This window comes from Nothobranchius furzeri, unplaced genomic scaffold, assembly GCF_043380555.1.
Source record: "Nothobranchius furzeri strain GRZ-AD unplaced genomic scaffold, NfurGRZ-RIMD1 Scf022, whole genome shotgun sequence".
In the NCBI taxonomy this organism is placed as follows: Eukaryota; Metazoa; Chordata; class Actinopteri; order Cyprinodontiformes; family Nothobranchiidae; genus Nothobranchius; species Nothobranchius furzeri.
In genome coordinates, this window is record NW_027223039.1 from 2,884,352 (window position 1) to 2,952,566 (window position 68,215).

Below are 68,215 nucleotides of genomic sequence, written 5' to 3' on the forward strand. Positions count from 1 at the left end.
ATCAGCTGCTGGAGGCTGGCTGCTGGACCCTGGCTGCTGCTCCTCCACCCCGCCATCACCAGCTGGAGGCTGGCTGCAGCTCCTGCACCCCGCCATCAGCTGCTGGAGGCTGCCTGCAACTCCTGCACCCCGCCATCAGCTGCTGGAGGCTGGCTGCTGCTCCTCCACCCCACCATGACCTGCTGGAGGCTGGCTGCAGCTCCTCCACCCCGCCATCAGCTGCTGGAGGCTGCCTGCAGCTCCTGCACCCCGCCATGAGCTGCTGGATGCTGCCTGCAGCTCCTGCACCCCGCCATCAGCGCCTGGAGGCTGGCTGCAGCTCCTCCACCCCGCCATCAGCTGCTGGAGGCTGGCTGCTGCTCCTGCACCCCGCCATCAGCTGCTGGAGGCTTCTGTTCCTCCACCCCGCCATCAGTAGCTGGAGGCTGGCTGCTGGAGGCTGGCTGCTGCTCCTCCACCCCGCCATCACCAGCTGGAGGCTGGCTGCAGCTCCTGCACCCCGCCACCAGCTGCTGGAGGCTGGCTGCTGCTCCTCCACCCCGCCATCACCAGCTGGAGGCTGGCTGCAGCTCCTGCACCCCGCCATCAGCTTCTGCAGGCTGCCTGGAGCTCCTGCACCCCGCCATCAGCTGCTGGAGGCTTCTGCTCCTCCACCCCGCCATCAGCAGCTGGAGGCTGGCTGCTGGAGGCAGGCTGCTGCTCCTCCACCCCGCCATCACCAGCTGGAGGCTGGCTGCAGCTCCTGCACCCCGCCATCAGCTGCTGGAGGCTGCCTGCAGCTCCTGCACCCCGCCATCAGCTGCTGGAGGCTGGCTGCTGCTCCTGCATCCCGCCATCAGCTGCTGGAGGCTGGCTGCTGCTCCTCCACCCCACCATGACCTGCTGGAGGCTGGCTGCACCTCCTCCACCCCGCCATCAGCTGCTGGAGGCTGCCTGCAGCTCCTGCACCCCGCCATCAGCTGCTGGAGGCTTCTGTTCCTCCACCCCGCCATCAGCAGCTGGAGGCTGGCTGCTGGAGGCTGGCTGCTGCTCCTTTACCCCGCCATCACCAGCTGGAGGCTGGCTGCAGCTCCTGCACCCCGCCATCAGCTGCTGGAGGCTGCCTGGAGCTCCTGCACCCCGCCATCAGCTGCTGGAGGCTGGCTGCTGCTCCTGCACCCCGCCATCAGCTGCTGGAGGCTGGCTGCAGCTCCTGCAACCCGCCATCAGCTGCTGGAGGCTGGCTGCAGCTCCTCCACCCCGCCATCAGCTGCTGGAGGCTGGCTTCTGCTCCTCCACCCCGCCACCAGCTGCTGGAGGCTGGCTGCTGCTCCTGCACCCCGCCATCAGCTGCTGGAGGCTTCTGTTCCTCCACCCCGCCATCAGCTGCTGGAGGCTGGCTGCTGCTCCTCCGCCCCACCATGACCTGCTGGAGGCTGGCTGCAGCTCCTCCACCCCGCCATCAGCTGCTGGAGGCTGGCTGCAGCTCCTCCATCCCGCCATGAGCAGCTGGAGGCTGGCTGCAGCTCCTGCACCCCGCCATCAGCTGCTGGAGGCTGGCTGCAGCTCCTCCACCCCGCCATCAGCTGCTGGAGGCTGGCTGCAGCTCCTCCGCCCCGCCACCAGCTGCTGGAGGCTGGCTGCTGCTCCTGCACCCCGCCATCAGCTGCTGGAGGCTTCTGTTTCTCCACCCCGCCATCAGCAGCTGGAGGCTGGCTGCTGGAGGCTGGCTGCTGCTCCTCCACCCCGCCATCACCAGCTGGAGGCTGGCTGCAGCTCCTGCACCCCGCCATCAGCTGCTGGAGGCTGCCTGCAGCTCCTGCACCCCGCCATCAGCTGCTGGAGGCTGGCTGCTGCTCCTGCACCCCGCCATCAGCTGCTGGAGGCTGGCTGCTGCTCCTCCACCCCAACATGACCTGCTGGAGGCTGGCTGCAGCTCCTCCACCCCGCCATCAGCTGCTGGAGGCTGCCTGCAGCTCCTGCACCCCGCCATCAGCTGCTGGAGGCTGCCTGCAGCTCCTGCACCCCGCCATCAGCTGCTGGAGGCTGGCTGCAGCTCCTCCACCCCGCCATCAGCTGCTGGAGGCTGGCTTCTGCTCCTCCACCCCGCCACCAGCTGCTGGAGGCTGGCTGCTGCTCCTGCACCCCGCCAACAGCTGCTGGAGGCTTCTGTTCCTCCACCCCGCCATCAGCAGCTGGAGGCTGGCTGCTAGAGGCTGGCTGCTGCTCCTCCACCCCGCCGTCACCAGCTGGAGGCTGGCTGCAGCTCCTGCACCCCGCCATCAGCTGCTGGAGGCTGCCTGCAGCTCCTGCACCCCGCCATCAGCTGCTGGAGGCTGGCTGCAGCTCCTCCACCCCGCCATCAGCTGCTGGAGGCTGGCTTCTGCTCCTCCACCCCGCCACCAGCTGCTGGAGGCTTCTGTTCCTCCACCCCGCCGTCACCAGCTGGAGGCTGGCTGCAGCTCCTGCACCCCGCCATCAGCTGCTGGAGGCTGCCTGCAGCTCCTGCACCCCGCCATCAGCTGCTGGAGGCTGGCTGCAGCTCCTCCACCCCGCCATCAGCTGCTGGAGGCTGGCTTCTGCTCCTGCACCCCGCCAACAGCTGCTGGAGGCTTCTGTTCCTCCACCCCGCCGTCACCAGCTGGAGGCTGGCTGCAGCTCCTGCACCCCGCCATCAGCTGCTGGAGGCTGCCTGGAGCTCCTGCACCCCGCCATCAGCTGCTGGAGGCTTCTGTTCCTCCACCCCGCCATCAGCAGCTGGAGGCTGGCTGCTGGACCCTGGCTGCTGCTCCTCCACCCCGCCATCACCAGCTGGAGGCTGGCTGCAGCTCCTGCACCCCGCCATCAGCTGCTGGAGGCTGCCTGCAACTCCTGCACCCCGCCATCAGCTGCTGGAGGCTGGCTGCTGCTCCTCCACCCCACCATGACCTGCTGGAGGCTGGCTGCAGCTCCTCCACCCCGCCATCAGCTGCTGGAGGCTGCCTGCAGCTCCTGCACCCCGCCATGAGCTGCTGGATGCTGCCTGCAGCTCCTGCACCCCGCCATCAGCTGCTGGAGGCTGGCTGCAGCTCCTCCACCCCGCCATCAGCTGCTGGAGGCTGGCTGCTGCTCCTGCACCCCGCCATCAGCTGCTGGAGGCTTCTGTTCCTCCACCCCGCCATCAGTAGCTGGAGGCTGGCTGCTGGAGGCTGGCTGCTGCTCCTCCACCCCGCCATCACCAGCTGGAGGCTGGCTGCAGCTCCTGCACCCCGCCATCAGCTGCTGGAGGCTGGCTGCTGCTCCTCCACCCCGCCATCACCAGCTGGAGGCTGGCTGCAGCTCCTGCACCCCGCCATCAGCTGCTGCAGGCTGCCTGGATCTCCTGCACCCCGCCATCAGCTGCTGGAGGCTTCTGCTCCTCCACCCCGCCATCAGCAGCTGGAGGCTGGCTGCTGGAGGCAGGCTGCTGCTCCTCCACCCCGCCATCACCAGCTGGAGGCTGGCTGCAGCTCCTGCACCCCGCCATCAGCTGCTGGAGGCTGCCTGCAGCTCCTGCACCCCGCCATCAGCTGCTGGAGGCTGGCTGCTGCTCCTGCATCCCGCCATCAGCTGCTGGAGGCTGGCTGCTGCTCCTCCACCCCACCATGACCTGCTGGAGGCTGGCTGCACCTCCTCCACCCCGCCATCAGCTGCTGGAGGCTGCCTGCAGCTCCTGCACCCCGCCATCAGCTGCTGGAGGCTGCCTGCAGCTCCTGCACCCCGCCATCAGCTGCTGGAGGCTTCTGTTCCTCCACCCCGCCATCAGCAGCTGGAGGCTGGCTGCTGGAGGCTGGCTGCTGCTCCTTTACCCCGCCATCACCAGCTGGAGGCTGGCTGCAGCTCCTGCACCCCGCCATCAGCTGCTGGAGGCTGCCTGGAGCTCCTGCACCCCGCCATCAGCTGCTGGAGGCTGCCTGGAGCTCCTGCACCCCGCCATCAGCTGCTGGAGGCTGGCTGCTGCTCCTGCACCCCGCCATCAGCTGCTGGAGGCTGGCTGCAGCTCCTGCAACCCGCCATCAGCTGCTGGAGGCTGGCTGCAGCTCCTCCACCCCGCCATCAGCTGCTGGAGGCTGGCTTCTGCTCCTCCACCCCGCCACCAGCTGCTGGAGGCTGGCTGCTGCTCCTGCACCCCGCCATCAGCTGCTGGAGGCTTCTGTTCCTCCACCCCGCCATCACCAGCTGGAGGCTGGCTGCAGCTCCAGCACCCCGCCATCAGCTGCTGGAGGCTGCCTGCAGCTCCTGCACCCCGCCATCAGCTGCTGGAGGCTGGCTGCTGCTCCTCCACCCCACCATGACCTGCTGGAGGCTGGCTGCAGCTCCTCCACCCCGCCATCATCTGCTGGAGGCTGCCTGGAGCTCCTGCACCCCGCCATCAGCTGCTGGAGGCTGCCTGGAGCTCCTGCACCCCGCCATCAGCAGCTGGAGGCTGGCTGCTGGACCCTGGCTGCTGCTCCTCCACCCCGCCATCACCAGCTGGAGGCTGCCTGCAGCTCCTGCACCCCGCCATCAGCTGCTGGAGGCTGGCTGCAGCTCCTCCACCCCGCCATCAGCTGCTGGAGGCTGGCTTCTGCTCCTCCACCCCGCCACCAGCTGCTGGAGGCTGGCTGCTGCTCCTGCACCCCGCCATCAGCTGCTGGAGGCTGCTGCTCCTCCACCCCGCCATCACCAGCTGGAGGCTGGCTGCAGCTCCTGCACCCCGCCATCAGCTGCTGGAGGCTGCCTGCAACTCCTGCACCCCGCCATCAGCTGCTGGAGGCTGGCTGCTGCTCCTCCACCCCACCATGACCTGCTGGAGGCTGGCTGCAGCTCCTCCACCCCGCCATCAGCTGCTGGAGGCTGCCTGCAGCTCCTGCACCCCGCCATGAGCTGCTGGATGCTGCCTGCAGCTCCTGCACCCCGCCATCAGCTGCTGGAGGCTTCTGTTCCTCCACCCCGCCATCAGCAGCTGGAGGCTGGCTGCTGGAGGCTGGCTGCTGCTCCTCCACCCCGCCATCACCAGCTGGAGGCTGGCTGCAGCTCCTGCACCCCGCCATCAGCTGCTGGAGGCTTCTGTTCCTCCACCCCGCCATCAGCAGCTGGAGGCTGGCTGCTGGAGGCTGGCTGCTGCTCCTCCACCCCGCCATCACCAGCTGGAGGCTGGCTGCAGCTCCTGCACCCCGCCATCAGCTGTTGCAGGCTGCCTGGAGCTCCTGCACCCCGCCATCAGCTGCTGGAGGCTTCTGCTCCTCCACCCCGCCATCAGCAGCTGGAGGCTGGCTGCTGGAGGCAGGCTGCTGCTCCTCCACCCCGCCATCACCAGCTGGAGGCTGGCTGCAGCTCCTGCACCCCGCCATCAGCTGCTGGAGGTTGCCTGCAGCTCCTGCACCCCGCCATCAGCTGCTGGAGGCTGGCTGCTGCTCCTGCACCCCGCCATCAGCTGCTGGAGGCTGGCTGCTGCTCCTCCACCCCACCATGACCTGCTGGAGGCTGGCTGCACCTCCTCCACCCCGCCATCAGCTGCTGGAGACTGCCTGCAGCTCCTGCACCACGCCATCAGCTGCTGGAGGCTGCCTGCAGCTCCTGCACCCCGCCATCAGCTGCTGGAGGCTTCTGTTCCTCCACCCCGCCATCAGCAGCTGGAGGCTGGCTGCTGGAGGCTGGCTGCTGCTCCTTTACCCCGCCATCACCAGCTGGAGGCTGGCTGCAGCTCCTGCACCCCGCCATCAGCTGCTGGAGGCTGCCTGGAGCTCCTGCACCCCGCCATCAGCTGCTGGAGGCTGGCTGCTGCTCCTGCACCCCGCCATCAGCTGCTGGAGGCTGGCTTCTGCTCCTCCACCCCGCCACCAGCTGCTGGAGGCTGGCTGCTGCTCCTGCACCCCGCCATCAGCTGCTGGAGGCTTCTGTTCCTCCACCCCGCCATCAGCAGCTGGAGGCTGGCTGCTGGAGGCTGGCTGCTGCTCCTTTACCCCGCCATCACCAGCTGGAGGCTGGCTGCAGCTCCTGCACCCCGCCATCAGCTGCTGGAGGCTGCCTGGAGCTCCTGCACCCCGCCATCAGCTGCTGGAGGCTGGCTGCTGCTCCTGCACCCCGCCATCAGCTGCTGGAGGCTGGCTGCTGCTCCTCCACCCCACCATGACCTGCTGGAGGCTGACTGCAGCTCCTGCACCCCGCCATCAGCTGCTGGAGGCTGGCTGCAGCTCCTCCACCCCGCCATCAGCTGCTGGAGGCTGGCTTCTGCTCCTCCACCCCGCCATCAGCTGCTGGAGGCTGGCTTCTGCTCCTCCACCCCGCCATCAGCAGCTGGAGGCTGGCTGCTGGAGGCCGGCTGCTGCTCCTCCACCCCGCCATCACCAGCTGGAGGCTGGCTGCAGCTCCAGCACCCCGCCATCAGCTGCTGGAGGCTGCCTGCAGCTCTTGCACCCCGCCATCAGCTGCTGGAGGCTGGCTGCAGCTCCTGCACCCCGCCATCAGCTGCTGGAGGCTGCCTGCAGCTCCTGCACCCCGCCATCAGCTGCTGGAAGCTGGCTGCTGCTCCTCCACCCCACCATGACCTGCTGGAGGCTGGCTGCAGCTCCTCCACCCCGCCATCAGCTGCTGGAGGCTGCCTGCAGCTCCTGCACCCCGCCATCAGCTGCTGGAGGCTGCCTGCAGCTCCTGCACCCCGCCATCAGCTGCTGGAGGCTGGCTGCAGCTCCTCCACCCCGCCATCAGCTGCTGGAGGCTGGCTTCTGCTCCTCCACCCCGCCACCAGCTGCTGGAGGCTGGCTGCTGCTCCTGCACCCCGCCATCAGCTGCTGGAGGCTTCTGTTCCTCCACCCCGCCATCAGCAGCTGGAGGCTGGCTGCTGGAGGCTGGCTGCTGCTCCTCCACCCCGCCATCACCAGCTGGAGGCTGGCTGCAGCTCCTGCACCCCGCCATCAGCTGCTGGAGGCTGCCTGGAGCTCCTGCACCCCGCCATCAGCTGCTGGAGGCTTCTGTTCCTCCACCCCGCCATCAGCAGCTGGAGGCTGGCTGCTGCTCCTCCACCCCGCCATCACCAGCTGGAGGCTGCCTGGAGCTCCTGCACCCCGCCATAAGCTGCTGGAGGCTTCTGTTCCTCCACCCCGCCATCAGCAGCTGGAGGCTGGCTGCTGGAGGCTGGCTGCAGCTCCTGCACCCCGCCATCAGCTGCTGGAGGCTGCCTGGAGCTCCTGCACCCCGCCATCAGCTGCTGGAGGCTTCTGTTCCTCCACCCCGCCATCAGCTGCTGGAGGCTGGCTTCTGCTCCTGCACCCCGCCATCAGCTGCTGGAGGCTGCCTGGAGCTCCTGCACCCCGCCATCAGCTGCTGGAGGCTTCTGTTCCTCCACCCCGCCATCAGCAGCTGGAGGCTGGCTGCAGCTCCTGCACCCCGCCATCAGCTGCTGGAGGCTGCCTGGAGCTCCTGCACCCCGCCATAAGCTGCTGGAGGCTTCTGTTCCTCCACCCCGCCATCAGCAGCTGGAGGCTGGCTGCTGGAGGCTGGCTGCAGCTCCTGCACCCCGCCATCAGCTGCTGGAGGCTGCCTGGAGCTCCTGCACCCCGCCATCAGCTGCTGGAGGCTTCTGTTCCTCCACCCCGCCATCAGCTGCTGGAGGCTGGCTTCTGCTCCTCCACCCCGCCACCAGCTGCTGGAGGCTGGCTGCTGCTCCTGCACCCCGCCATCAGCTGCTGGAGGCTTCTGTTCCTCCACCCCGCCATCAGCAGCTGGAGGCTGGCTGCTAGAGGCTGGCTGCTGCTCCTCCACCCCGCCATCACCAGCTGGAGGCTGGCTGCAGCTCCTGCACCCCGCCATCAGCTGCTGGAGGCTGCCTGGAGCTCCTGCACCCCGCCATCAGCTGCTGGAGGCTTCTGTTCCTCCACCCCGCCATCAGCAGCTGGAGGCTGGCTGCTGGACCCTGGCTGCTGCTCCTCCACCCCACCATGACCTGCTGGAGGCTGGCTGCAGCTCCTCCACCCCGCCATCAGCTGCTGGAGGCTGCCTGCAGCTCCTGCACCCCGCCATGAGCTGCTGGATGCTGCCTGCAGCTCCTGCACCCCGCCATCAGCTGCTGGAGGCTGGCTGCAGCTCCTCCACCCCGCCATCAGCTGCTGGAGGCTGGCTTCTGCTCCTCCACCCAGCAACCAGCTGCTGGAGGCTGGCTGCTGCTCCTGCACCCCGCCATCAGCTGCTGGAGGCTTCTGTTCCTCCACCCCGCCATCAGCAGCTGGAGGCTGGCTGCTGGAGGCTGGCTGCTGCTCCTCCACCCCGCCATCACCAGCTGGAGGCTGGCTGCAGCTCCTGCACCCCGCCATCAGCTGCTGGAGGCTTCTGTTCCTCCACCCCGCCATCAGCAGCTGGAGGCTGGCTGCTGGAGGCTGGCTGCTGCTCCTCCACCCCGCCATCACCAGCTGGAGGCTGGCTGCAGCTCCTGCACCCCGCCATCAGCTGCTGCAGGCTGCCTGGAGCTCCTGCACCCCGCCATCAGCTGCTGGAGGCTTCTGCTCCTCCACCCCGCCATCAGCAGCTGGAGGCTGGCTGCTGGAGGCAGGCTGCTGCTCCTCCACCCCGCCATCACCAGCTGGAGGCTGGCTGCAGCTCCTGCACCCCGCCATCAGCTGCTGGAGGCTGGCTGCTTCTCCTCCACCCCGCCATTAGCTGCTGGAGGCTGCCTGAAGCTCCTGCACCCCGCCATCAGCTGCTGGAGGCTGCCTGCAGCTCCTGCACCCCGCCATCAGCTGCTGGAGGCTGGCTGCAGCTCCTCCACCCCGCCATCAGCTGCTGGAGGCTGGCTGCTGCTCCTGCACCCCGCCATCAGCTGCTGGAGGCTTCTGTTCCTCCACCCCGCCATCAGTAGCTGGAGGCTGGCTGCTGGAGGCTGGCTGCTGCTCCTCCACCCCGCCATCACCAGCTGGAGGCTGGCTGCAGCTCCTGCACCCCGCCATCAGCTGCTGGAGGCTGGCTGCTGCTCCTCCACCCCGCCATCACCAGCTGGAGGCTGGCTGCAGCTCCTGCACCCCGCCATCAGCTGCTGCAGGCTGCCTGGATCTCCTGCACCCCGCCATCAGCTGCTGGAGGCTTCTGCTCCTCCACCCCGCCATCAGCAGCTGGAGGCTGGCTGCTGGAGGCAGGCTGCTGCTCCTCCACCCCGCCATCACCAGCTGGAGGCTGGCTGCAGCTCCTGCACCCCGCCATCAGCTGCTGGAGGCTGCCTGCAGCTCCTGCACCCCGCCATCAGCTGCTGGAGGCTGGCTGCTGCTCCTGCATCCCGCCATCAGCTGCTGGAGGCTGGCTGCTGCTCCTCCACCCCACCATGACCTGCTGGAGGCTGGCTGCACCTCCTCCACCCCGCCATCAGCTGCTGGAGGCTGCCTGCAGCTCCTGCACCCCGCCATCAGCTGCTGGAGGCTGCCTGCAGCTCCTGCACCCCGCCATCAGCTGCTGGAGGCTTCTGTTCCTCCACCCCGCCATCAGCAGCTGGAGGCTGGCTGCTGGAGGCTGGCTGCTGCTCCTTTACCCCGCCATCACCAGCTGGAGGCTGGCTGCAGCTCCTGCACCCCGCCATCAGCTGCTGGAGGCTGCCTGGAGCTCCTGCACCCCGCCATCAGCTGCTGGAGGCTGCCTGGAGCTCCTGCACCCCGCCATCAGCTGCTGGAGGCTGGCTGCTGCTCCTGCACCCCGCCATCAGCTGCTGGAGGCTGGCTGCAGCTCCTGCAACCCGCCATCAGCTGCTGGAGGCTGGCTGCAGCTCCTCCACCCCGCCATCAGCTGCTGGAGGCTGGCTTCTGCTCCTCCACCCCGCCACCAGCTGCTGGAGGCTGGCTGCTGCTCCTGCACCCCGCCATCAGCTGCTGGAGGCTTCTGTTCCTCCACCCCGCCATCACCAGCTGGAGGCTGGCTGCAGCTCCAGCACCCCGCCATCAGCTGCTGGAGGCTGCCTGCAGCTCCTGCACCCCGCCATCAGCTGCTGGAGGCTGGCTGCTGCTCCTCCACCCCACCATGACCTGCTGGAGGCTGGCTGCAGCTCCTCCACCCCGCCATCATCTGCTGGAGGCTGCCTGGAGCTCCTGCACCCCGCCATCAGCTGCTGGAGGCTGCCTGGAGCTCCTGCACCCCGCCATCAGCAGCTGGAGGCTGGCTGCTGGACCCTGGCTGCTGCTCCTCCACCCCGCCATCACCAGCTGGAGGCTGCCTGCAGCTCCTGCACCCCGCCATCAGCTGCTGGAGGCTGGCTGCAGCTCCTCCACCCCGCCATCAGCTGCTGGAGGCTGGCTTCTGCTCCTCCACCCCGCCACCAGCTGCTGGAGGCTGGCTGCTGCTCCTGCACCCCGCCATCAGCTGCTGGAGGCTGCTGCTCCTCCACCCCGCCATCACCAGCTGGAGGCTGGCTGCAGCTCCTGCACCCCGCCATCAGCTGCTGGAGGCTGCCTGCAACTCCTGCACCCCGCCATCAGCTGCTGGAGGCTGGCTGCTGCTCCTCCACCCCACCATGACCTGCTGGAGGCTGGCTGCAGCTCCTCCACCCCGCCATCAGCTGCTGGAGGCTGCCTGCAGCTCCTGCACCCCGCCATGAGCTGCTGGATGCTGCCTGCAGCTCCTGCACCCCGCCATCAGCTGCTGGAGGCTTCTGTTCCTCCACCCCGCCATCAGCAGCTGGAGGCTGGCTGCTGGAGGCTGGCTGCTGCTCCTCCACCCCGCCATCACCAGCTGGAGGCTGGCTGCAGCTCCTGCACCCCGCCATCAGCTGCTGGAGGCTTCTGTTCCTCCACCCCGCCATCAGCAGCTGGAGGCTGGCTGCTGGAGGCTGGCTGCTGCTCCTCCACCCCGCCATCACCAGCTGGAGGCTGGCTGCAGCTCCTGCACCCCGCCATCAGCTGTTGCAGGCTGCCTGGAGCTCCTGCACCCCGCCATCAGCTGCTGGAGGCTTCTGCTCCTCCACCCCGCCATCAGCAGCTGGAGGCTGGCTGCTGGAGGCAGGCTGCTGCTCCTCCACCCCGCCATCACCAGCTGGAGGCTGGCTGCAGCTCCTGCACCCCGCCATCAGCTGCTGGAGGTTGCCTGCAGCTCCTGCACCCCGCCATCAGCTGCTGGAGGCTGGCTGCTGCTCCTGCACCCCGCCATCAGCTGCTGGAGGCTGGCTGCTGCTCCTCCACCCCACCATGACCTGCTGGAGGCTGGCTGCACCTCCTCCACCCCGCCATCAGCTGCTGGAGACTGCCTGCAGCTCCTGCACCACGCCATCAGCTGCTGGAGGCTGCCTGCAGCTCCTGCACCCCGCCATCAGCTGCTGGAGGCTTCTGTTCCTCCACCCCGCCATCAGCAGCTGGAGGCTGGCTGCTGGAGGCTGGCTGCTGCTCCTTTACCCCACCATCACCAGCTGGAGGCTGGCTGCAGCTCCTGCACCCCGCCATCAGCTGCTGGAGGCTGCCTGGAGCTCCTGCACCCCGCCATCAGCTGCTGGAGGCTGGCTGCTGCTCCTGCACCCCGCCATCAGCTGCTGGAGGCTGGCTTCTGCTCCTCCACCCCGCCACCAGCTGCTGGAGGCTGGCTGCTGCTCCTGCACCCCGCCATCAGCTGCTGGAGGCTTCTGTTCCTCCACCCCGCCATCAGCAGCTGGAGGCTGGCTGCTGGAGGCTGGCTGCTGCTCCTTTACCCCGCCATCACCAGCTGGAGGCTGGCTGCAGCTCCTGCACCCCGCCATCAGCTGCTGGAGGCTGCCTGGAGCTCCTGCACCCCGCCATCAGCTGCTGGAGGCTGGCTGCTGCTCCTGCACCCCGCCATCAGCTGCTGGAGGCTGGCTGCTGCTCCTCCACCCCACCATGACCTGCTGGAGGCTGACTGCAGCTCCTGCACCCCGCCATCAGCTGCTGGAGGCTGGCTGCAGCTCCTCCACCCCGCCATCAGCTGCTGGAGGCTGGCTTCTGCTCCTCCACCCCGCCATCAGCTGCTGGAGGCTGGCTTCTGCTCCTCCACCCCGCCATCAGCAGCTGGAGGCTGGCTGCTGGAGGCCGGCTGCTGCTCCTCCACCCCGCCATCACCAGCTGGAGGCTGGCTGCAGCTCCAGCACCCCGCCATCAGCTGCTGGAGGCTGCCTGCAGCTCTTGCACCCCGCCATCAGCTGCTGGAGGCTGGCTGCAGCTCCTGCACCCCGCCATCAGCTGCTGGAGGCTGCCTGCAGCTCCTGCACCCCGCCATCAGCTGCTGGAAGCTGGCTGCTGCTCCTCCACCCCACCATGACCTGCTGGAGGCTGGCTGCAGCTCCTCCACCCCGCCATCAGCTGCTGGAGGCTGCCTGCAGCTCCTGCACCCCGCCATCAGCTGCTGGAGGCTGCCTGCAGCTCCTGCACCCCGCCATCAGCTGCTGGAGGCTGGCTGCAGCTCCTCCACCCCGCCATCAGCTGCTGGAGGCTGGCTTCTGCTCCTCCACCCCGCCACCAGCTGCTGGAGGCTGGCTGCTGCTCCTGCACCCCGCCATCAGCTGCTGGAGGCTTCTGTTCCTCCACCCCGCCATCAGCAGCTGGAGGCTGGCTGCTGGAGGCTGGCTGCTGCTCCTCCACCCCGCCATCACCAGCTGGAGGCTGGCTGCAGCTCCTGCACCCCGCCATCAGCTGCTGGAGGCTGCCTGGAGCTCCTGCACCCCGCCATCAGCTGCTGGAGGCTTCTGTTCCTCCACCCCGCCATCAGCAGCTGGAGGCTGGCTGCTGCTCCTCCACCCCGCCATCACCAGCTGGAGGCTGCCTGGAGCTCCTGCACCCCGCCATAAGCTGCTGGAGGCTTCTGTTCCTCCACCCCGCCATCAGCAGCTGGAGGCTGGCTGCTGGAGGCTGGCTGCAGCTCCTGCACCCCGCCATCAGCTGCTGGAGGCTGCCTGGAGCTCCTGCACCCCGCCATCAGCTGCTGGAGGCTTCTGTTCCTCCACCCCGCCATCAGCTGCTGGAGGCTGGCTTCTGCTCCTGCACCCCGCCATCAGCTGCTGGAGGCTGCCTGGAGCTCCTGCACCCCGCCATCAGCTGCTGGAGGCTTCTGTTCCTCCACCCCGCCATCAGCAGCTGGAGGCTGGCTGCAGCTCCTGCACCCCGCCATCAGCTGCTGGAGGCTGCCTGGAGCTCCTGCACCCCGCCATAAGCTGCTGGAGGCTTCTGTTCCTCCACCCCGCCATCAGCAGCTGGAGGCTGGCTGCTGGAGGCTGGCTGCAGCTCCTGCACCCCGCCATCAGCTGCTGGAGGCTGCCTGGAGCTCCTGCACCCCGCCATCAGCTGCTGGAGGCTTCTGTTCCTCCACCCCGCCATCAGCTGCTGGAGGCTGGCTTCTGCTCCTCCACCCCGCCACCAGCTGCTGGAGGCTGGCTGCTGCTCCTGCACCCCGCCATCAGCTGCTGGAGGCTTCTGTTCCTCCACCCCGCCATCAGCAGCTGGAGGCTGGCTGCTAGAGGCTGGCTGCTGCTCCTCCACCCCGCCATCACCAGCTGGAGGCTGGCTGCAGCTCCTGCACCCCGCCATCAGCTGCTGGAGGCTGCCTGGAGCTCCTGCACCCCGCCATCAGCTGCTGGAGGCTTCTGTTCCTCCACCCCGCCATCAGCAGCTGGAGGCTGGCTGCTGGACCCTGGCTGCTGCTCCTCCACCCCACCATGACCTGCTGGAGGCTGGCTGCAGCTCCTCCACCCCGCCATCAGCTGCTGGAGGCTGCCTGCAGCTCCTGCACCCCGCCATGAGCTGCTGGATGCTGCCTGCAGCTCCTGCACCCCGCCATCAGCTGCTGGAGGCTGGCTGCAGCTCCTCCACCCCGCCATCAGCTGCTGGAGGCTGGCTTCTGCTCCTCCACCCAGCAACCAGCTGCTGGAGGCTGGCTGCTGCTCCTGCACCCCGCCATCAGCTGCTGGAGGCTTCTGTTCCTCCACCCCGCCATCAGCAGCTGGAGGCTGGCTGCTGGAGGCTGGCTGCTGCTCCTCCACCCCGCCATCACCAGCTGGAGGCTGGCTGCAGCTCCTGCACCCCGCCATCAGCTGCTGGAGGCTTCTGTTCCTCCACCCCGCCATCAGCAGCTGGAGGCTGGCTGCTGGAGGCTGGCTGCTGCTCCTCCACCCCGCCATCACCAGCTGGAGGCTGGCTGCAGCTCCTGCACCCCGCCATCAGCTGCTGCAGGCTGCCTGGAGCTCCTGCACCCCGCCATCAGCTGCTGGAGGCTTCTGCTCCTCCACCCCGCCATCAGCAGCTGGAGGCTGGCTGCTGGAGGCAGGCTGCTGCTCCTCCACCCCGCCATCACCAGCTGGAGGCTGGCTGCAGCTCCTGCACCCCGCCATCAGCTGCTGGAGGCTGGCTGCTTCTCCTCCACCCCGCCATTAGCTGCTGGAGGCTGCCTGAAGCTCCTGCACCCCGCCATCAGCTGCTGGAGGCTGCCTGCAGCTCCTGCACCCCGCCATCAGCTGCTGGAGGCTGGCTGCAGCTCCTCCACCCCGCCATCAGCTGCTGGAGGCTGGCTGCTGCTCCTGCACCCCGCCATCAGCTGCTGGAGGCTTCTGTTCCTCCACCCCGCCATCAGTAGCTGGAGGCTGGCTGCTGGAGGCTGGCTGCTGCTCCTCCACCCCGCCATCACCAGCTGGAGGCTGGCTGCAGCTCCTGCACCCCGCCATCAGCTGCTGGAGGCTGGCTGCTGCTCCTCCACCCCGCCATCACCAGCTGGAGGCTGGCTGCAGCTCCTGCACCCCGCCATCAGCTGCTGCAGGCTGCCTGGATCTCCTGCACCCCGCCATCAGCTGCTGGAGGCTTCTGCTCCTCCACCCCGCCATCAGCAGCTGGAGGCTGGCTGCTGGAGGCAGGCTGCTGCTCCTCCACCCCGCCATCACCAGCTGGAGGCTGGCTGCAGCTCCTGCACCCCGCCATCAGCTGCTGGAGGCTGCCTGCAGCTCCTGCACCCCGCCATCAGCTGCTGGAGGCTGGCTGCTGCTCCTGCATCCCGCCATCAGCTGCTGGAGGCTGGCTGCTGCTCCTCCACCCCACCATGACCTGCTGGAGGCTGGCTGCACCTCCTCCACCCCGCCATCAGCTGCTGGAGGCTGCCTGCAGCTCCTGCACCCCGCCATCAGCTGCTGGAGGCTGCCTGCAGCTCCTGCACCCCGCCATCAGCTGCTGGAGGCTTCTGTTCCTCCACCCCGCCATCAGCAGCTGGAGGCTGGCTGCTGGAGGCTGGCTGCTGCTCCTTTACCCCGCCATCACCAGCTGGAGGCTGGCTGCAGCTCCTGCACCCCGCCATCAGCTGCTGGAGGCTGCCTGGAGCTCCTGCACCCCGCCATCAGCTGCTGGAGGCTGCCTGGAGCTCCTGCACCCCGCCATCAGCTGCTGGAGGCTGGCTGCTGCTCCTGCACCCCGCCATCAGCTGCTGGAGGCTGGCTGCAGCTCCTGCAACCCGCCATCAGCTGCTGGAGGCTGGCTGCAGCTCCTCCACCCCGCCATCAGCTGCTGGAGGCTGGCTTCTGCTCCTCCACCCCGCCACCAGCTGCTGGAGGCTGGCTGCTGCTCCTGCACCCCGCCATCAGCTGCTGGAGGCTTCTGTTCCTCCACCCCGCCATCACCAGCTGGAGGCTGGCTGCAGCTCCAGCACCCCGCCATCAGCTGCTGGAGGCTGCCTGCAGCTCCTGCACCCCGCCATCAGCTGCTGGAGGCTGGCTGCTGCTCCTCCACCCCACCATGACCTGCTGGAGGCTGGCTGCAGCTCCTCCACCCCGCCATCATCTGCTGGAGGCTGCCTGGAGCTCCTGCACCCCGCCATCAGCTGCTGGAGGCTGCCTGGAGCTCCTGCACCCCGCCATCAGCAGCTGGAGGCTGGCTGCTGGACCCTGGCTGCTGCTCCTCCACCCCGCCATCACCAGCTGGAGGCTGCCTGCAGCTCCTGCACCCCGCCATCAGCTGCTGGAGGCTGGCTGCAGCTCCTCCACCCCGCCATCAGCTGCTGGAGGCTGGCTTCTGCTCCTCCACCCCGCCACCAGCTGCTGGAGGCTGGCTGCTGCTCCTGCACCCCGCCATCAGCTGCTGGAGGCTGCTGCTCCTCCACCCCGCCATCACCAGCTGGAGGCTGGCTGCAGCTCCTGCACCCCGCCATCAGCTGCTGGAGGCTGCCTGCAACTCCTGCACCCCGCCATCAGCTGCTGGAGGCTGGCTGCTGCTCCTCCACCCCACCATGACCTGCTGGAGGCTGGCTGCAGCTCCTCCACCCCGCCATCAGCTGCTGGAGGCTGCCTGCAGCTCCTGCACCCCGCCATGAGCTGCTGGATGCTGCCTGCAGCTCCTGCACCCCGCCATCAGCTGCTGGAGGCTTCTGTTCCTCCACCCCGCCATCAGCAGCTGGAGGCTGGCTGCTGGAGGCTGGCTGCTGCTCCTCCACCCCGCCATCACCAGCTGGAGGCTGGCTGCAGCTCCTGCACCCCGCCATCAGCTGCTGGAGGCTTCTGTTCCTCCACCCCGCCATCAGCAGCTGGAGGCTGGCTGCTGGAGGCTGGCTGCTGCTCCTCCACCCCGCCATCACCAGCTGGAGGCTGGCTGCAGCTCCTGCACCCCGCCATCAGCTGTTGCAGGCTGCCTGGAGCTCCTGCACCCCGCCATCAGCTGCTGGAGGCTTCTGCTCCTCCACCCCGCCATCAGCAGCTGGAGGCTGGCTGCTGGAGGCAGGCTGCTGCTCCTCCACCCCGCCATCACCAGCTGGAGGCTGGCTGCAGCTCCTGCACCCCGCCATCAGCTGCTGGAGGTTGCCTGCAGCTCCTGCACCCCGCCATCAGCTGCTGGAGGCTGGCTGCTGCTCCTGCACCCCGCCATCAGCTGCTGGAGGCTGGCTGCTGCTCCTCCACCCCACCATGACCTGCTGGAGGCTGGCTGCACCTCCTCCACCCCGCCATCAGCTGCTGGAGACTGCCTGCAGCTCCTGCACCACGCCATCAGCTGCTGGAGGCTGCCTGCAGCTCCTGCACCCCGCCATCAGCTGCTGGAGGCTTCTGTTCCTCCACCCCGCCATCAGCAGCTGGAGGCTGGCTGCTGGAGGCTGGCTGCTGCTCCTTTACCCCACCATCACCAGCTGGAGGCTGGCTGCAGCTCCTGCACCCCGCCATCAGCTGCTGGAGGCTGCCTGGAGCTCCTGCACCCCGCCATCAGCTGCTGGAGGCTGGCTGCTGCTCCTGCACCCCGCCATCAGCTGCTGGAGGCTGGCTTCTGCTCCTCCACCCCGCCACCAGCTGCTGGAGGCTGGCTGCTGCTCCTGCACCCCGCCATCAGCTGCTGGAGGCTTCTGTTCCTCCACCCCGCCATCAGCAGCTGGAGGCTGGCTGCTGGAGGCTGGCTGCTGCTCCTTTACCCCGCCATCACCAGCTGGAGGCTGGCTGCAGCTCCTGCACCCCGCCATCAGCTGCTGGAGGCTGCCTGGAGCTCCTGCACCCCGCCATCAGCTGCTGGAGGCTGGCTGCTGCTCCTGCACCCCGCCATCAGCTGCTGGAGGCTGGCTGCTGCTCCTCCACCCCACCATGACCTGCTGGAGGCTGACTGCAGCTCCTGCACCCCGCCATCAGCTGCTGGAGGCTGGCTGCAGCTCCTCCACCCCGCCATCAGCTGCTGGAGGCTGGCTTCTGCTCCTCCACCCCGCCATCAGCTGCTGGAGGCTGGCTTCTGCTCCTCCACCCCGCCATCAGCAGCTGGAGGCTGGCTGCTGGAGGCCGGCTGCTGCTCCTCCACCCCGCCATCACCAGCTGGAGGCTGGCTGCAGCTCCAGCACCCCGCCATCAGCTGCTGGAGGCTGCCTGCAGCTCTTGCACCCCGCCATCAGCTGCTGGAGGCTGGCTGCAGCTCCTGCACCCCGCCATCAGCTGCTGGAGGCTGCCTGCAGCTCCTGCACCCCGCCATCAGCTGCTGGAAGCTGGCTGCTGCTCCTCCACCCCACCATGACCTGCTGGAGGCTGGCTGCAGCTCCTCCACCCCGCCATCAGCTGCTGGAGGCTGCCTGCAGCTCCTGCACCCCGCCATCAGCTGCTGGAGGCTGCCTGCAGCTCCTGCACCCCGCCATCAGCTGCTGGAGGCTGGCTGCAGCTCCTCCACCCCGCCATCAGCTGCTGGAGGCTGGCTTCTGCTCCTCCACCCCGCCACCAGCTGCTGGAGGCTGGCTGCTGCTCCTGCACCCCGCCATCAGCTGCTGGAGGCTTCTGTTCCTCCACCCCGCCATCAGCAGCTGGAGGCTGGCTGCTGGAGGCTGGCTGCTGCTCCTCCACCCCGCCATCACCAGCTGGAGGCTGGCTGCAGCTCCTGCACCCCGCCATCAGCTGCTGGAGGCTGCCTGGAGCTCCTGCACCCCGCCATCAGCTGCTGGAGGCTTCTGTTCCTCCACCCCGCCATCAGCAGCTGGAGGCTGGCTGCTGCTCCTCCACCCCGCCATCACCAGCTGGAGGCTGCCTGGAGCTCCTGCACCCCGCCATAAGCTGCTGGAGGCTTCTGTTCCTCCACCCCGCCATCAGCAGCTGGAGGCTGGCTGCTGGAGGCTGGCTGCAGCTCCTGCACCCCGCCATCAGCTGCTGGAGGCTGCCTGGAGCTCCTGCACCCCGCCATCAGCTGCTGGAGGCTTCTGTTCCTCCACCCCGCCATCAGCTGCTGGAGGCTGGCTTCTGCTCCTGCACCCCGCCATCAGCTGCTGGAGGCTGCCTGGAGCTCCTGCACCCCGCCATCAGCTGCTGGAGGCTTCTGTTCCTCCACCCCGCCATCAGCAGCTGGAGGCTGGCTGCAGCTCCTGCACCCCGCCATCAGCTGCTGGAGGCTGCCTGGAGCTCCTGCACCCCGCCATAAGCTGCTGGAGGCTTCTGTTCCTCCACCCCGCCATCAGCAGCTGGAGGCTGGCTGCTGGAGGCTGGCTGCAGCTCCTGCACCCCGCCATCAGCTGCTGGAGGCTGCCTGGAGCTCCTGCACCCCGCCATCAGCTGCTGGAGGCTTCTGTTCCTCCACCCCGCCATCAGCTGCTGGAGGCTGGCTTCTGCTCCTCCACCCCGCCACCAGCTGCTGGAGGCTGGCTGCTGCTCCTGCACCCCGCCATCAGCTGCTGGAGGCTTCTGTTCCTCCACCCCGCCATCAGCAGCTGGAGGCTGGCTGCTAGAGGCTGGCTGCTGCTCCTCCACCCCGCCATCACCAGCTGGAGGCTGGCTGCAGCTCCTGCACCCCGCCATCAGCTGCTGGAGGCTGCCTGGAGCTCCTGCACCCCGCCATCAGCTGCTGGAGGCTTCTGTTCCTCCACCCCGCCATCAGCAGCTGGAGGCTGGCTGCTGGACCCTGGCTGCTGCTCCTCCACCCCACCATGACCTGCTGGAGGCTGGCTGCAGCTCCTCCACCCCGCCATCAGCTGCTGGAGGCTGCCTGCAGCTCCTGCACCCCGCCATGAGCTGCTGGATGCTGCCTGCAGCTCCTGCACCCCGCCATCAGCTGCTGGAGGCTGGCTGCAGCTCCTCCACCCCGCCATCAGCTGCTGGAGGCTGGCTTCTGCTCCTCCACCCAGCAACCAGCTGCTGGAGGCTGGCTGCTGCTCCTGCACCCCGCCATCAGCTGCTGGAGGCTTCTGTTCCTCCACCCCGCCATCAGCAGCTGGAGGCTGGCTGCTGGAGGCTGGCTGCTGCTCCTCCACCCCGCCATCACCAGCTGGAGGCTGGCTGCAGCTCCTGCACCCCGCCATCAGCTGCTGGAGGCTTCTGTTCCTCCACCCCGCCATCAGCAGCTGGAGGCTGGCTGCTGGAGGCTGGCTGCTGCTCCTCCACCCCGCCATCACCAGCTGGAGGCTGGCTGCAGCTCCTGCACCCCGCCATCAGCTGCTGCAGGCTGCCTGGAGCTCCTGCACCCCGCCATCAGCTGCTGGAGGCTTCTGCTCCTCCACCCCGCCATCAGCAGCTGGAGGCTGGCTGCTGGAGGCAGGCTGCTGCTCCTCCACCCCGCCATCACCAGCTGGAGGCTGGCTGCAGCTCCTGCACCCCGCCATCAGCTGCTGGAGGCTGGCTGCTTCTCCTCCACCCCGCCATTAGCTGCTGGAGGCTGCCTGAAGCTCCTGCACCCCGCCATCAGCTGCTGGAGGCTGCCTGCAGCTCCTGCACCCCGCCATCAGCTGCTGGAGGCTGGCTGCAGCTCCTCCACCCCGCCACCAGCTGCTGGAGGCTTGCTGCTGCTCCTGCACCCCGCCATCAGCTGCTGGAGGCTTCTGTTCCTCCACCCCGCCATCAGCAGCTGGAGGCTGGCTGCTGGAGGCCGGCTGCTGCTCCTCCACCCCGCCATCAGCTGCTGGAGGCTGGCTGCTGCTCCTGCACCCCGCCATCAGCTGCTGGAGGCTGGCTGCTGCTCCTCCACCCCACCATGACCTGCTGGAGGCTGGCTGCAGCTCCTGCACCCCGCCATCAGCTGCTGGAGGCTGGCTGCAGCTCCTCCACCCCGCCATCAGCTGCTGGAGGCTGGCTTCTGCTCCTCCACCCCGCCACCAGCTGCTGGAGGCTTGCTGCTGCTCCTGCACCCCGCCATCAGCTGCTGGAGGCTTCTGTTCCTCCACCCCGCCATCAGCAGCTGGAGGCTGGCTGCTGGAGGCCGGCTGCTGCTCCTCCACCCCGCCATCAGCTGCTGGAGGCTGGCTGCTGCTCCTGCACCCCGCCATCAGCTGCTGGAGGCTGGCTGCTGCTCCTCCACCCCACCATGACCTGCTGGAGGCTGGCTGCAGCTCCTACACCCCGCCATCAGCTGCTGGAGGCTGCCTGCAGCTCCTGCACCCCGCCATCAGCTGCTGGAGGCTGCCTGCAGCTCCTGCACTCCGCCATCAGCTGCTGGAGGCTGGCTGCAGCTCCTCCACCCCGCCATCAGCTGCTGGAGGCTGGCTTCTGCTCCTCCACCCCGCCACCAGCTGCTGGAGGCTGGCTGCTGCTCCTGCTCCCCGCCATCAGCTGCTGGAGGCTTCTGTTCCTCCACCCCGCCATCAGCAGCTGGAGGCTGGCTGCTGGAGGCTGGCTGCTGCTCCTCCACCCCGCCATCACCAGCTGGAGGCTGGCTGCTGCTCCTCCACCCCGCCATCACCAGCTGGAGGCTGGCTGCAGCTCCTGCACCCCGCCATCAGCTGCTGGAGGCTGCCTGGAGCTCCTGCACCCCGCCATCAGCTGCTGGAGGCTTCTGTTCCTCCACCCCGCCATCAGCAGCTGGAGGCTGGCTGCTGGAGGCTGGCTGCTGCTCCTCCACCCCGCCATCAGCTGCTAGAGGCTGGCTGCTGCTCCTCCACCCCACCATGACCTGCTGGAGGCTGCCTGCAGCTCCTGCACTCCGCCATCAGCTGCTGGAGGCTGGCTGCAGCTCCTCCACCCCGCCATCAGCTGCTGGAGGCTGGCTTCTGCTCCTCCACCCCGCCATCAGCTGCTGGAGGCTGGCTGCTGCTCCTGCACCCCGCCATCAGCTGCTGGAGGCTTCTGTTCCTCCACCCCGCCATCAGCAGCTGGAGGCTGGCTGCTGGAGGCTGGCTGCTGCTCCTCCACCCCGCCATCACCAGCTGGAGGCTGGCTGCAGCTCCTGCACCCCGCCATCAGCTGCTGGAGGCTGCCTGGAGCTCCTGCACCCCGCCATCAGCTGCTGGAGGCTTCTGTTCCTCCACCCCGCCATCAGCAGCTGGAGGCTGGCTGCTGGAGGCTGGCTGCTCCTCCTCCACCCCGCCATCACCAGCTGGAGGCTGGCTGCTGCTCCTCCACCCCGCCATCACCAGCTGGAGGCTGGCTGCAGCTCCTGCACCCCGCCATCAGCTGCTGGAGGCTGGCTTCTGCTCCTCCACCCCGGCACCAGCTGCTGGAGGCTTGCTGCTGCTCCTCCACCCCGCCATCAGCTGCTGGAGGCTGGCTGCTGCTCCTGCACCCCGCCATCAGCTGCTGGAGGCTGGCTGCTGCTCCTCCACCCCACCATGACCTGCTGGAGGCTGGCTGCAGCTCCTGCACCCCGCCATCAGCTGCTGGAGGCTGGCTGCAGCTCCTCCACCCCGCCATCAGCTGCTGGAGGCTGGCTGCTGCTCCTGCACCCCGCCATCAGCTGCTGGAGGCTGGCTGCTGCTCCTCCACCCCACCATGACCTGCTGGAGGCTGGCTGCAGCTCCTCCACCCCGCCATCAGCTGCTGGAGGCTGCCTGCAGCTCCTGCACTCCGCCATCAGCTGCTGGAGGCTGGCTGCAGCTCCTCCACCCCGCCATCAGCTGCTGGAGGCTGGCTTCTGCTCCTCCACCCCGCCACCAGCTGCTGGAGGCTGGCTGCTGCTCCTGCACCCCGCCATCAGCTGCTGGAGGCTTCTGTTCCTCCACCCCGCCATCAGCAGCTGGAGGCTGGCTGCTGGAGGCTGGCTGCTGCTCCTCCACCCCGCCATCACCAGCTGGAGGCTGGCTGCTGCTCCTCCACCCCGCCATCACCAGCTGGAGGCTGGCTGCAGCTCCTGCACCCCGCCATCAGCTGCTGGAGGCTGCCTGGAGCTCCTGCACCCCGCCATCAGCTGCTGGAGGCTTCTGTTCCTCCACCCCGCCATCAGCAGCTGGAGGCTGGCTGCTGGAGGCTGGCTGCTGCTCCTCCACCCCGCCATCACCAGCTGGAGGCTGGCTGCAGCTCCCGCACCCCGCCATCAGATGCTGGAGGCTGCCTGCAGCTCCTGCACCCCGCCATCAGCTGCTGGAGGCTGCCTGCAGCTCTTGCTCCCCGCCATCAGCTGCTGGAGGCTGGCTGCAGCTCCTCCACCCCGCCATCAGCTGCTGGAGGCTGGCTTCTGCTCCTCCACCCCGCCATCAGCTGCTGGAGGCTGGCTGCTGCTCCTGCACCCCGCCATCAGCTGCTGGAGGCTTCTGTTCCTCCACCACGCCATCAGCAGCTGGAGGCTGGCTGCTGGAGGCTGGCTGCTGCTCCTCCACCCCGCCATCACCAGCTGGAGGCTGGCTGCAGCTCCTGCACCCCGCCATCAGCTGCTGGAGGCTGCCTGGAGCTCCTGCACCCCGCCATCAGCTGCTGGAGGCTTCTGTTCCTCCACCCCGCCATCAGCAGCTGGAGGCTGGCTGCTGGAGGCTGGCTGCTGCTCCTCCACCCCGCCATCACCAGCTGGAGGCTGGCTGCAGCTCCTGCACCCCGCCATCAGCTGCTGGAGGCTGCCTGCAGCTCCTGCACCCCGCCATCAGCTGCTGGAGGCTGGCTAGTGCTCCTGCACCCCGCCATCAGCTGCTGGAGGCTGGCTGCTGCTCCTTCACCCCACCATGACCTGCTGGAGGCTGGCTGCAGCTCCTCCACCCCGCCATCAGCTGCTGGAGGCTGCCTGCAGCTCCTGCACCCCGCCATCAGCTGCTGGAGGCTGCCTGCAGCTCCTGCACCCCGCCATCAGCTGCTGGAGGCTGGCTGCAGCTCCTCCACCCCGCCATCAGCTGCTGGAGGCTGGCTTCTGCTCCTCCACCCCGCCACCAGCTGCTGGAGGCTGGCTGCTGCTCCTGCACCCCGCCATCAGCTGCTGGAGGCTTCTGTTCCTCCACCCCGCCATCAGCAGCTGGAGGCTGGCTGCTGGAGGCTGGCTGCTGCTCCTCCACCCCGCCATCACCAGCTGGAGGCTGGCTGCAAATCCTGCACCCCGACATCAGCTGCTGGAGGCTGGCTGCAGCTCCTGCACCCCGCCATCAGCTGCTGGAGGCTTCTGTTCCTCCACCCCGCCATCACAGCTGGAGGCTGGCTGCTGCTCCTCCACCCCGCCATCAGCTGCTGGAGGCTGCCTGCAGCTCCTGCACCCCGCCATCAGCTGCTGGAGGCTGGCTGCTGCTCCTGCACCCCGCCATCAGCTGCTGGAGGCTGGCTGCTGCTCCTCCACCCCACCATGACCTGCTGGAGGCTGGCTGCAGCTCCTCCACCCCGCCATCAGCTGCTGGAGGCTGCCTGCAGCTCCTGCACCCCGCCATCAGCTGCTGGAGGCTGCCTGCAGCTCCTGCACCCCGCCATCAGCTGCTGGAGGCTGGCTGCAGCTCCTCCACCCCGCCATCAGCTGCTGGAGGCTGGCTTCTGCTCCTCCACACCGCCATCAGCTGCTGGAGGCTGGCTGCTGCTCCTGCACCCCGCCATCAGCTGCTGGAGGCTTCTGTTAATCCACCGCGCCATCAGCAGCTGGAGGCTGGCTGCTGGAGGCTGGCTGCTGCTCCTCCACCCCGCCATCACCAGCTGGAGGCTGGCTGCAGCTCCTGCACCCCGCAATCAGCTGCTGGAGGCTGCCTGCAGCTCCTGCACCCCGCCATCAGCTGCTGGAGGCTGGCTGCTGCTCCTGCACCCCGCCATCAGCTGCTGGAGGCTGGCTGCTGCTCCTCCACCCCACCATGACCTGCTGGAGGCTAGCTGCAGCCCCTCCACCCCGCCATCCGCTGCTGGAGTCTGGCTTCTGCTCCTCCACCCCGCCACCAGATGCTGGAGGCTGGCTGCTGCTCCTGCACCCCGCCATCAGCTGCTGGAGGCTGGCTGCAGCTCCTCCACCCCGTCATCCGCTGCTGGAGGCTGGCTTCTGCTCCTCCACCCCGCCACCAGCTGCTGGAGGCTGGCTGCTGCTCCTGCACCCCGCCATCAGCTGCTGGAGGCTTCTGTTCCTCCACCCCGCCATCAGCAGCTTGAGGCTGGCTGCTGGAGGCTGGCTGCTGCTCCTCCACCCCGCCATCACCAGCTGGAGGCTGGCTGCAGCTCCTGCACCCCGCCTTTAGCTGCTGGAGGCTGCCTGGAGCTCCTGCACCCCGCCATCAGCTGCTGGAGGCTTCTGTTCCTCCACCCCGCCATCAGCAGCTTGAGGCTGGCTGCTGGAGGCTGGCTGCTGCTCCTCCACCCCGCCATCACCAGCTGGAGGCTGGCTGCAGCTCCTGCACCCCGCCATCAGCTGCTGGAGGCTGCCTGCGGCTCCTGCACCCCGCCATCAGCTGCTGGAGGCTGGCTGCTGCTCCTGCACCCCGCCATCAGCTGCTGGAGGCTGGCTGCTGCTCCTCCACCCCACCATGACCTGCTGGAGGCTGGCTGCTGCTCCTCCACCCCACCATGACCTGCTGGAGGCTGGCTGCAGCTCCTCCACCCCGCCATCAGCTGCTGGAGGCTGCCTGGAGCTCCTGCACCCCGCCATCAGCTGCTGGAGGCTTCTCTTCCTCCACCCCGCCATCACCAGCTGGAGGCTGGCTGCAGCTCCTGCACCCCGCCATCAGCTGCTGGAGGCTGCCTGCTGCTCCTGCACCCCGCCATCAGCTGCTGGAGGCTGGCTGCTGCTCCTCCACCCCACCATGACCTGCTGGAGGCTAGCTGCAGCTCCTCCACCCCGCCATCCGCTGCTGGAGGCTGGCTTCTGCTCCTCCACCCCGCCATCAGCTGCTGGAGGCTGGCTTCTGCTCCTCCACCCCGCCACCAGCTGTTGGAGGCTTCTGTTCCTCCACCCCGCCATCAGCAGCTGGAGGCTGGCTGCTGCTCCTCCACCCCGCCATCAGCTGCTGGAGGCTGCCTGCAGCTCCTGCAGCCCGCCATCAGCTGCTGGAGGCTGCCTGCAGCTCCTGCACCCCGCCATCAGCTGCTGGAGGCTTCTGTTCCTCCACCCCGCCATCAGCAGCTGGAGGCTGGCTGCTGGAGGCTGGCTGCTGCTCCTCCACCCCGCCATCACCAGCTGGAGGCTGGCTGCAGCTCCTGCACCCCGCCATCAGCTGCTGGAGGCTGCCTGGAGCTCCTGCACCCCGCCATCAGCTGCTGGAGGCTGGCTGCTGCTCCTCCACCCCACCATGACCTGCTGGAGGCTGGCTGCAGCTCCTGCACCCCGCCATCAGCTGCTGGAGGCTGGCTGCAGCTCCTCCACCCCGCCATCAGCTGCTGGAGGCTGGCTTCTGCTCCTCCACCCCGCCACCAGCTGCTGGAGGCTTGCTGCTGCTCCTGCACCCCGCCATCAGCTGCTGGAGGCTTCTGTTCCTCCACCCCGCCATCAGCAGCTGGAGGCTGGCTGCTGGAGGCCGGCTGCTGCTCCTCCACCCCGCCATCAGCTGCTGGAGGCTGGCTGCTGCTCCTGCACCCCGCCATCAGCTGCTGGAGGCTGGCTGCTGCTCCTCCACCCCACCATGACCTGCTGGAGGCTGGCTGCAGCTCCTGCACCCCGCCATCAGCTGCTGGAGGCTGGCTGCAGCTCCTCCACCCCGCCATCAGCTGCTGGAGGCTGGCTTCTGCTCCTCCACCCCGCCACCAGCTGCTGGAGGCTTGCTGCTGCTCCTGCACCCCGCCATCAGCTGCTGGAGGCTTCTGTTCCTCCACCCCGCCATCAGCAGCTGGAGGCTGGCTGCTGGAGGCCGGCTGCTGCTCCTCCACCCCGCCATCAGCTGCTGGAGGCTGGCTGCTGCTCCTGCACCCCGCCATCAGCTGCTGGAGGCTGGCTGCAGCTCCTCCACCCCGCCATCAGCTGCTGGAGGCTGGCTTCTGCTCCTCCACCCCGCCACCAGCTGCTGGAGGCTTGCTGCTGCTCCTGCACCCCGCCATCAGCTGCTGGAGGCTTCTGTTCCTCCACCCCGCCATCAGCAGCTGGAGGCTGGCTGCTGGAGGCCGGCTGCTGCTCCTCCACCCCGCCATCAGCTGCTGGAGGCTGGCTGCTGCTCCTGCACCCCGCCATCAGCTGCTGGAGGCTGGCTGCTGCTCCTCCACCCCACCATGACCTGCTGGAGGCTGGCTGCAGCTCCTACACCCCGCCATCAGCTGCTGGAGGCTGCCTGCAGCTCCTGCACCCCGCCATCAGCTGCTGGAGGCTGCCTGCAGCTCCTGCACTCCGCCATCAGCTGCTGGAGGCTGGCTGCAGCTCCTCCACCCCGCCATCAGCTGCTGGAGGCTGGCTTCTGCTCCTCCACCCCGCCACCAGCTGCTGGAGGCTGGCTGCTGCTCCTGCTCCCCGCCATCAGCTGCTGGAGGCTTCTGTTCCTCCACCCCGCCATCAGCAGCTGGAGGCTGGCTGCTGGAGGCTGGCTGCTGCTCCTCCACCCCGCCATCACCAGCTGGAGGCTGGCTGCTGCTCCTCCACCCCGCCATCACCAGCTGGAGGCTGGCTGCAGCTCCTGCACCCCGCCATCAGCTGCTGGAGGCTGCCTGGAGCTCCTGCACCCCGCCATCAGCTGCTGGAGGCTTCTGTTCCTCCACCCCGCCATCAGCAGCTGGAGGCTGGCTGCTGGAGGCTGGCTGCTGCTCCTCCACCCCGCCATCAGCTGCTAGAGGCTGGCTGCTGCTCCTCCACCCCACCATGACCTGCTGGAGGCTGCCTGCAGCTCCTGCACTCCGCCATCAGCTGCTGGAGGCTGGCTGCAGCTCCTCCACCCCGCCATCAGCTGCTGGAGGCTGGCTTCTGCTCCTCCACCCCGCCACCAGCTGCTGGAGGCTGGCTGCTGCTCCTGCACCCCGCCATCAGCTGCTGGAGGCTTCTGTTCCTCCACCCCGCCATCAGCAGCTGGAGGCTGGCTGCTGGAGGCTGGCTGCTGCTCCTCCACCCCGCCATCACCAGCTGGAGGCTGGCTGCAGCTCCTGCACCCCGCCATCAGCTGCTGGAGGCTGCCTGGAGCTCCTGCACCCCGCCATCAGCTGCTGGAGGCTTCTGTTCCTCCACCCCGCCATCAGCAGCTGGAGGCTGGCTGCTGGAGGCTGGCTGCTCCTCCTCCACCCCGCCATCACCAGCTGGAGGCTGGCTGCAGCTCCTGCACCCCGCCATCAGCTGCTGGAGGCTGCCTGCAGCTCCTGCACCCCGCCATCAGCTGCTGGAGGCTGGCTAGTGCTCCTGCACCCCGCCATCATCTGCTGGAGGCTGGCTGCAGCTCCTCCACCCCGCCATCAGCTGCTGGAGGCTGGCTTCTGCTCCTCCACCCCGCCATCAGCTGCTGGAGGCTGGCTGCTGCTCCTGCACCCCGCCATCAGCTGCTGGAGGCTTCTGTTCCTCCACCCCGCCATCAGCAGCTGGAGGCTGGCTGCTGGAGGCTGGCTGCTGCTCCTCCACCCCGCCATCACCAGCTGGAGGCTGGCTGCAGCTCCTGCACCCCGCCATCAGCTGCTGGAGGCTGGCTTCTGCTCCTCCACCCCGGCACCAGCTGCTGGAGGCTTGCTGCTGCTCCTCCACCCCGCCATCAGCTGCTGGAGGCTGGCTGCTGCTCCTGCACCCCGCCATCAGCTGCTGGAGGCTGGCTGCTGCTCCTCCACCCCACCATGACCTGCTGGAGGCTGGCTGCAGCTCCTGCACCCCGCCATCAGCTGCTGGAGGGTGGCTGCAGCTCCTCCACCCCGCCATCAGCTGCTGGAGGCTGGCTGCTGCTCCTGCACCCCGCCATCAGCTGCTGGAGGCTGGCTGCTGCTCCTCCACCCCACCATGACCTGCTGGAGGCTGGCTGCAGCTCCTCCACCCCGCCATCAGCTGCTGGAGGCTGCCTGCAGCTCCTGCACTCCGCCATCAGCTGCTGGAGGCTGGCTGCAGCTCCTCCACCCCGCCATCAGCTGCTGGAGGCTGGCTTCTGCTCCTCCACCCCGCCACCAGCTGCTGGAGGCTGGCTGCTGCTCCTGCACCCCGCCATCAGCTGCTGGAGGCTTCTGTTCCTCCACCCCGCCATCAGCAGCTGGAGGCTGGCTGCTGGAGGCTGGCTGCTGCTCCTCCACCCCGCCATCACCAGCTGGAGGCTGGCTGCTGCTCCTCCACCCCGCCATCACCAGCTGGAGGCTGGCTGCAGCTCCTGCACCCCGCCATCAGCTGCTGGAGGCTGCCTGGAGCTCCTGCACCCCGCCATCAGCTGCTGGAGGCTTCTGTTCCTCCACCCCGCCATCAGCAGCTGGAGGCTGGCTGCTGGAGGCTGGCTGCTGCTCCTCCACCCCGCCATCACCAGCTGGAGGCTGGCTGCAGCTCCCGCACCCCGCCATCAGATGCTGGAGGCTGCCTGCAGCTCCTGCACCCCGCCATCAGCTGCTGGAGGCTGCCTGCAGCTCTTGCTCCCCGCCATCAGCTGCTGGAGGCTGGCTGCAGCTCCTCCACCCCGCCATCAGCTGCTGGAGGCTGGCTTCTGCTCCTCCACCCCGCCATCAGCTGCTGGAGGCTGGCTGCTGCTCCTGCACCCCGCCATCAGCTGCTGGAGGCTTCTGTTCCTCCACCACGCCATCAGCAGCTGGAGGCTGGCTGCTGGAGGCTGGCTGCTGCTCCTCCACCCCGCCATCACCAGCTGGAGGCTGGCTGCAGCTCCTGCACCCGCCATCAGCTGCTGGAGGCTGCCTGGAGCTCCTGCACCCCGCCATCAGCTGCTGGAGGCTTCTGTTCCTCCACCCCGCCATCAGCAGCTGGAGGCTGGCTGCTGGAGGCTGGCTGCTGCTCCTCCACCCCGCCATCACCAGCTGGAGGCTGGCTGCAGCTCCTGCACCCCGCCATCAGCTGCTGGAGGCTGCCTGCAGCTCCTGCACCCCGCCATCAGCTGCTGGAGGCTGGCTAGTGCTCCTGCACCCCGCCATCAGCTGCTGGAGGCTGGCTGCTGCTCCTTCACCCCACCATGACCTGCTGGAGGCTGGCTGCAGCTCCTCCACCCCGCCATCAGCTGCTGGAGGCTGCCTGCAGCTCCTGCACCCCGCCATCAGCTGCTGGAGGCTGCCTGCAGCTCCTGCACCCCGCCATCAGCTGCTGGAGGCTGGCTGCAGCTCCTCCACCCCGCCATCAGCTGCTGGAGGCTGGCTTCTGCTCCTCCACCCCGCCACCAGCTGCTGGAGGCTGGCTGCTGCTCCTGCACCCCGCCATCAGCTGCTGGAGGCTTCTGTTCCTCCACCCCGCCATCAGCAGCTGGAGGCTGGCTGCTGGAGGCTGGCTGCTGCTCCTCCACCCCGCCATCACCAGCTGGAGGCTGGCTGCAAATCCTGCACCCCGACATCAGCTGCTGGAGGCTGGCTGCAGCTCCTGCACCCCGCCATCAGCTGCTGGAGGCTTCTGTTCCTCCACCCCGCCATCACAGCTGGAGGCTGGCTGCTGCTCCTCCACCCCGCCATCAGCTGCTGGAGGCTGCCTGCAGCTCCTGCACCCCGCCATCAGCTGCTGGAGGCTGGCTGCTGCTCCTGCACCCCGCCATCAGCTGCTGGAGGCTGGCTGCTGCTCCTCCACCCCACCATGACCTGCTGGAGGCTGGCTGCAGCTCCTCCACCCCGCCATCAGCTGCTGGAGGCTGCCTGCAGCTCCTGCACCCCGCCATCAGCTGCTGGAGGCTGCCTGCAGCTCCTGCACCCCGCCATCAGCTGCTGGAGGCTGGCTGCAGCTCCTCCACCCCGCCATCAGCTGCTGGAGGCTGGCTTCTGCTCCTCCACACCGCCATCAGCTGCTGGAGGCTGGCTGCTGCTCCTGCACCCCGCCATCAGCTGCTGGAGGCTTCTGTTAATCCACCGCGCCATCAGCAGCTGGAGGCTGGCTGCTGGAGGCTGGCTGCTGCTCCTCCACCCCGCCATCACCAGGTGGAGGCTGGCTGCAGCTCCTGCACCCCGCAATCAGCTGCTGGAGGCTGCCTGCAGCTCCTGCACCCCGCCATCAGCTGCTGGAGGCTGGCTGCTGCTCCTGCACCCCGCCATCAGCTGCTGGAGGCTGGCTGCTGCTCCTCCACCCCACCATGACCTGCTGGAGGCTAGCTGCAGCCCCTCCACCCCGCCATCCGCTGCTGGAGTCTGGCTTCTGCTCCTCCACCCCGCCACCAGCTGCTGGAGGCTGGCTGCTGCTCCTGCACCCCGCCATCAGCTGCTGGAGGCTGGCTGCAGCTCCTCCACCCCGTCATCCGCTGCTGGAGGCTGGCTTCTGCTCCTCCACCCCGCCACCAGCTGCTGGAGGCTGGCTGCTGCTCCTTCACCCCGCCATCAGCTGCTGGAGGCTTCTGTTCCTCCACCCCGCCATCAGCAGCTTGAGGCTGGCTGCTGGAGGCTGGCTGCTGCTCCTCCACCCCGCCATCACCAGCTGGAGGCTGGCTGCAGCTCCTGCACCCCGCCTTTAGCTGCTGGAGGCTGCCTGGAGCTCCTGCACCCCGCCATCAGCTGCTGGAGGCTTCTGTTCCTCCACCCCGCCATCAGCAGCTTGAGGCTGGCTGCTGGAGGCTGGCTGCTGCTCCTCCACCCCGCCATCACCAGCTGGAGGCTGGCTGCAGCTCCTGCACCCCGCCATCAGCTGCTGGAGGCTGCCTGCGGCTCCTGCACCCCGCCATCAGCTGCTGGAGGCTGGCTGCTGCTCCTGCACCCCGCCATCAGCTGCTGGAGGCTGGCTGCTGCTCCTCCACCCCACCATGACCTGCTGGAGGCTGGCTGCTGCTCCTCCACCCCACCATGACCTGCTGGAGGCTGGCTGCAGCTCCTCCACCCCGCCATCAGCTGCTGGAGGCTGCCTGGAGCTCCTGCACCCCGCCATCAGCTGCTGGAGGCTTCTCTTCCTCCACCCCGCCATCACCAGCTGGAGGCTGGCTGCAGCTCCTGCACCCCGCCATCAGCTGCTGGAGGCTGCCTGCTGCTCCTGCACCCCGCCATCAGCTGCTGGAGGCTGGCTGCTGCTCCTCCACCCCACCATGACCTGCTGGAGGCTAGCTGCAGCTCCTCCACCCCGCCATCCGCTGCTGGAGGCTGGCTTCTGCTCCTCCACCCCGCCATCAGCTGCTGGAGGCTGGCTTCTGCTCCTCCACCCCGCCACCAGCTGCTGGAGGCTGGCTGCTGCTCCGGCACCCCGCCATCAGCTGCTGGAGGCTTCTGTTCCTCCACCCCGCCATCAGCAGCTGGAGGCTGGCTGCTGCTCCTCCACCCCGCCATCACCAGCTGGAGGTTGGCTGCAGCTCCTGCACCCCGCCATCAGCTGCTGGAGGCTGGCTGCTGCTCCTCCACCCCACCATGACCTGCTGGAGGCTGGCTGCAGCTCCTCCACCCCGCCATCAGCTGCTGGAGGCTGCCTGCAGCTCCTGCACCCCACCATCAGCTGCTGGAGGCTGCCTGCAGCTCCTGCACCCCGCCATCAGCTGCTGGAGGCTGGCTGCAGCTCCTGCACCCCGCCATCAGCTGTTGGAGGCTGGCTGCAGCTCCTCCACCCCGCCACCAGCTGCTGGAGGCTGCCTGCAGCTCCTGCACCCCGCCATCAGCTGCTGGAGGCCGGCTGCAGCTCCTCCACCCCGCCACCAGCTGCTGGAGGCTGCCTGCAGCTCCTCCACCCCTTCATCAGCTGCTGGAGGCTGCCTGCAGCTCCTGCACCCCTTCATCAGCTGCTGGAGGCTGGCTGCAGCTCCTCCACCCTGCCATCAGCTGCTGGAGGCTTCTGTTCCTCCACCCCACCATCGGCAGCTGGAGGCTGGCTGCTGGAGGCTGGCTGCTGCTCCTGCACCCCGCCATCAGCTGCTGGAGGCTGGCTGCAGCTCCTCCACCCCGCCATCAGCTGCTGAAGGCTGCCTGCAGCTCCTGCACCCCGCCATCAGCTGCTGGAGGCTGCCTGCAGCTCCTGACCCCCGCCATCAGCTGCTGGAGGCTGGCTGCTGCTCCTGCACCCCGCCATCAGCTGCTGGAGGCTGGCTGCTGCTCCTCCACCCCGCCATCAGCTGCTGGAGGCTTCTGTTCCTCCACCCCGCCATCAGCTCCTGGAGGCTGCCTGGAGCTCCTCCACCCCGCCATCCGCTGCTGGAGGCTGGCTTCTGCTCCTCCACCCCGCCACCAGCTGCTGGAGGCTGGTTGCTGCTCCTGCACCCCGCCATCAGCTGCTGGAGGCTTCTGTTCCTCCACCCCGCCATCAGCAGCTGGAGGCTGGCTGCTGGAGGCTGGCTGCTGCTCCTCCACCCCGCCATCACCAGCTGGAGGCTGGCTGCAGCTCCTGCACCCCGCCATCAGCTGCTGGAGGCTGCCTGGAGCTCCTGCACCCCGCCATCAGCTGCTTGAGGCTTCTGTTCCTCCACCCCGCCATCAGCAGCTGGAGGCTGGCTGCTGGAGGCTGGCTGCTGCTCCTCCACCCCGCCATCACCAGCTGGAGGCTGCCTGCAGCTCCTGCACCCCGCCATCAGCTGCTGGAGGCTACCTGCAGCTCCTCCACCCCGCCATCAGCTGTTGGAGGCTGCCTGCAGCTCCTGCACCCCGCCATCAGCTGCTGGTGGCTGCCTGCAGCTCCTGCACCCCGCCATCAGCTGCTGGAGGCTGGTGCAGCTCCTCCACCCCGCCATCAGCTGCTGGAGGCTGGCTTCTGCTCCTCCACCCCGCCACCAGCTGCTGGAGGCTGGCTGATGCTCCTGCACCCCGCCATCAGCTGCTGGAGGCTTCTGTTCCTCCACCCCGCCATCAGCATCTGGAGGCTGGCTGCTGGAGGCTGGCTGCTGCTCCTCCACCCCGCCATCACCAGCTGGAGGCTGGCTGCAGCTCCTGCACCCCGCCATCAGCTGCTGGAGGCTGCCTGGAGCTCCTGCACCCCGCCATCAGCTGCTGGAGGCTTCTGTTCCTCCACCCCGCCATCAGCAGCTGGAGGCTGGCTGCTGGAGGCTGGCTGCTGCTCCTCCACCCCGCCATCACCAGCTGGAGGCTGGCTGCAGCTCCTGCACCCCGCCATCAGCTGCTGGAGGCTGCCTGCAGCTCCTGCACCTCGCCATCAGCTGCTGGAGGCTGGCTGCTGCTCCTGCACCCCGCCATCAGCTGCTGGAGGCTGGCTGCTGCTCCTCCACCCCACCATCAGCTGCTGGAGGCTGCCTGCAGCTCCTGCACCCCGCCATCAGCTGCTGGAGGCTGCCTGCAGCTCCTGCACCCCGCCATCAGCTGCTGGAGACTGGCTGCAGCTCCTCCACCCCGCCATCCGCTGCTGGAGGCTGGCTTCTGCTCCTCCACCCCGCCACCAGCTGCTGGAGGCTGGCTGCTGCTCCTGCACCCCGCCATCAGCTGCTGGAGGCTTCTGTTCCTCCACCCCGCCATCAGCAGCTGGAGGCTGGCTGCTGGAGGCTGGCTGCTGCTCCTCTTCCCCGCCATCACCAGCTGGAGGCTGGCTGCAGCTCCTGCACCCCGCCATCAGCTGCTGGAGGCTGCCTGGAGCTCCTGCACCCCGCCATCAGCTGCTGGAGGCTTCTGTTCCTCCACCCCGCCATCAGCAGCTGGAGGCTGGCTGCTGGAGGCTGGCTGCTGCTCCTCCACCCCGCCATCACCAGCTGGAGGCTGCCTGCAGCTCCTGCACCCCGCCATCAGCTGCTGGAGGCTACCTGCAGCTCCTCCACCCCGCCATCAGCTGCTGGAGGCTGGCTTCTGCTCCTCCACCCCACCATGACCTGCTGGAGGCTGGCTGCAGCTCCTCCACCCCGCCATCAGCTGCTGGAGGCTGCCTGCAGCTCCTGCACCCCGCCATCAGCTGCTGGAGGCTGGCTGCTGCTCCTCCACCCCACCATGACCTGCTGGATGCTGGCTGCAGCTCCTCCACCCCGCCATCAGCTGCTGGAGGCTGCCTGCAGCTCCTGCACCCCGCCATCAGCTGCTGGAGGCTGCCTGCAGCTCCTGCACCCCGCCATCAGCTGCTGGAGGCTGGCTGCAGCTCCTCCACCCCGCCATCAGCTGCTGGAGACTGGCTGCAGCTCCTCCACCCCACCATGACCTGCTGAAGGCTGGCTGCAGCTCCTTCACCCCGCCATCAGCTGCTGGAGGCTGCCTGCAGCTCCTGCACCCCGCCATCAGCTGCTGGAGGCTGCCTGCAGCTCCTGCACCCCGCCATCAGCTGCTGGAGGCTGGCTACAGCTCCTCCACCCCGCCATCAGCTGCTGGAGGCTGGCTTCTGCTCCTCCACCCCGCCATCAGCTGCTGGAGGCTTCTGTTCCTCCACCCCGCCATCACCAGCTGGAGGTTGGCTGCAGCTCCTGCACCCCGCCATCAGCTGCTGGAGGCTGGCTGCTGCTCCTCCACCCCACCATGACCTGCTGGAGGCTGGCTGCAGCTCCTCCACCCCGCCATCAGCTGCTGGAGGCTGCCTGCAGCTCCTGCACCCCGCCATCAGCTGCTGGAGGCTGCCTGCAGCTCCTGCACCCCGCCATCAGCTGCTGGAGGCTGGCTGCAGCTCCTGCACCCCGCCATCAGCTGTTGGAGGCTGGCTGCAGCTCCTCCACCCCGCCACCAGCTGCTGGAGGCTGCCTGCAGCTCCTGCACCCCGCCATCAGCTGCTGGAGGCCGGCTGCAGCTCCTCCACCCCGCCACCAGCTGCTGGAGGCTGCCTGCAGCTCCTCCACCCCTTCATCAGCTGCTGGAGGCTGCCTGCAGCTCCTGCACCCCTTCATCAGCTGCTGGAGGCTGGCTGCAGCTCCTCCACCCTGCCATCAGCTGCTGGAGGCTTCTGTTCCTCCACCCCGCCATTGGCAGCTGGAGGCTGGCTGCTGGAGGCTTCTGTTCCTCCACCCCGCCATCACCAGCTGGAGGCTGGCTGCAACTCCTGCACCCCGCCATCAGCTGCTGGAGGCTGGCTGCAGCTCCTCCACCCCGCCATCAGCTGCTGGAGGCTGCCTGCAGCTCCTGCACCCCGCCATCAGCTGCTGGTGGCTGCCTGCAGCTCCTGCACCCCGCCATCAGCTGCTGGAGGCTGGTGCAGCTCCTCCACCCCGCCATCAGCTGCTGGAGGCTGGCTTCTGCTCCTCCACCCCGCCACCAGCTGCTGGAGGCTGGCTGCTGCTCCTGCACCCCGCCATCAGCTGCTGGAGGCTTCTGTTCCTCCACCCCGCCATCAGCATCTGGAGGCTGGCTGCTGGAGGCTGGCTGCTGCTCCTCCACCCCGCCATCACCAGCTGGAGGCTGGCTGCAGCTCCTGCACCCCGCCATCAGCTGCTGGAGGCTGCCTGGAGCTCCTGCACCCCGCCATCAGCTGCTGGAGGCTTCTGTTCCTCCACCCCGCCATCAGCAGCTGGAGGCTGGCTGCTGGAGGCTGGCTGCTGCTCCTCCACCCCGCCATCACCAGCTGGAGGCTGGCTGCAGCTCCTGCACCCCGCCATCAGCTGCTGGAGGCTGCCTGCAGCTCCTGACCCCCGCCATCAGCTGCTGGAGGCTGGCTGCTGCTCCTGCACCCCGCCATCAGCTGCTGGAGGCTGGCTGCTGCTCCTCCACCCCACCATGACCTGTTGGAGGCTGGCTGCAGCTCCTCCACCCCGCCATCAGCTGCTGGAGGCTTCTGTTCCTCCACCCCGCCATCAGCTGCTGGAGGCTGCCTGGAGCTCCTCCACCCCGCCATCCGCTGCTGGAGGCTGGCTTCTGCTCCTCCACCCCGCCACCAGCTGCTGGAGGCTGGTTGCTGCTCCTGCACCCCGCCATCAGCTGCTGGAGGCTTCTGTTCCTCCACCCCGCGATCAGCAGCTGGAGGCTGGCTGCTGGAGGCTGGCTGCTGCTCCTCCACCCCGCCATCACCAGCTGGAGGCTGGCTGCAGCTCCTGCACCCCGCCATCAGCTGCTGGAGGCTGCCTGGAGCTCCTGCACCCCGCCATCAGCTGCTGGAGGCTTCTGTTCCTCCACCCCGCCATCAGCAGCTGGAGGCTGGCTGCTGGAGGCTGGCTGCTGCTCCTCCACCCCGCCATCACCAGCTGGAGGCTGGCTGCAGCTCCTGCACCCCTTCATCAGCTGCTGGAGGCTGGCTGCAGCTCCTCCACCCTGCCATCAGCTGCTGGAGGCTTCTGTTCCTCCACCCCGCCATCGGCAGCTGGAGGCTGGCTGCTGGAGGCTGGCTGCTGCTCCTCCACCCCGCCATCACCAGCTGGAGGCTGGCTGCAACTCCTGCACCCCGCCATCAGCTGCTGGAGGCTGGCTGCAGCTCCTCCACCCCGCCATCAGCTGCTGGAGGCTGCCTGCAGCTCCTGCACCCCGCCATCAGCTGCTGGTGGCTGCCTGCAGCTCCTGCACCCCGCCATCAGCTGCTGGAGGCTGGTGCAGCTCCTCCACCCCGCCATCAGCTGCTGGAGGCTGGCTTCTGCTCCTCCACCCCGCCACCAGCTGCTGGAGGCTGGCTGCTGCTCCTGCACCCCACCATCAGCTGCTGGAGGCTTCTGTTCCTCCACCCCGCCATCAGCATCTGGAGGCTGGCTGCTGGAGGCTGGCTGCTGCTCCTCCACCCCGCCATCACCAGCTGGAGGCTGGCTGCAGCTCCTGCACCCCGCCATCAGCTGCTGGAGGCTGCCTGCAGCTCCTGACCCCCGCCATCAGCTGCTGGAGACTGGCTGCTGCTCCTGCACCCCGCCATCAGCTGCTGGAGGCTGGCTGCTGCTCCTCCACCCCACCATGACCTGCTGGAGGCTGGCTGCAGCTCCTCCACCCCGCCATCAGCTGCTGGAGGCTTCTGTTCCTCCACCCCGCCATCAGCTGCTGGAGGCTGCCTGGAGCTCCTCCACCCCGCCATCCGCTGCTGGAGGCTGGCTTCTGCTCCTCCACCCCGCCACCAGCTGCTGGAGGCTGGTTGCTGCTCCTGCACCCCGCCATCAGCTGCTGGAGGCTTCTGTTCCTCCACCCCGCCATCAGCAGCTGGAGGCTGGCTGCTGGAGGCTGGCTGCTGCTCCTCCACCCCGCCATCACCAGCTGGAGGCTGGCTGCAGCTCCTGCACCCCGCCATCAGCTGCTGGAGGCTGCCTGGAGCTCCTGCACCCGCCATCAGCTGCTGGAGGCTTCTGTTCCTCCACCCCGCCATCAGCAGCTGGAGGCTGGCTGCTGGAGGCTGGCTGCTGCTCCTCCACCCCGCCATCACCAGCTGGAGGCTGCCTGCAGCTCCTGCACCCCGCCATCAGCTGCTGGAGGCTACCTGCAGCTCCTCCACCCCGCCATCAGCTGCTGGAGGCTGCCTGCAGCTCCTGCACCCCGCCATCAGCTGCTGGTGGCTGCCTGCAGCTCCTGCACCCCGCCATCAGCTGCTGGAGGCTGGTGCAGCTCCTCCACCCCGCCATCAGCTGCTGGAGGCTGGATTCTGCTCCTCCACCCCGCCACCAGCTGCTGGAGGCTGGCTGCTGCTCCTGCACCCCGCCATCAGCTGCTGGAGGCTTCTGTTCCTCCACCCCGCCATCAGCATCTGGAGGCTGGCTGCTGGAGGCTGGCTGCTGCTCCTCCACCCCGCCATCACCAGCTGGAGGCTGGCTGCAGCTCCTGCACCCCGCCATCAGCTGCTGGAGGCTGCCTGGAGCTTCTGCACCCCGCCATCAGCTGCTGGAGGCTTCTGTTCCTCCACCCCGCCATCAGCAGCTGGAGGCTGGCTGCTGGAGGCTGGCTGCTGCTCCTCCACCCCGCCATCACCAGCTGGAGGCTGGCTGCAGCTCCTGCACCCCGCCATCAGCTGCTGGAGGCTGCCTGCAGCTCCTGCACCCCGCCATCAGCTGCTGGAGGCTGGCTGCTGCTCCTGCACCCCGCCATCAGCTGCTGGAGGCTGGCTGCTGCTCCTCCACCCCACCATGACCTGCTGTAGGCTGGCTGCAGCTCCTCCACCCCGCCATCAGCTGCTGGAGGCTGCCTGCAGCTCCTGCACCCCGCCATCAGCTGCTGGAGGCTTCTGTTCCTCCACCCCGCCATCAGCAGCTGGAGGCTGGCTGCTGCTCCTCCACCCCGCCATCAGCTGCTGGAGGCTGGCTGCTGCTCCTGCACCCCGCCATCAGCTGTTGGAGGCTTCTGTTCCTCCACCCCGCCATCAGCAGCTGGAGGTTGGCTGCTGCTCCTCCACCCCGCCATCAGCTGCTGGAGGCTGGCTGCTGCTCCTGCACCCCGCCATCAGCTGTTGGAGGCTTCTGTTCCTCCACCCCGCCATCAGCAGCTGGAGGCTGGCTGCTGCTCCTGCACCCCGCCATCAGCTGTTGGAGGCTTCTGTTCCTCCACCCCGCCATCAGCAGCTGGAGGCTGGCTGCTGCTCCTCCACCCCGCCATCAGCTGCTGGAGGCTGCCTGCAGCTCCTGCACCCCGCCATCAGCTGCTGGAGGCTGCCTGCAGCTCATGCACCCCGCCATCAGCTGCTGGAGGCTTCTGTTCCTCCACCCCGCCATCAGCAGCTGGAGGCTGGCTGCTGGAGGCTGGCTGCTGCTCCTCCACCCCGCCATCACCAGCTGGAGGCTGGCTGCAGCTCCTCCACCCCACCATGACCTGCTGGAGGCTGGCTGCAGCTCCTGCACCCCGCCATCAGATGCTGGAGGCTGCCTGCAGCTCCTGAACCCCGCCATCAGCTGCTGGAGGCTGGCTGCTGCTCCTGCACCCCGCCATCAGCTGCTAGAGGCTGGCTGCTGCTCCTCCACCCCACCATGACCTGCTGGAGGCTGGCTGCAGCTCCTCTACCCCGCCATCAGCTGCTGGAGGCTGCCTGCAGCTCCTGCACCCCGCCATCAGCTGCTGGAGGCTGCCTGCAGCTCTTGCTCCCCGCCATCAGCTGCTGGAGGCTGGCTGCAGCTCCTCCGCCCCGCCATCAGCTGCTGGAGGCTGGCTTCTGCTCCTCCACCCCGCCATCAGCTGCTGGAGGCTGGCTGCTGCTCCTGCACCCCGCCATCAGCTGCTGGAGGCTTCTGTTCCTCCACCCCGCCATCAGCAGCTGGAGGCTGGCTGCTGGAGGCTGGCTGCTGCTCCTGCACCCCGCCATCAGCTGCTGGAGGCTGCCTGGAGCTCCTGCACCCCGCCATCAGCTGCTGGAGGCTTCTGTTCCTCCACCCCGCCATCAGCAGCTGGAGGCTGGCTGCTGGAGGCTGGCTGCTCCTCCTCCACCCCGCCATCACCAGCTGGAGGCTGGCTGCAGCTCCTGCACCCCGCCATCAGCTGCTGGAGGCTGCCTGCAGCTCCTGCACCCCGCCATCAGCTGCTGGAGGCTGGCTGCAGCTCCTCCACCCCGCCATCAGCTGCTGGAGGCTGGCTTCTGCTCCTCCACCCCGCCATCAGCTGCTGGAGGCTGGCTGCTGCTCCTGCACCCTGCCATCAGCAGCTGGAGGCTGGCTGCTGGAGGCTGGCTGCTGCTCCTCCACCCCGCCATCACCAGCTGGAGGCTGGCTGCAGCTCCTGCACCCTGCCATCAGCTGCTGGAGGCTGGCTTCTGCTCCTCCACCCCGCCACCAGCTGCTGGAGGCTTGCTGCTGCTCCTCCACCCCGCCATCAGCTGCTGGAGGCTGGCTGCTGCTCCTGCACCCCGCCATCAGCTGCTGGAGGCTGGCTGCTGCTCCTCCACCCCACCATGACCTGCTGGAGGCTGGCTGCAGCTCCTGCACCCCGCCATCAGCTGCTGGAGGCTGGCTGCAGCTCCTCCACCCCGCCATCAGCTGCTGGAGGCTGGCTTCTGCTCCTCCACCCCGCCACCAGCTGCTGGAGGCTTGCTGCTGCTCCTGCACCCCGCCATCAGCTGCTGGAGGCTTCTGTTCCTCCACCCCGCCATCAGCAGCTGGAGGCTGGCTGCTGGAGGCCGGCTGCTGCTCCTCCACCCCGCCATCAGCTGCTGGAGGCTGGCTGCTGCTCCTGCACCCCGCCATCAGCTGCTGGAGGCTGGCTGCTGCTCCTCCACCCCACCATGACCTGCTGGAGGCTGGCTGCAGCTCCTCCACCCCGCCATCAGCTGCTGGAGGCTGCCTGCAGCTCCTGCACTCCGCCATCAGCTGCTGGAGGCTGCCTGCAGCTCCTCCACCCCGCCATCAGCTGCTGGAGGCTGGCTTCTGCTCCTGCACTCCGCCATCAGCTGCTGGAGGCTGCCTGCAGCTCCTCCACCCCGCCATCAGCTGCTGGAGGCTGGCTTCTGCTCCTCCACCCCGCCATCAGCTGCTGGAGGCTTCTGTTCCTCCACCCCGCCATCAGCAGCTGGAGGCTGGCTGCTGCTCCTCCACCCCGCCATCACCAGCTGGAGGCTGGCTGCAGCTCCTGCACCCCGCCATCAGCTGCTGGAGGCTGGCTGCTGCTCCTCCACCCCGCCATCACCAGCTGGAGGCTGGCTGCAGCTCCTGCACCCCGCCATCAGCTGCTGGAGGCTGCCTGGAGCTCCTGCACCCCGCCATCAGCTGCTGAAGGCTTCTGTTCCTCCACCCCGCCATCAGCAGCTGGAGGCTGGCTTCTGCTCCTCCACCCCGCCACCAGCTGCTGGAGGCTGCCTGCAGCTCCTGCACTCCGCCATCAGCTGCTGGAGGCTGCCTGCAGCTCCTCCACCCCGCCATCAGCTGCTGGAGGCTGGCTTCTGCTCCTCCACCCCGCCATCAGCTGCTGGAGGCTTCTGTTCCTCCACCCCGCCATCAGCAGCTGGAGGCTGGCTGCTGCTCCTCCACCCCGCCATCACCAGCTGGAGGCTGGCTGCAGCTCCTGCACCCCGCCATCAGCTGCTGGAGGCTGGCTGCTGCTCCTCCACCCCGCCATCACCAGCTGGAGGCTGGCTGCTGCTCCTCCACCCCGCCATCACCAGCTGGAGGCTGGCTGCAGCTCCTGCACCCCGCCATCAGCTGCTGGAGGCTGCCTGGAGCTCCTGCACCCCGCCATCAGCTGCTGAAGGCTTCTGTTCCTCCACCCCGCCATCAGCAGCTGGAGGCTGGCTGCTGGAGGCTGGCTGCTGCTCCTCCACCCCGCCATCACCAGCTGGAGGCTGGCTGCAGCTCCCGCACCCCGCCATCAGATGCTGGAGGCTGCCTGCAGCTCCTGCACCCCGCCATCAGCTGCTGGAGGCTGCCTGCAGCTCTTGCTCCCCGCCATCAGCTGCTGGAGGCTGGCTGCTGCTCCTTCACCCCACCATGACCTGCTGGAGGCTGGCTGCAGCTCCTCCACCCCGCCATCAGCTGCTGGAGGCTGCCTGCAGCTCCTGCACCCCGCCATCAGCTGCTGGAGGCTGGCTGCAGCTCCTCCACCCCGCCATCAGCTGCTGGAGGCTGGCTTCTGCTCCTCCACCCCGCCACCATCTGCTGGAGGCTTCTGTTCCTCCACCCCGCCATCAGCAGCTGGAGGCTGGCTGCTGGAGGCTGGCTGCTGCTCCTCCACCCCGCCATCACCAGCTGGAGGCTGGCTGCATCTCCTGCACCCCGCCATCAGCTGCTGGAGGCTGCCTGCAGCTCCTGCACCCCGCCATCAGCTGCTGGAGGCTGGCTGCTGCTCCTGCACCCCGCCATCAGCTGCTGGAGGCTGGCTGCTTCTCCTCCACCCCACCATGACCTGCTGGAGGCTGGCTGCACCTCCTCCACCCCGCCATCAGCTGCTGGAGGCTGCCTGAAGCTCCTGCACCCCGCCATCAGCTGCTGGAGGCTGTCTGCAGCTCCTGCACCCCGCAATCAGCTGCTGGAGGCTGGCTGCAGCTCCTCCACCCCGCCATCAGCTGCTGGAGGCTGGCTTCTACTCCTCCACCCCGCCACCAGCTGCTGGAGGCTGGCTGCTACTCCTGCACCCCGCCATCAGCTGCTGGAGGCTTCTGTTCCTCCACCCCGCCATCAGCAAGTGGAGGCTGGCTGCTGGAGGCTGGCTGCTGCTCCTCCACCCCGCCATCACCAGCTGGAGGCTGGCTGCAGCTCCTGAACCCCGCCATCAGCTGCTGGAGGCTTCTGTTCCTCCACCCCGCCATCAGCAGCTGGAGGCTGGCTGCTGCTCCTCCACCCCGCCATCACCAGCTGGAGGCTGCCTGCTGCTCCTGCACCCCGCCATCAGCTGCTGGGGGCTGCCTGCTGCTCCTGCACCCCCCATCAGCTGCTGGAGGCTGGCTGCTGCTCCTCCGCCCCACCATGACCTGCTGGAGGCTGGCTGCAGCTCCTCCACCCCACCATCAGCTGCTGGAGGCTGCCTGCAGCTCCTGCACCCCGCCATCAGCTGCTGGAGGCTGCCTGCAGCTCCTGCACCCCGCCATCAGCTGCTGGAGGCTGGCTGCAGCTCCTCCACCCCGCCATCAGCTGCTGGAGGCTGGCTTCTGCTCCTCCACCCCGCCACCAGCTGCTGGAGGCTGGCTGCTGCTCCTGCACCCCGCCATCAGCAGCTGGAGGCTGGCTTCTGGAGGCTGGCTGCTGCTCCTCCACCCCGCCATCACCAGCTGGAGGCTGGCTGCAGCTCCTGCACCCCGCCATCAGCTGCTGGAGGCTGGCTGCAGCTCCTCCACCCCGCCATCAGCTGCTGGAGGCTGGTTTCTGCTCCTCCACCCCGCCACCAGCTGTTGGAGGCTGGCTGCTGCTCCTGCACCCCGCCATCAGCTGCTGGAGGCTTCTGTTCCTCCACCCCGCCATCAGCAGCTGGAGGCTGGCTGCTGGAGGCTGGCTGCTGCTCCTCCACCCCGCCATCACCAGCTGGAGGCTGGCTGCAGCTCCTGCACCCCGCCATCAGCTGCTGGAGGCTGCCTGCTGCTCCTGCACCCCGCCATCAGCTGCTGGAGGCTGGCTGCTGCTCCTGCACCCCGCCATAAGCTGCTGGAGGCTGGCTGCTGCTCCTCCACCCCACCATGACCTGCTGGAGGCTGGCTGCAGCTCCTCCACCCCGCCATCAGCTGCTGGAGGCTGCCTGCAGCTCCTGCACCCCGCCATCAGCTGCTGGAGGCTGCCTGCAGCTCCTGCACCCCGCCATCAGCTGCTGGAGGCTGGCTGCAGCTCCTCCACCCCGCCATCAGCTGCTGGAGGCTGGCTTCTGCTCCTCCACCCCGCCACCAGCTGCTGGAGGCTGGCTGCTGCTCCTGCACCCCGCCATCAGCTGCTGGAGGCTTCTGTTCCTCCACCCCGCCATCAGCAGCTGGAGGCTGGCTGCTGCTCCTCCACCCCGCCATCACCAGCTGGAGGCTGGCTGCAGCTCCTGCACCCCGCCATCAGCTGCTGGAGGCTTCTGTTCCTCCACCCCGCCATCAGCAGCTGGAGGCTGGCTGCTAGAGGCTGGCTGCTGCTCCTCCACCCCGCCATCACCAGCTGGAGGCTGGCTGCAGCTCCTGCACCCCGCCATCAGCTGCTGGAGGCTGCCTGGAGCTCCTGCACCCCGCCATCAGCTGCTGGAGGCTTCTGTTCCTCCACCCCGCCATCAGCAGCTGGAGGCTGGCTGCTGGACCCTGGCTGCTGCTCCTCCACCCCGCCATCACCAGCTGGAGGCTGGCTGCAGCTCCTGCACCCCGCCATCAGCTGCTGGAGGCTGCCTGCAACTCCTGCAACCCGCCATCAGCTGCTGGAGGCTGGCTGCTGCTCCTGCACCCCGCCATCAGCTGCTGGAGGCTGGCTGCTGCTCCTCCACCCCACCATGACCTGCTGGAGGCTGGCTGCAGCTCCTCCACCCCGCCATCAGCTGCTGGAGGCTGGCTTCTGCTCCTCCACCCCGCCACCAGCTGCTGGAGGCTGGCTGCTGCTCCTGCACCCCGCCATCAGCTGCTGGAGGCTTCTCTTCCTCCACCCCGCCATCAGCAGCTGGAGGCTGGCTGCTAGAGGCTGGCTGCTGCTCCTCCACCCCGCCATCACCAGCTGGAGGCTGGCTGCAGCTCCTGCACCCCGCCATCAGCTGCTGGAGGCTTCTGTTCCTCCACCCCGCCATCAGCAGCTGGAGGCTGGCTGCTGGACCCTGGCTGCTGCTCCTCCACCCCGCCATCACCAGCTGGAGGCTGGCTGCAGCTCCTGCACCCCGCCATCAGCTGCTGGAGGCTGCCTGCAACTCCTGCAACCCGCCATCAGCTGCTGGAGGCTGGCTGCTGCTCCTGCACCCCGCCATCAGCTGCTGGAGGCTGGCTGCTGCTCCTCCACCCCACCATGACCTTCTGGAGGCTGGCTGCAGCTCCTCCACCCCGCCATCAGCTGCTGGAGGCTGCCTGCAGCTCCTGCACCCCGCCATCAGCTGCTGGAGGCTGGCTGCAGCTCCTCCACCCCGCCATCAGCTGCTGGAGGCTGGCTTCTGCTCCTCCACCCCGCCACCAGCTGCTGGAGGCTGGCTGCTGCTCCTGCACCCCGCCATCAGCTGCTGGAGGCTTCTGTTCCTCCACCCCGCCATCAGCAGCTGGAGGCTGGCTGCTTGAGGCTGGCTGCTGCTCCTCCACCCCGCCATCACCAGCTGGAGGCAGGCTGCTGCTCCTCCACCCCGCCATCACCAGCTGGAGGCTGGCTGCAGCTCCTGCACCCCGCCATCAGCTGCTGGATGCTGGCTGCTTCTCCTCCACCCCACCATGACCTGCTGGACGCTGGCTGCACCTCCTCCACCCCGCCATTAGCTGCTGGAGGCTGCCTGAAGCTCCTGCACCCCGCCATCAGCTGCTGGAGGCTGCCTGCAGCTCCTGCACCCCGCCATCAGCTGCTGGAGGCTGGCTGCAGCTCCTCCACCCTGCCATCAGCTGCTGGAGGCTGCCTGAAGCTCCTGCACCCCGCCATCAGCTGCTGGAGGCTGCCTGCAGCTCCTGCACCCCGTCATCAGCTGCTGGAGGCTTCTGTTCCTCCACCCCGCCATCAGCAGCTGGAGGCTGGCTGCTGGAGGCTGGCTGCTGCTCCTCCACCCCGCCATCACCAGCTGGAGGCTGGCTGCAGCTCCTGAACCCCGCCATCAGCTGCTGGAGGCTTCTGTTCCTCCACCCCGCCATCAGCAGCTGGAGGCTGGCTGCTGCTCCTCCACCCCGCCATCACCAGCTGGAGGCTGGCTGCAGCTCCTGCACCCCGCCATCAGCTGCTGGAGGCTGCCTGCTGCTCCTGCCCCCCGCCATCAGCTGCTGGAGGCAGGCTGCTGCTCCTCCGCCCCACCATGACCTGCTGGAGGCTGGCTGCAGCTCCTCCACCCCGCCATCAGCTGCTGGAGGCTGCCTGCAGCTCCTGCACCCCGCTATCAGCTGCTGGAGGCTGGCTGCAGCTCCTCCATCCCGCCATCAGCTGCTGGAGGCTGGCTTCTGCTCCTCCACCCTGCCATCAGCTGCTGGAGGCTTCTGTTCCTCCACCCCGCCATCAGCAGCTGGAGGCTGGCTGCAGCTCCTGCACCCCGCCATCAGCTGCTGGAGGCTGCCTGCAGCTCCTCCACCCCGCCATCAGCTGCTGGAGGCTGGCTGCAGCTCCTCCACCCCGCCACCAGCTGCTGGAGGCTGGCTGCTGCTCCTGCACCCCGCCATCAGCTGCTGGAGGCTTCTGTTCCTCCACCCCGCCATCAGCAGCTGGAGGCTGGCTGCTGGAGGCTGGCTGCTGCTCCTCCACCCCGCCATCACCAGCTGGAGGCTGGCTGCAGCTCCTGCACCCCGCCATCAGCTGCTGGAGGCTGGCTGCTGCTCCTGCACCCCGCCATCAGCTGCTGGAGGCTGGCTGCTGCTCCTCCACCCCAACATGACCTGCTGGAGGCTGGCTGCAGCTCCTCCACCCCGCCATCAGCTGCTGGAGGCTGCCTGCAGCTCCTGCACCCCGCCATCAGCTGCTGGAGGCTGCCTGCAGCTCCTGCACCCCGCCATCAGCTGCTGGAGGCTGGCTGCAGCTCCTCCACCCCGCCATCAGCTGCTGGAGGCTGGCTTCTGCTCCTCCACCCCGCCACCAGCTGCTGGAGGCTGGCTGCTGCTCCTGCACCCCGCCATCAGCTGCTGGAGGCTTCTGTTCCTCCACCCCGCCATCAGCAGCTGGAGGCTGGCTGCTAGAGGCTGGCTGCTGCTCCTCCACCCCGCCGTCACCAGCTGGAGGCTGGCTGCAGCTCCTGCACCCCGCCATCAGCTGCTGGAGGCTGCCTGGAGCTCCTGCACCCCGCCATCAGCTGCTGGAGGCTTCTGTTCCTCCACCCCGCCATCAGCAGCTGGAGGCTGGCTGCTGGACCCTGGCTGCTGCTCCTCCACCCCGCCATCACCAGCTGGAGGCTGGCTGCAGCTCCTGCACCCCGCCATCAGCTGCTGGAGGCTGCCTGCAACTCCTGCACCCCGCCATCAGCTGCTGGAGGCTGGCTGCTGCTCCTCCACCCCACCATGACCTGCTGGAGGCTGGCTGCAGCTCCTCCACCCCGCCATCAGCTGCTGGAGGCTGCCTGCAGCTCCTGCACCCCGCCATCAGCGCCTGGAGGCTGGCTGCAGCTCCTCCACCCCGCCATCAGCTGCTGGAGGCTGGCTGCTGCTCCTGCACCCCGCCATCAGCGCCTGGAGGCTGGCTGCAGCTCCTCCACCCCGCCATCAGCTGCTGGAGGCTGGCTGCTGCTCCTGCACCCCGCCATCAGCTGCTGGAGGCTTCTGTTCCTCCACCCCGCCATCAGTAGCTGGAGGCTGGCTGCTGGAGGCTGGCTTCTGTTCCTCCACCCCGCCATCAGCTGCTGGAGGCTGGCTGCTGCTCCTGCACCCCGCCATCAGCTGCTGGAGGCTTCTGCTCCTCCACCCCGCCATCAGCAGCTGGAGGCTGGCTGCTGGAGGCAGGCTGCTGCTCCTCCACCCCGCCATCACCAGCTGGAGGCTGGCTGCAGCTCCTGCACCCCGCCATCAGCTGCTGGAGGCTGCCTGCAGCTCCTGCACCCCGCCATCAGCTGCTGGAGGCTGGCTGCTGCTCCTGCATCCCGCCATCAGCTGCTGGAGGCTGGCTGCTGCTCCTCCACCCCACCATGACCTGCTGGAGGCTGGCTGCACCTCCTCCACCCCGCCATCAGCTGCTGGAGGCTGCCTGCAGCTCCTGCACCCCGCCATCAGCTGCTGGAGGCTTCTGTTCCTCCACCCCGCCATCAGCAGCTGGAGGCTGGCTGCTGGAGGCTGGCTGCTGCTCCTTTACCCCGCCATCACCAGCTGGAGGCTGGCTGCAGCTCCTGCACCCCGCCATCAGCTGCTGGAGGCTGCCTGGAGCTCCTGCACCCCGCCATCAGCTGCTGGAGGCTGGCTGCAGCTCCTCCACCCCGCCATCAGCTGCTGGAGGCTGGCTTCTGCTCCTCCACCCCGCCACCAGCTGCTGGAGGCTGGCTGCTGCTCCTGCACCCCGCCATCAGCTGCTGGAGGCTTCTGTTCCTCCACCCCGCCATCACCAGCTGGAGGCTGGCTGTAGCTCCTGCACCCCGCCATCAGCTGCTGGAGGCTGCCTGCTGCTCCTGCCCCCCGCCATCAGCTGCTGGAGGCTGGCTGCTGCTCCTCCGCCCCACCATGACCTGCTGGAGGCTGGCTGCAGCTCCTCCACCCCGCCATCAGCTGCTGGAGGCTGCCTGAAGCTCCTGCACCCCGCCATCAGCTGCTGGAGGCTGCCTGCAGCTCCTGCACCCCGCCATCAGCTGCTGGAGGCTGGTTGCAGCTCCTCCATCCCGCCATCAGCTGCTGGAGGCTGGCTTCTGCTCCTCCACCCCGCCACCAGCTGCTGGAGGCTGGCTGCTGCTCCTGCACCCCGCCATCAGCTGCTGGAGGCTTCTGTTCCTCCACCCCGCCATCAGCAGCTGGAGGCTGGCTGCAGCTCCTGCACCCCGCCATCAGCTGCTGGAGGCTGGCTGCAGCTCCTCCACCCCACCATCAGCTGCTGGAGGCTGGCTGCAGCTCCTCCACCCCACCATCAGCTGCTGGAGGCTGGCTGCTGCTCCTGCACCCCGCCATCAGCTGCTGGAGGCTTCTGTTCCTCCACCCCGCCATCAGCAGCTGGAGGCTGGCTGCTGGAGGCTGGCTGCTGCTCCTCCACCCCGCCATCACCAGCTGGAGGCTGGCTGCAGCTCCTGCACCCCGCCATCAGCTGCTGGAGGCTGCCTGCAGCTCCTGCACCCCGCCATCAGCTGCTGGAGGCTGGCTGCTGCTCCTGCACCCCGTCATCAGCTGCTGGAGGCTGGCTGCTGCTCCTCCACCCCAACATGACCTGCTGGAGGCTGGCTGCAGCTCCTCCACCCCGCCATCAGCTGCTGGAGGCTGCCTGCAGCTCCTGCACCCCGCCATCAGCTGCTGGAGGCTGCCTGCAGCTCCTGCACCCCGCCATCAGCTGCTGGAGGCTGGCTGCAGCTCCTCCACCCCGCCATCAGCTGCTGGAGGCTGGCTTCTGCTCCTCCACCCCGCCACCAGCTGCTGGAGGCTGGCTGCTGCTCCTGCACCCCGCCAACAGCTGCTGGAGGCTTCTGTTCCTCCACCCCGCCATCAGCAGCTGGAGGCTGGCTGCTAGAGGCTGGCTGCTGCTCCTCCACCCCGCCGTCAACAGCTGGAGGCTGGCTGCAGCTCCTGCACCCCGCCATCAGCTGCTGGAGGCTTCTGTTCCTCCACCCCGCCATCAGCAGCTGGAGGCTGGCTGCTGGACCCTGGCTGCTGCTCCTCCACCCCGCCATCACCAGCTGGAGGCTGGCTGCAGCTCCTGCACCCCGCCATCAGCTGCTGGAGGCTGCCTGCAACTCCTGCACCCCGCCATCAGCTGCTGGAGGCTGGCTGCTGCTCCTCCACCCCACCATGACCTGCTGGAGGCTGGCTGCAGCTCCTCCACCCCGCCATCAGCTGCTGGAGGCTGCCTGCAGCTCCTGCACCCCGCCATGAGCTGCTGGATGCTGCCTGCAGCTCCTGCACCCCGCCATCAGCTGCTGGAGGCTGGCTGCAGCTCCTCCACCCCGCCATCAGCTGCTGGAGGCTGGCTGCTGCTCCTGCACCCCGCCATCAGCTGCTGGAGGCTTCTGTTCCTCCACCCCGCCATCAGTAGCTGGAGGCTGGCTGCTGGAGGCTGGCTGCTGCTCCTCCACCCCGCCATCACCAGCTGGAGGCTGGCTGCAGCTCCTGCACCCCGCCATCAGCTGCTGGAGGCTGGCTGCTGCTCCTCCACCCCGCCATCAGCTGCTGCAGGCTGCCTGGATCTCCTGCACCCCGCCATCAGCTGCTGGAGGCTTCTGCTCCTCCACCCCGCCATCAGCAGCTGGAGGCTGGCTGCTGGAGGCAGGCTGCTGCTCCTCCACCCCGCCATCACCAGCTGGAGGCTGGCTGCAGCTCCTGCACCCCGCCATCAGCTGCTGGAGGCTGCCTGCAGCTCCTGCACCCCGCCATCAGCTGCTGGAGGCTGGCTGCTGCTCCTGCATCCCGCCATCAGCTGCTGGAGGCTGGCTGCTGCTCCTCCACCCCACCATGACCTGCTGGAGGCTGGCTGCACCTCCTCCACCCCGCCATCAGCTGCTGGAGGCTGCCTGCAGCTCCTGCACCCCGCCATCAGCTGCTGGAGGCTGCCTGCAGCTCCTGCACCCCGCCATCAGCTGCTGGAGGCTTCTGTTCCTCCACCCCGCCATCAGCAGCTGGAGGCTGGCTGCTGGAGGCTGGCTGCTGCTCCTTTACCCCGCCATCACCAGCTGGAGGCTGGCTGCAGCTCCTGCACCCCGCCATCAGCTGCTGGAGGCTGGCTGCTGCTCCTGCACCCCGCCATCAGCTGCTGGAGGCTGGCTGCAGCTCCTGCAACCCGCCATCAGCTGCTGGAGGCTGGCTGCAGCTCCTCCACCCCGCCATCAGCTGCTGGAGGCTGGCTTCTGCTCCTCCACCCCGCCACCAGCTGCTGGAGGCTGGCTGCTGCTCCTGCACCCCGCCATCAGCTGCTGGAGGCTTCTGTTCCTCCACCCCGCCATCACCAGCTGGAGGCTGGCTGCAGCTCCAGCACCCCGCCATCAGCTGCTGGAGGCTGCCTGCAGCTCCTGCACCCCGCCATCAGCTGCTGGAGGCTGGCTGCTGCTCCTCCACCCCACCATGACCTGCTGGAGGCTGGCTGCAGCTCCTCCACCCCGCCATCATCTGCTGGAGGCTGCCTGCAGCTCCTGCACCCCGCCATCAGCTGCTGGAGGCTGCCTGGAGCTCCTGCACCCCGCCATCAGCTGCTGGAGGCTGCCTGGAGCTCCTGCACCCCGCCATCAGCAGCTGGAGGCTGGCTGCTGGACCCTGGCTGCTGCTCCTCCACCCCGCCATCACCAGCTGGAGGCTGCCTGCAGGTCCTGCACCCCGCCATCAGCTGCTGGAGGCTGGCTGCAGCTCCTCCACCCCGCCATCAGCTGCTGGAGGCTGGCTTCTGCTCCTCCACCCCGCCACCAGCTGCTGGAGGCTGGCTGCTGCTCCTGCACCCCGCCATCAGCTGCTGGAGGCTTCTGTTCCTCCACCCCGCCATCAGCAGCTGGAGGCTGGCTGCTGGACCCTGGCTGCTGCTCCTCCACCCCGCCATCACCAGCTGGAGGCTGGCTGCAGCTCCTGCACCCCGCCATCAGCTGCTGGAGGCTGCCTGCAGCTCCTGCACCCCGCCATGAGCTGCTGGATGCTGCCTGCAGCTCCTGCACCCCGCCATCAGCTGCTGGAGGCTTCTGTTCCTCCACCCCGCCATCAGCAGCTGGAGGCTGGCTGCTGGAGGCTGGCTGCTGCTCCTCCACCCCGCCATCACCAGCTGGAGGCTGGCTGCAGCTCCTGCACCCCGCCATCAGCTGCTGGAGGCTTCTGTTCCTCCACCCGGCCATCAGCAGCTGGAGGCTGGCTGCTGGAGGCTGGCTGCTGCTCCTCCACCCCGCCATCACCAGCTGAAGGCTGGCTGCAGCTCCTGCACCCCGCCATCAGCTGTTGCAGGCTGCCTGGAGCTCCTGCACCCCGCCATCAGCTGCTGGAGGCTTCTGCTCCTCCACCCCGCCATCAGCAGCTGGAGGCTGGCTGCTGGAGGCAGGCTGCTGCTCCTCCACCCCGCCATCACCAGCTGGAGGCTGGCTGCAGCTCCTGCACCCCGCCATCAGCTGCTGGAGGTTGCCTGCAGCTCCTGCACCCCGCCATCAGCTGCTGGAGGCTGGCTGCTGCTCCTCCACCCCACCATGACCTGCTGGAGGCTGGCTGCACCTCCTCCACCCCGCCATCAGCTGCTGGAGACTGCCTGCAGCTCCTGCACCACGCCATCAGCTGCTGGAGGCTGCCTGCAGCTCCTGCACCCCGCCATCAGCTGCTGGAGGCTTCTGTTCCTCCACCCCGCCATCAGCAGCTGGAGGCTGGCTGCTGGAGGCTGGCTGCTGCTCCTTTACCCCGCCATCACCAGCTGGAGGCTGGCTGCAGCTCCTGCACCCCGCCATCAGCTGCTGGAGGCTGCCTGGAGCTCCTGCACCCCGCCATCAGCTGCTGGAGGCTGGCTGCTGCTCCTGCACCCCGCCATCAGCTGCTGGAGGCTGGCTTCTGCTCCTCCACCCCGCCACCAGCTGCTGGAGGCTGGCTGCTGCTCCTGCACCCCGCCATCAGCTGCTGGAGGCTTCTGTTCCTCCACCCCGCCATCAGCAGCTGGAGGCTGGCTGCTGGAGGCTGGCTGCTGCTCCTTTACCCCGCCATCACCAGCTGGAGGCTGGCTGCAGCTCCTGCACCCCGCCATCAGCTGCTGGAGGCTGCCTGGAGCTCCTGCACCCCGCCATCAGCTGCTGGAGGCTGGCTGCTGCTCCTGCACCCCGCCATCAGCTGCTGGAGGCTGGCTGCTGCTCCTCCACCCCACCATGACCTGCTGGAGGCTGACTGCAGCTCCTGCACCCCGCCATCAGCTGCTGGAGGCTGGCTGCAGCTCCTCCACCCCGCCATCAGCTGCTGGAGGCTGGCTTCTGCTCCTCCACCCCGCCATCAGCTGCTGGAGGCTGGCTTCTGCTCCTCCACCCCGCCATCAGCAGCTGGAGGCTGGCTGCTGGAGGCCGGCTGCTGCTCCTCCACCCCGCCATCACCAGCTGGAGGCTGGCTGCAGCTCCAGCACCCCGCCATCAGCTGCTGGAGGCTGCCTGCAGCTCTTGCACCCCGCCATCAGCTGCTGGAGGCTGGCTGCAGCTCCTGCACCCCGCCATCAGCTGCTGGAGGCTGCCTGCAGCTCCTGCACCCCGCCATCAGCTGCTGGAGGCTGCCTGCAGCTCCTGCACCCCGCCATCAGCTGCTGGAGGCTGGCTGCAGCTCCTCCACCCCGCCATCAGCTGCTGGAGGCTGGCTTCTGCTCCTCCACCCCGCCACCAGCTGCTGGAGGCTGGCTGCTGCTCCTGCACCCCGCCATCAGCTGCTGGAGGCTTCTGTTCCTCCACCCCGCCATCAGCAGCTGGAGGCTGGCTGCTGGAGGCTGGCTGCTGCTCCTCCACCCCGCCATCACCAGCTGGAGGCTGGCTGCAGCTCCTGCACCCCGCCATCAGCTGCTGGAGGCTGCCTGGAGCTCCTGCACCCCGCCATCAGCTGCTGGAGGCTTCTGTTCCTCCACCCCGCCATCAGCAGCTGGAGGCTGGCTGCTGCTCCTCCACCCCGCCATCACCAGCTGGAGGCTGCCTGGAGCTCCTGCACCCCGCCATAAGCTGCTGGAGGCTTCTGTTCCTCCACCCCGCCATCAGCAGCTGGAGGCTGGCTGCTGGAGGCTGGCTGCAGCTCCTGCACCCCGCCATCAGCTGCTGGAGGCTGCCTGGAGCTCCTGCACCCCGCCATCAGCTGCTGGAGGCTGGCTTCTGCTCCTCCACCCCGCCACCAGCTGCTGGAGGCTGGCTGCTGCTCCTGCACCCCGCCATCAGCTGCTGGAGGCTGCCTGGAGCTCCTGCACCCCGCCATCAGCTGCTGGAGGCTTCTGTTCCTCCACCCCGCCATCAGCAGCTGGAGGCTGGCTGCAGCTCCTGCACCCCGCCATCAGCTGCTGGAGGCTGCCTGGAGCTCCTGCACCCCGCCATAAGCTGCTGGAGGCTGGCTGCTGCTCCTCCACCCTGACATCACCAGCTGGAGGCTTCTGTTCCTCCACCCCGCCATCAGCAGCTGGAGGCTGGCTGCTGGAGGCTGGCTGCAGCTCCTGCACCCCGCCATCAGCTGCTGGAGGCTGCCTGGAGCTCCTGCACCCCGCCATCAGCTGCTGGAGGCTTCTGTTCCTCCACCCCGCCATCAGCTGCTGGAGGCTGGCTTCTGCTCCTCCACCCCGCCATCAGCTGCTGGAGGCTTCTGTTCCTCCACCCCGCCATCAGCAGCTGGAGGCTGGCTGCTAGAGGCTGGCTGCTGCTCCTCCACCCCGCCATCACCAGCTGGAGGCTGGCTGCAGCTCCTGCACCCCGCCATCAGCTGCTGGAGGCTGCCTGGAGCTCCTGCACCCCGCCATCAGCTGCTGGAGGCTTCTGTTCCTCCACCCCGCCATCAGCAGCTGGAGGCTGGCTGCTGGACCCTGGCTGCTGCTCCTCCACCCCACCATGACCTGCTGGAGGCTGGCTGCAGCTCCTCCACCCCGCCATCAGCAGCTGGAGGCTGGCTGCTAGAGGCTGGCTGCTGCTCCTCCACCCCGCCATCACCAGCTGGAGGCTGGCTGCAGCTCCTGCACCCCGCCATCAGCTGCTGGAGGCTGCCTGGAGCTCCTGCACCCCGCCATCAGCTGCTGGAGGCTTCTGTTCCTCCACCCCGCCATCAGCAGCTGGAGGCTGGCTGCAGCTCCTCCACCCCGCCATCAGCTGCTGGACCCTGGCTGCTGCTCCTCCACCCCACCATGACCTGCTGGAGGCTGGCTGCAGCTCCTCCACCCCGCCATCAGCTGCTGGAGGCTGCCTGCAGCTCCTGCACCCCGCCATGAGCTGCTGGATGCTGCCTGCAGCTCCTCCACCCCGCCATCAGCTGCTGGAGGCTGGCTGCAGCTCCTCCACCCCGCCATCAGCTGCTGGAGGCTGCCTGCAGCTCCTGCACCCCGCCATCAGCTGCTGGAGGCTGGCTGCAGCTCCTCCACCCCGCCATCAGCTGCTGGAGGCTGGCTTCTGCTCCTCCACCCCGCCACCAGCTGCTGGAGGCTGGCTGCTGCTCCTGCACCCCGCCATCAGCTGCTGGAGGCTTCTGTTCCTCCACCCCGCCATCAGCAGCTGGAGGCTGGCTGCTGGAGGCTGGCTGCTGCTCCTCCACCCCGCCATCACCAGCTGGAGGCTGGCTGCAGCTCCTGCACCCCGCCATCAGCTGCTGGAGGCTTCTGTTCCTCCACCCCGCCATCAGCAGCTGGAGGCTGGCTGCTGGAGGCTGGCTGCTGCTCCTCCACCCCGCCATCACCAGCTGGAGGCTGGCTGCAGCTCCTGCACCCCGCCATCAGCTGCTGCAGGCTGCCTGGAGCTCCTGCACCCCGCCATCAGCTGCTGGAGGCTTCTGCTCCTCCACCCCGCCATCAGCAGCTGGAGGCTGGCTGCTGGAGGCAGGCTGCTGCTCCTCCACCCCGCCATCACCAGCTGGAGGCTGGCTGCAGCTCCTGCACCCCGCCATCAGCTGCTGGAGGCTGGCTGCTTCTCCTCCACCCCGCCATTAGCTGCTGGAGGCTGCCTGAAGCTCCTGCACCCCGCCATCAGCTGCTGGAGGCTGCCTGCAGCTCCTGCACCCCGCCATCAGCTGCTGGAGGCTTCTGTTCCTCCACCCCGCCATCAGCAGCTGGAGGCTGGCTGCTGCTCCTCCACCCCGCCATCAGCTGCTGGAGGCTGGCTGCTGCTCCTGCACCCCGCCATCAGCTGTTGGAGGCTTCTGTTCCTCCACCCCGCCATCAGCAGCTGGAGGCTGGCTGCTGGTCCTGCACTCCGCCATCAGCTGTTGGAGGCTTCTGTTCCTCCACCCCGCCATCAGCAGCTGGAGGCTGGCTGCTGCTCCTCCACCCCGCCATCAGCTGCTGGAGGCTGCCTGCAGCTCCTGCAGCCCGCCATCAGCTGCTGGAGGCTGCCTGCAGCTCCTGCACCCCGCCATCAGCTGCTGGAGGCTTCTGTTCCTCCACCCCGCCATCAGCAGTTAGGGGCTGGCTGCTGGAGGCTGGCTGCTGCTCCTCCACCCCGCCATCACCAGCTGGAGGCTGGCTGCAGCTCCTGCACCCCGCCATCAGCTGCTGGAGGCTGCCTGGAGCTCCTGCACCCCGCCATCAGCTGCTGGAGGCTGGCTGCTGCTCCTCCACCCCACCATGACCTGCTGGAGGCTGGCTGCAGCTCCTGCACCCCGCCATCAGCTGCTGGAGGCTGGCTGCAGCTCCTCCACCCCGCCATCAGCTGCTGGAGGCTGGCTTCTGCTCCTCCACCCCGCCACCAGCTGCTGGAGGCTTGCTGCTGCTCCTGCACCCCGCCATCAGCTGCTGGAGGCTTCTGTTCCTCCACCCCGCCATCAGCAGCTGGAGGCTGGCTGCTGGAGGCCGGCTGCTGCTCCTCCACCCTTCCATCAGCTGCTGGAGGCTGGCTGCTGCTCCTGCACCCCGCCATCAGCTGCTGGAGGCTGGCTGCTGCTCCTCCACCCCACCATGACCTGCTGGAGGCTGGCTGCAGCTCCTGCACCCCGCCATCAGCTGCTGGAGGCTGGCTGCAGCTCCTCCACCCCGCCATCAGCTGCTGGAGGCTGGCTTCTGCTCCTCCACCCCGCCACCAGCTGCTGGAGGCTTGCTGCTGCTCCTGCACCCCGCCATCAGCTGCTGGAGGCTTCTGTTCCTCCACCCCGCCATCAGCAGCTGGAGGCTGGCTGCTGGAGGCCGGCTGCTGCTCCTCCACCCCGCCATCAGCTGCTGGAGGCTGGCTGCTGCTCCTGCACCCCGCCATCAGCTGCTGGAGGCTGGCTGCTGCTCCTCCACCCCACCATGACCTGCTGGAGGCTGGCTGCAGCTCCTACACCCCGCCATCAGCTGCTGGAGGCTGCCTGCAGCTCCTCCACCCCGCCATCAGCTGCTGGAGGCTGGCTTCTGCTCCTCCACCCCGCCACCAGCTGCTGAAGGCTGGCTGCTGCTCCTGCTCCCCGCCATCAGCTGCTGGAGGCTTCTGTTCCTCCACCCCGCCATCAGCAGCTGGAGGCTGGCTGCTGGAGGCTGGCTGCTGCTCCTCCACCCCGCCATCACCAGCTGGAGGCTGGCTGCTGCTCCTCCACCCCGCCATCACCAGCTGGAGGCTGGCTGCAGCTCCTGCACCCCGCCATCAGCTGCTGGAGGCTGCCTGGAGCTCCTGCACCCCGCCATCAGCTGCTGGAGGCTTCTGTTCCTCCACCCCGCCATCAGCAGCTGGAGGCTGGCTGCTGGAGGCTGGCTGCTGCTCCTCCACCCCGCCATCAGCTGCTAGAGGCTGGCTGCTGCTCCTCCACCCCACCATGACCTGCTGGAGGCTGCCTGCAGCTCCTGCACTCCGCCATCAGCTGCTGGAGGCTGGCTGCAGCTCCTCCACCCCGCCATCAGCTGCTGGAGGCTGGCTTCTGCTCCTCCACCCCGCCATCAGCTGCTGGAGGCTGGCTGCAGCTCCTGCACCCCGCCATCAGCTGCTGGAGGCTGCCTGGAGCTCCTGCACCCCGCCATCAGCTGCTGGAGGCTTCTGTTCCTCCACCCCGCCATCAGCAGCTGGAGGCTGGCTGCTGGAGGCTGGCTGCTCCTCCTCCACCCCGCCATCACCAGCTGGAGGCTGGCTGCAGCTCCTGCACCCCGCCATCAGCTGCTGGAGGCTGCCTGCAGCTCCTGCACCCCGCCATCAGCTGCTGGAGGCTGGCTGCAGCTCCTCCACCCCGCCATCAGCTGCTGGAGGCTGGCTGCAGCTCCTCCACCCCGCCATCAGCTGCTGGAGGCTGGCTTCTGCTCCTCCACCCCGCCATCAGCTGCTGGAGGCTGGCTGCTGCTCCTGCACCCCGCCATCAGCTGCTGGAGGCTTCTGTTCCTCCACCCCGCCATCAGCAGCTGGAGGCTGGCTGCTGGAGGCTGGCTGCTGCTCCTCCACCCCGCCATCACCAGCTGGAGGCTGGCTGCAGCTCCTGCACCCCGCCATCAGCTGCTGGAGGCTGGCTTCTGCTCCTCCACCCCGGCACCAGCTGCTGGAGGCTTGCTGCTGCTCCTCCACCCCGCCATCAGCTGCTGGAGGCTGGCTGCTGCTCCTGCACCCCGCCATCAGCTGCTGGAGGCTGGCTGCTGCTCCTCCACCCCACCATGACCTGCTGGAGGCTGGCTGCAGCTCCTGCACCCCGCCATCAGCTGCTGGAGGCTGGCTGCAGCTCCTCCACCCCGCCATCAGCTGCTGGAGGCTGGCTTCTGCTCCTCCACCCCGCCACCAGCTGCTGGAGGCTTGCTGCTGCTCCTGCACCCCGCCATCAGCTGCTGGAGGCTTCTGTTCCTCCACCCCGCCATCAGCAGCTGGAGGCTGGCTGCTGGAGGCCGGCTGCTGCTCCTCCATCCCGCCATCAGCTGCTGGAGGCTGGCTGCTGCTCCTGCACCCCGCCATCAGCTGCTGGAGGCTGGCTGCTGCTCCTCCACCCCACCATGACCTGCTGGAGGCTGGCTGCAGCTCCTCCACCCCGCCATCAGCTGCTGGAGGCTGCCTGCAGCTCCTGCACTCCGCCATCAGCTGCTGGAGGCTGGCTGCAGCTCCTCCACCCCGCCATCAGCTGCTGGAGGCTGGCTTCTGCTCCTCCACCCCGCCACCAGCTGCTGGAGGCTGGCTGCTGCTCCTGCACCCCGCCATCAGCTGCTGGAGGCTTCTGTTCCTCCACCCCGCCATCAGCAGCTGGAGGCTGGCTGCTGGAGGCTGGCTGCTGCTCCTCCACCCCGCCATCACCAGCTGGAGGCTGGCTGCTGCTCCTCCACCCCGCCATCACCAGCTGGAGGCTGGCTGCAGCTCCTGCACCCCGCCATCAGCTGCTGGAGGCTGCCTGGAGCTCCTGCACCCCGCCATCAGCTGCTGGAGGCTGCCTGCAGCTCCTGCACCCCGCCATCAGCTGCTGGAGGCTGGCTGCAGCTCCTCCACCCCGCCATCAGCTGCTGGAGGCTGGCTTCTGCTCCTCCACCCCGCCATCAGCTGCTGGAGGCTGCCTGCTGCTCCTGCACCCCGCCATCAGCGCCTGGAGGCTGGCTGCAGCTCCTCCACCCCGCCATCAGCTGCTGGAGGCTGGCTGCTGCTCCTGCACCCCGCCATCAGCGCCTGGAGGCTGGCTGCAGCTCCTCCACCCCGCCATCAGCTGCTGGAGGCTGGCTGCTGCTCCTGCACCCCGCCATCAGCTGCTGGAGGCTTCTGTTCCTCCACCCCGCCATCAGTAGCTGGAGGCTGGCTGCTGGAGGCTGGCTTCTGTTCCTCCACCCCGCCATCAGCTGCTGGAGGCTGGCTGCTGCTCCTGCACCCCGCCATCAGCTGCTGGAGGCTTCTGCTCCTCCACCCCGCCATCAGCAGCTGGAGGCTGGCTGCTGCTCCTGCATCCCGCCATCAGCTGCTGGAGGCTGGCTGCTGCTCCTCCACCCCACCATGACCTGCTGGAGGCTGGCTGCACCTCCTCCACCCCGCCATCAGCTGCTGGAGGCTGCCTGCAGCTCCTGCACCCCGCCATCAGCTGCTGGAGGCTTCTGTTCCTCCACCCCGCCATCAGCAGCTGGAGGCTGGCTGCTGGAGGCTGGCTGCTGCTCCTTTACCCCGCCATCACCAGCTGGAGGCTGGCTGTAGCTCCTGCACCCCGCCATCAGCTGCTGGAGGCTGCCTGCTGCTCCTGCCCCCCGCCATCAGCTGCTGGAGGCTGGCTGCTGCTCCTCCGCCCCACCATGACCTGCTGGAGGCTGGCTGCAGCTCCTCCACCCCGCCATCAGCTGCTGGAGGCTGCCTGAAGCTCCTGCACCCCGCCATCAGCTGCTGGAGGCTGCCTGCAGCTCCTGCACCCCGCCATCAGCTGCTGGAGGCTGGTTGCAGCTCCTCCATCCCGCCATCAGCTGCTGGAGGCTGGCTTCTGCTCCTCCACCCCGCCACCAGCTGCTGGAGGCTGGCTGCTGCTCCTGCACCCCGCCATCAGCTGCTGGAGGCTTCTGTTCCTCCACCCCGCCATCAGCAGCTGGAGGCTGGCTGCAGCTCCTGCACCCCGCCATCAGCTGCTGGAGGCTGGCTGCAGCTCCTCCACCCCACCATCAGCTGCTGGAGGCTGGCTGCAGCTCCTCCACCCCACCATCAGCTGCTGGAGGCTGGCTGCTGCTCCTGCACCCCGCCATCAGCTGCTGGAGGCTTCTGTTCCTCCACCCCGCCATCAGCAGCTGGAGGCTGGCTGCTGGAGGCTGGCTGCTGCTCCTCCACCCCGCCATCACCAGCTGGAGGCTGGCTGCAGCTCCTGCACCCCGCCATCAGCTGCTGGAGGCTGCCTGCAGCTCCTGCACCCCGCCATCAGCTGCTGGAGGCTGGCTGCTGCTCCTGCACCCCGTCATCAGCTGCTGGAGGCTGGCTGCTGCTCCTCCACCCCAACATGACCTGCTGGAGGCTGGCTGCAGCTCCTCCACCCCGCCATCAGCTGCTGGAGGCTGCCTGCAGCTCCTGCACCCCGCCATCAGCTGCTGGAGGCTGCCTGCAGCTCCTGCACCCCGCCATCAGCTGCTGGAGGCTGGCTGCAGCTCCTCCACCCCGCCATCAGCTGCTGGAGGCTGGCTTCTGCTCCTCCACCCCGCCACCAGCTGCTGGAGGCTGGCTGCTGCTCCTGCACCCCGCCAACAGCTGCTGGAGGCTTCTGTTCCTCCACCCCGCCATCAGCAGCTGGAGGCTGGCTGCTAGAGGCTGGCTGCTGCTCCTCCACCCCGCCGTCAACAGCTGGAGGCTGGCTGCAGCTCCTGCACCCCGCCATCAGCTGCTGGAGGCTTCTGTTCCTCCACCCCGCCATCAGCAGCTGGAGGCTGGCTGCTGGACCCTGGCTGCTGCTCCTCCACCCCGCCATCACCAGCTGGAGGCTGGCTGCAGCTCCTGCACCCCGCCATCAGCTGCTGGAGGCTGCCTGCAACTCCTGCACCCCGCCATCAGCTGCTGGAGGCTGGCTGCTGCTCCTCCACCCCACCATGACCTGCTGGAGGCTGGCTGCAGCTCCTCCACCCCGCCATCAGCTGCTGGAGGCTGCCTGCAGCTCCTGCACCCCGCCATGAGCTGCTGGATGCTGCCTGCAGCTCCTGCACCCCGCCATCAGCTGCTGGAGGCTGGCTGCAGCTCCTCCACCCCGCCATCAGCTGCTGGAGGCTGGCTGCTGCTCCTGCACCCCGCCATCAGCTGCTGGAGGCTTCTGTTCCTCCACCCCGCCATCAGTAGCTGGAGGCTGGCTGCTGGAGGCTGGCTGCTGCTCCTCCACCCCGCCATCACCAGCTGGAGGCTGGCTGCAGCTCCTGCACCCCGCCATCAGCTGCTGGAGGCTGGCTGCTGCTCCTCCACCCCGCCATCACCAGCTGGAGGCTGGCTGCAGCTCCTGCACCCCGCCATCAGCTGCTGCAGGCTGCCTGGATCTCCTGCACCCCGCCATCAGCTGCTGGAGGCTTCTGCTCCTCCACCCCGCCATCAGCAGCTGGAGGCTGGCTGCTGGAGGCAGGCTGCTGCTCCTCCACCCCGCCATCACCAGCTGGAGGCTGGCTGCAGCTCCTGCACCCCGCCATCAGCTGCTGGAGGCTGCCTGCAGCTCCTGCACCCCGCCATCAGCTGCTGGAGGCTGGCTGCTGCTCCTGCATCCCGCCATCAGCTGCTGGAGGCTGGCTGCTGCTCCTCCACCCCACCATGACCTGCTGGAGGCTGGCTGCACCTCCTCCACCCCGCCATCAGCTGCTGGAGGCTGCCTGCAGCTCCTGCACCCCGCCATCAGCTGCTGGAGGCTGCCTGCAGCTCCTGCACCCCGCCATCAGCTGCTGGAGGCTTCTGTTCCTCCACCCCGCCATCAGCAGCTGGAGGCTGGCTGCTGGAGGCTGGCTGCTGCTCCTTTACCCCGCCATCACCAGCTGGAGGCTGGCTGCAGCTCCTGCACCCCGCCATCAGCTGCTGGAGGCTGGCTGCTGCTCCTGCACCCCGCCATCAGCTGCTGGAGGCTGGCTGCAGCTCCTGCAACCCGCCATCAGCTGCTGGAGGCTGGCTGCAGCTCCTCCACCCCGCCATCAGCTGCTGGAGGCTGGCTTCTGCTCCTCCACCCCGCCACCAGCTGCTGGAGGCTGGCTGCTGCTCCTGCACCCCGCCATCAGCTGCTGGAGGCTTCTGTTCCTCCACCCCGCCATCACCAGCTGGAGGCTGGCTGCAGCTCCAGCACCCCGCCATCAGCTGCTGGAGGCTGCCTGCAGCTCCTGCACCCCGCCATCAGCTGCTGGAGGCTGGCTGCTGCTCCTCCACCCCGCCATCATCTGCTGGAGGCTGCCTGCAGCTCCTGCACCCCGCCATCAGCTGCTGGAGGCTGCCTGGAGCTCCTGCACCCCGCCATCAGCTGCTGGAGGCTGCCTGGAGCTCCTGCACCCCGCCATCAGCAGCTGGAGGCTGGCTGCTGGACCCTGGCTGCTGCTCCTCCACCCCGCCATCACCAGCTGGAGGCTGCCTGCAGCTCCTGCACCCCGCCATCAGCTGCTGGAGGCTGGCTGCAGCTCCTCCACCCCGCCATCAGCTGCTGGAGGCTGGCTTCTGCTCCTCCACCCCGCCACCAGCTGCTGGAGGCTGGCTGCTGCTCCTGCACCCCGCCATCAGCTGCTGGAGGCTTCTGTTCCTCCACCCCGCCATCAGCAGCTGGAGGCTGGCTGCTGGACCCTGGCTGCTGCTCCTCCACCCCGCCATCACCAGCTGGAGGCTGGCTGCAGCTCCTGCACCCCGCCATCAGCTGCTGGAGGCTGCCTGCAGCTCCTGCACCCCGCCATGAGCTGCTGGATGCTGCCTGCAGCTCCTGCACCCCGCCATCAGCTGCTGGAGGCTTCTGTTCCTCCACCCCGCCATCAGCAGCTGGAGGCTGGCTGCTGGAGGCTGGCTGCTGCTCCTCCACCCCGCCATCACCAGCTGGAGGCTGGCTGCAGCTCCTGCACCCCGCCATCAGCTGCTGGAGGCTTCTGTTCCTCCACCCGGCCATCAGCAGCTGGAGGCTGGCTGCTGGAGGCTGGCTGCTGCTCCTCCACCCCGCCATCACCAGCTGGAGGCTGGCTGCAGCTCCTGCACCCCGCCATCAGCTGTTGCAGGCTGCCTGGAGCTCCTGCACCCCGCCATCAGCTGCTGGAGGCTTCTGCTCCTCCACCCCGCCATCAGCAGCTGGAGGCTGGCTGCTGGAGGCAGGCTGCTGCTCCTCCACCCCGCCATCACCAGCTGGAGGCTGGCTGCAGCTCCTGCACCCCGCCATCAGCTGCTGGAGGTTGCCTGCAGCTCCTGCACCCCGCCATCAGCTGCTGGAGGCTGGCTGCTGCTCCTCCACCCCACCATGACCTGCTGGAGGCTGGCTGCACCTCCTCCACCCCGCCATCAGCTGCTGGAGACTGCCTGCAGCTCCTGCACCACGCCATCAGCTGCTGGAGGCTGCCTGCAGCTCCTGCACCCCGCCATCAGCTGCTGGAGGCTTCTGTTCCTCCACCCCGCCATCAGCAGCTGGAGGCTGGCTGCTGGAGGCTGGCTGCTGCTCCTTTACCCCGCCATCACCAGCTGGAGGCTGGCTGCAGCTCCTGCACCCCGCCATCAGCTGCTGGAGGCTGCCTGGAGCTCCTGCACCCCGCCATCAGCTGCTGGAGGCTGGCTGCTGCTCCTGCACCCCGCCATCAGCTGCTGGAGGCTGGCTTCTGCTCCTCCACCCCGCCACCAGCTGCTGGAGGCTGGCTGCTGCTCCTGCACCCCGCCATCAGCTGCTGGAGGCTTCTGTTCCTCCACCCCGCCATCAGCAGCTGGAGGCTGGCTGCTGGAGGCTGGCTGCTGCTCCTTTACCCCGCCATCACCAGCTGGAGGCTGGCTGCAGCTCCTGCACCCCGCCATCAGCTGCTGGAGGCTGCCTGGAGCTCCTGCACCCCGCCATCAGCTGCTGGAGGCTGGCTGCTGCTCCTGCACCCCGCCATCAGCTGCTGGAGGCTGGCTGCTGCTCCTCCACCCCACCATGACCTGCTGGAGGCTGACTGCAGCTCCTGCACCCCGCCATCAGCTGCTGGAGGCTGGCTGCAGCTCCTCCACCCCGCCATCAGCTGCTGGAGGCTGGCTTCTGCTCCTCCACCCCGCCATCAGCTGCTGGAGGCTGGCTTCTGCTCCTCCACCCCGCCATCAGCAGCTGGAGGCTGGCTGCTGGAGGCCGGCTGCTGCTCCTCCACCCCGCCATCACCAGCTGGAGGCTGGCTGCAGCTCCAGCACCCCGCCATCAGCTGCTGGAGGCTGCCTGCAGCTCTTGCACCCCGCCATCAGCTGCTGGAGGCTGGCTGCAGCTCCTGCACCCCGCCATCAGCTGCTGGAGGCTGCCTGCAGCTCCTGCACCCCGCCATCAGCTGCTGGAGGCTGCCTGCAGCTCCTGCACCCCGCCATCAGCTGCTGGAGGCTGGCTGCAGCTCCTCCACCCCGCCATCAGCTGCTGGAGGCTGGCTTCTGCTCCTCCACCCCGCCACCAGCTGCTGGAGGCTGGCTGCTGCTCCTGCACCCCGCCATCAGCTGCTGGAGGCTTCTGTTCCTCCACCCCGCCATCAGCAGCTGGAGGCTGGCTGCTGGAGGCTGGCTGCTGCTCCTCCACCCCGCCATCACCAGCTGGAGGCTGGCTGCAGCTCCTGCACCCCGCCATCAGCTGCTGGAGGCTGCCTGGAGCTCCTGCACCCCGCCATCAGCTGCTGGAGGCTTCTGTTCCTCCACCCCGCCATCAGCAGCTGGAGGCTGGCTGCTGCTCCTCCACCCCGCCATCACCAGCTGGAGGCTGCCTGGAGCTCCTGCACCCCGCCATAAGCTGCTGGAGGCTTCTGTTCCTCCACCCCGCCATCAGCAGCTGGAGGCTGGCTGCTGGAGGCTGGCTGCAGCTCCTGCACCCCGCCATCAGCTGCTGGAGGCTGCCTGGAGCTCCTGCACCCCGCCATCAGCTGCTGGAGGCTGGCTTCTGCTCCTCCACCCCGCCACCAGCTGCTGGAGGCTGGCTGCTGCTCCTGCACCCCGCCATCAGCTGCTGGAGGCTGCCTGGAGCTCCTGCACCCCGCCATCAGCTGCTGGAGGCTTCTGTTCCTCCACCCCGCCATCAGCAGCTGGAGGCTGGCTGCAGCTCCTGCACCCCGCCATCAGCTGCTGGAGGCTGCCTGGAGCTCCTGCACCCCGCCATAAGCTGCTGGAGGCTGGCTGCTGCTCCTCCACCCTGACATCACCAGCTGGAGGCTTCTGTTCCTCCACCCCGCCATCAGCAGCTGGAGGCTGGCTGCTGGAGGCTGGCTGCAGCTCCTGCACCCCGCCATCAGCTGCTGGAGGCTGCCTGGAGCTCCTGCACCCCGCCATCAGCTGCTGGAGGCTTCTGTTCCTCCACCCCGCCATCAGCTGCTGGAGGCTGGCTTCTGCTCCTCCACCCCGCCATCAGCTGCTGGAGGCTTCTGTTCCTCCACCCCGCCATCAGCAGCTGGAGGCTGGCTGCTAGAGGCTGGCTGCTGCTCCTCCACCCCGCCATCACCAGCTGGAGGCTGGCTGCAGCTCCTGCACCCCGCCATCAGCTGCTGGAGGCTGCCTGGAGCTCCTGCACCCCGCCATCAGCTGCTGGAGGCTTCTGTTCCTCCACCCCGCCATCAGCAGCTGGAGGCTGGCTGCTGGACCCTGGCTGCTGCTCCTCCACCCCACCATGACCTGCTGGAGGCTGGCTGCAGCTCCTCCACCCCGCCATCAGCAGCTGGAGGCTGGCTGCTAGAGGCTGGCTGCTGCTCCTCCACCCCGCCATCACCAGCTGGAGGCTGGCTGCAGCTCCTGCACCCCGCCATCAGCTGCTGGAGGCTGCCTGGAGCTCCTGCACCCCGCCATCAGCTGCTGGAGGCTTCTGTTCCTCCACCCCGCCATCAGCAGCTGGAGGCTGGCTGCAGCTCCTCCACCCCGCCATCAGCTGCTGGACCCTGGCTGCTGCTCCTCCACCCCACCATGACCTGCTGGAGGCTGGCTGCAGCTCCTCCACCCCGCCATCAGCTGCTGGAGGCTGCCTGCAGCTCCTGCACCCCGCCATGAGCTGCTGGATGCTGCCTGCAGCTCCTCCACCCCGCCATCAGCTGCTGGAGGCTGGCTGCAGCTCCTCCACCCCGCCATCAGCTGCTGGAGGCTGCCTGCAGCTCCTGCACCCCGCCATCAGCTGCTGGAGGCTGGCTGCAGCTCCTCCACCCCGCCATCAGCTGCTGGAGGCTGGCTTCTGCTCCTCCACCCCGCCACCAGCTGCTGGAGGCTGGCTGCTGCTCCTGCACCCCGCCATCAGCTGCTGGAGGCTTCTGTTCCTCCACCCCGCCATCAGCAGCTGGAGGCTGGCTGCTGGAGGCTGGCTGCTGCTCCTCCACCCCGCCATCACCAGCTGGAGGCTGGCTGCAGCTCCTGCACCCCGCCATCAGCTGCTGGAGGCTTCTGTTCCTCCACCCCGCCATCAGCAGCTGGAGGCTGGCTGCTGGAGGCTGGCTGCTGCTCCTCCACCCCGCCATCAGCTGCTGCAGGCTGCCTGGAGCTCCTGCACCCCGCCATCAGCTGCTGCAGGCTGCCTGGAGCTCCTGCACCCCGCCATCAGCTGCTGGAGGCTTCTGCTCCTCCACCCCGCCATCAGCAGCTGGAGGCTGGCTGCTGGAGGCAGGCTGCTGCTCCTCCACCCCGCCATCACCAGCTGGAGGCTGGCTGCAGCTCCTGCACCCCGCCATCAGCTGCTGGAGGCTGGCTGCTTCTCCTCCACCCCGCCATTAGCTGCTGGAGGCTGCCTGAAGCTCCTGCACCCCGCCATCAGCTGCTGGAGGCTGCCTGCAGCTCCTGCACCCCGCCATCAGCTGCTGGAGGCTGCCTGCAGCTCCTGCACCCCGCCATCAGCTGCTGGAGGCTTCTGTTCCTCCACCCCGCCATCAGCAGCTGGAGGCTGGCTGCTGCTCCTCCACCCCGCCATCAGCTGCTGGAGGCTGGCTGCTGCTCCTGCACCCCGCCATCAGCTGTTGGAGGCTTCTGTTCCTCCACCCCGCCATCAGCAGCTGGAGGCTGGCTGCTGGTCCTGCACTCCGCCATCAGCTGTTGGAGGCTTCTGTTCCTCCACCCCGCCATCAGCAGCTGGAGGCTGGCTGCTGCTCCTCCACCCCGCCATCAGCTGCTGGAGGCTGCCTGCAGCTCCTGCAGCCCGCCATCAGCTGCTGGAGGCTGCCTGCAGCTCCTGCACCCCGCCATCAGCTGCTGGAGGCTTCTGTTCCTCCACCCCGCCATCAGCAGTTGGAGGCTGGCTGCTGGAGGCTGGCTGCTGCTCCTCCACCCCGCCATCACCAGCTGGAGGCTGGCTGCAGCTCCTGCACCCCGCCATCAGCTGCTGGAGGCTGCCTGGAGCTCCTGCACCCCGCCATCAGCTGCTGGAGGCTGGCTGCTGCTCCTCCACCCCACCATGACCTGCTGGAGGCTGGCTGCAGCTCCTGCACCCCGCCATCAGCTGCTGGAGGCTGGCTGCAGCTCCTCCACCCCGCCATCAGCTGCTGGAGGCTGGCTTCTGCTCCTCCACCCCGCCACCAGCTGCTGGAGGCTTGCTGCTGCTCCTGCACCCCGCCATCAGCTGCTGGAGGCTTCTGTTCCTCCACCCCGCCATCAGCAGCTGGAGGCTGGCTGCTGGAGGCCGGCTGCTGCTCCTCCACCCTTCCATCAGCTGCTGGAGGCTGGCTGCTGCTCCTGCACCCCGCCATCAGCTGCTGGAGGCTGGCTGCTGCTCCTCCACCCCACCATGACCTGCTGGAGGCTGGCTGCAGCTCCTGCACCCCGCCATCAGCTGCTGGAGGCTGGCTGCAGCTCCTCCACCCCGCCATCAGCTGCTGGAGGCTGGCTTCTGCTCCTCCACCCCGCCACCAGCTGCTGGAGGCTTGCTGCTGCTCCTGCACCCCGCCATCAGCTGCTGGAGGCTTCTGTTCCTCCACCCCGCCATCAGCAGCTGGAGGCTGGCTGCTGGAGGCCGGCTGCTGCTCCTCCACCCCGCCATCAGCTGCTGGAGGCTGGCTGCTGCTCCTGCACCCCGCCATCAGCTGCTGGAGGCTGGCTGCTGCTCCTCCACCCCACCATGACCTGCTGGAGGCTGGCTGCAGCTCCTACACCCCGCCATCAGCTGCTGGAGGCTGCCTGCAGCTCCTGCACCCCGCCATCAGCTGCTGGAGGCTGGCTGCAGCTCCTCCACCCCGCCATCAGCTGCTGGAGGCTGGCTTCTGCTCCTCCACCCCGCCACCAGCTGCTGAAGGCTGGCTGCTGCTCCTGCTCCCCGCCATCAGCTGCTGGAGGCTTCTGTTCCTCCACCCCGCCATCAGCAGCTGGAGGCTGGCTGCTGGAGGCTGGCTGCTGCTCCTCCACCCCGCCATCACCAGCTGGAGGCTGGCTGCTGCTCCTCCACCCCGCCATCACCAGCTGGAGGCTGGCTGCAGCTCCTGCACCCCGCCATCAGCTGCTGGAGGCTGCCTGGAGCTCCTGCACCCCGCCATCAGCTGCTGGAGGCTTCTGTTCCTCCACCCCGCCATCAGCAGCTGGAGGCTGGCTGCTGGAGGCTGGCTGCTGCTCCTCCACCCCGCCATCAGCTGCTAGAGGCTGGCTGCTGCTCCTCCACCCCACCATGACCTGCTGGAGGCTGCCTGCAGCTCCTGCACTCCGCCATCAGCTGCTGGAGGCTGGCTGCAGCTCCTCCACCCCGCCATCAGCTGCTGGAGGCTGGCTTCTGCTCCTCCACCC